The 72,089-nt window shown below is 35.5% G+C and overlaps 4 protein-coding genes, 1 long non-coding RNA gene and 1 pseudogene across 7 annotated transcripts in view; all 6 read right to left on the bottom strand.

Moving 5' to 3' along the window:
- LOC146946145 (beta-glucosidase 24-like) overlaps positions 1-1,826 on the bottom strand; it is a 9,306-nt gene extending 7,480 nt beyond the window's left edge. The window contains exons 1-3 of the mRNA XM_085744327.1: positions 1,532-1,826; positions 987-1,228; positions 478-544 (exon numbers count right to left, since the gene is read on the bottom strand). Of these exons, the coding sequence (XP_085600453.1) occupies positions 478-544; positions 987-1,228; positions 1,532-1,640 (418 nt within the window). The 5' untranslated portion in view covers positions 1,641-1,826. The remainder of the gene's footprint in view (positions 1-477; positions 545-986; positions 1,229-1,531) is intronic.
- A 547-nt stretch (positions 1,827-2,373) lies between these two features.
- LOC146946144 (uncharacterized) lies at positions 2,374-8,727 on the bottom strand. 2 transcript variants are annotated; one of them, XR_015026644.1, is made up of 3 exons: positions 4,388-8,727; positions 4,104-4,302; positions 2,374-2,573 (listed from the first exon to the last, which is right to left on the bottom strand). It is a non-coding gene; the product is annotated as an uncharacterized LOC146946144 (long non-coding RNA). The 2 variants fall into 2 exon arrangements; XR_015026643.1 differs by having other exon boundaries at positions 2,374-4,302.
- A 16,098-nt stretch (positions 8,728-24,825) lies between these two features.
- On the bottom strand, positions 24,826-29,584 carry LOC146946143 (uncharacterized; annotated as a pseudogene). The gene is made up of 7 exons (XR_015028226.1): positions 29,244-29,584; positions 28,786-28,837; positions 25,932-27,859; positions 25,769-25,844; positions 25,574-25,668; positions 25,377-25,467; positions 24,826-25,251 (listed from the first exon to the last, which is right to left on the bottom strand). The product of XR_015028226.1 is annotated as an uncharacterized LOC146946143 (transcript).
- An 18,495-nt stretch (positions 29,585-48,079) lies between these two features.
- On the bottom strand, positions 48,080-49,462 carry LOC146946142 (uncharacterized). The gene is made up of 2 exons (XM_085748154.1): positions 48,846-49,462; positions 48,080-48,653 (listed from the first exon to the last, which is right to left on the bottom strand). Exons 1-2 carry the CDS (start codon positions 49,460-49,462, stop codon positions 48,080-48,082), a joined length of 1,191 nt encoding a protein of 396 aa, XP_085604280.1.
- Positions 49,463-64,140: 14,678 nt separating this feature from the next.
- Positions 64,141-67,242, bottom strand: LOC146946141 (uncharacterized). Its single transcript, XM_085748153.1, has 4 exons — positions 66,524-67,242; positions 65,605-66,304; positions 65,090-65,316; positions 64,141-64,798 (listed from the first exon to the last, which is right to left on the bottom strand). Exons 1-4 carry the CDS (start codon positions 67,240-67,242, stop codon positions 64,141-64,143), a joined length of 2,304 nt encoding a protein of 767 aa, XP_085604279.1.
- A 36-nt stretch (positions 67,243-67,278) lies between these two features.
- LOC146946140 (uncharacterized) lies at positions 67,279-68,169 on the bottom strand. Its single transcript, XM_085748152.1, has 2 exons — positions 67,539-68,169; positions 67,279-67,445 (listed from the first exon to the last, which is right to left on the bottom strand). Exons 1-2 carry the CDS (start codon positions 68,167-68,169, stop codon positions 67,279-67,281), a joined length of 798 nt encoding a protein of 265 aa, XP_085604278.1.
- Between the last annotated feature and the right edge of the window lie 3,920 nt (positions 68,170-72,089).

The raw sequence follows: 72,089 nt of genomic DNA, 5'->3' as shown, positions 1-72,089 counted from the left end.
TCACAATCCATGTGGAGACAAACTTATTATAAGTTTTATTATTTTTCTTTTGACAAATAAATAAATATTAATACTTAACGACATGTTTAGTACGTTTGCTAAAAATATTCATCAAGGTTAACGATGTATACATTTACAAACTAAAATGTTTGTGGTTAACCCATTAGTGGTTGACTTAGTGGTTGACTTGGAATCTTGGAGTATAATTTTCTTAAGGTCTTATGTTCGATTCCCTCTGCTGCCAATTAGTCCATCGATGGACTAAATCTATATAGAACTATAAATCAAAGTAAGTTACTCCCTCCGTCTCAAAATAATAGTCATTAAAAGTTTATGAACGATTTTTAAAGAAACGATTAATTGTGTTGAATTCAAGGGTAAAATTAGTGTCCTTTACTAAAATACACTTATTAATTATAGTTAGTGGAGTAGATAAGTTAGTTGAAATTCAATAATTAAGGGAGGGGAAATATATACCTGGTTCATGGGCAAGTATATCCCAACAACCAACTCCTCTTCCACCGTCACTTACAGCACCTTCGTACTACATTAATTATCAACACAAAAAATTACACTTTTAACATATTAACCTCCAATTCGTTGTGATTCATTACTACTACAAGCCAGACATAATGTTGTTCCAAAAATTACACTTTATTTTTCTCTATGGTTTGAGTCTTTCAAGCATTTTTTGAAGACATTTTTCCATGGGCCAATTTTAGAGCATTATGCATTAAATATATTTTTTTCGTTGCTGGACCGACACAAAAATCAAAAGCATACATTAAATGAATTTTATTTCTAGTACTTCATATCAAAAGCATGTGAAACACATTTCTTAACATGGTTGTGTAAATTGGAAAAGATAAAGGATTGGAGATGGAGAGAGTGCTTGCCAAGCCTTTGGGATATCTAATAAAAATGTGAAGCAATGATTATGCATATTTGCACATGCACAATAACACACGCAATGTTGTAAAACGCACCTGGTAATTGGAGGAGCTAGTACCAAAAACAAAACCTTTGGGAAAACTTCTCCGACTTAGATCAAAACTGTCATCATATGTAATAGGAATGATGCTCCGACTTAGATCAGAACTGTCATCATGTGGAGTAGGAATGATACTGCTCCGACTTAGATCAGAACTGTCGTCATGTGGAGTAGAAACGATAGTTGCACTCGTTGTTGCTACAGAGCGGCGAGGACGGGTCCAACACTTATTGAGACCTAATATACACATAAAACCAAATCATTAACAAAATAAAGGTTTTTTTAACGTTAATAATAATGTTTGGTTGTAGTTTTATTCATATTTTACCTTTCTTGATTTTTGAGATGCAAAATATTTTAATTAGGCATGTTAATTGATATATATTTATGTACTTGTGAGATCTTTTATTTGTTATGCTACATTAGTTTAGATCTTTTAATCCATAAAAACAAATATGTTTTTGAAACTTTTTAATACATGAAAAATAAATGTTTTGGGAGGGCTAAAAGCTTTGCCCTAAGAGCAGCTAATAATGAAACCTGTGGAAAAACTTCTATGGTTTAGAGAAGAGCGGTGAACAAGTGTAGCAGTAGTAGGAGTAAGAGTAACAGATGCGGCCATTATTGGAACAGAAGAAATCAATGCCATGCCCTTATGAAATTGTGATAGTGCAAAATTATTGATGGAAATGAGAATGGAACTTGATAGTTTTTCAAGATAAAAGAGGGATATATATAGGCAAACTAGGGAAAAAATATGAGAAGAGAGAGAATTCGTATAGATATGGTGCTATCTATTATTTTTTGACAAATACTAACATGTGTCTTAAAGGCGCATGCTAAGAAATTTAAAATAAAAATTATAATTAGACTCTCATTTTTTTTTCTTTTCGAACATAAAGTTTAGGTGAGTTGGGCTGCAGAGACTTATCAAGATTAGAACAAGCCTCAATGCATAAAGAGCGCTTACAGACCACTCACCAAAGAGATCCTAACATTGACAACGGAGTTGAATTCATGACCTTGCGAATGAGTCAACTCCATACCTACTGAATCAACATGAATACTTTAAGTAATAGATAGAATAACACAAGACATAACAGAAGAATACAAGACAGAAGAACACATAACAAATTTTTATGGTATTAAACAGTTTTTTGTCTTATATGATTTTTGTTAGACACAATGTTATTTTGGTATTTTAGACAACTTAGCTTGTACTTGAAACAAAAGAGGGTTATATGATTGAGTGATGGACAAAATTCCAATCTTTGTCCAATCCCTTATCTCCAATGTGCCATGTCCCTTAAACAATTTTACAAATAAAACAAGGTACAATTGATGTAACACCCATACTAAATTTATCTAGAATATTTAGCATGTGCGTTAAACTTAGTATTGGATACATTAAAATTACAATAAATAAAAATTTCTCCAAATAAATTATAGAATTACTTGTCTTATACATCTGAAAGAGTATCAATGACGTTTACAAAATACATGCAATGACAAGTAAACATAATTTTCCAGCTTCTTCTGCTACTTCATCACCAAATGTTCAGCGTGCGCACCACCTGCGAATCTGAAATAAAATAAAAGGGATTGGGGTGAGACAGGATGTCTCAGTGAGTTCCACCTATCCTAGATTGTAGGCAATCACAGGGAACCTAGGATCGCCATCTGTCTCTAAACTTAACCCATTCCGGGTTTATACTGTTCTATCATGCATAACTGAGCGATCGGGGGATAACTAGGATCGCTATCTGAATTACTAATATAATTCTAACACTAATGACAAAAATCATAAACATAATCATAATGTCTGTCATATTATGTTAGAAATGTTAGCGTTGAACAAACAATATTATCTGAGTTGATTTTACGGAATAAACCCAGGTGGAGTAACCCCGGAATTTATTCCACTCTGACCGGTATATATATAAATATTTCCAACTGGCGGGAACCCAACTGACGGGGATACCGGACTCCTCTGATTATTGTGGGGTCATCCTCGCGGATAGTGCCCGTTCCAACTGGCGGGAACCTTTCGTATCCAACTGGCGGGATAGCGAAAGCCACAATTTAAACATGTTTTAATATTATAACTTGATCTGATTTTCTGATAACTGAGTTAATCCTCAACTCCACTACTGACGGGGAGATAGAGAGGAATAACTTATCTTAACTGATTTTCTTATAATGTAAACATCCTGAAACTGATAATAAAGACGTAGTGATTCTGTCTTTATTCTGAAATTAATTCTGATACTAACCTATTTAGGTTCTAGGCATATCGTTGTCATATGCCATTCCTAAAAGGATATAAAATTTTCCCCATATCCTGATAAATTAAATCCGACTAATTAAGCCGAATTTTCATACTTAGAATTCTTTACTTCTGTTGAGTGGAAATCTACCCATGAATTGTTTACATGACATACTTGTTCTAAATACATCTCTTATGTCAATGTGCAATAATTATGTAATGGCATCTAAGTTGGAGGATTGCTAAATATTCTGTCACATAGTAAGAAAATATGCTTTAATGTCAATTTGAACATGTTTATGTTACTATCCGTGTTGGAGTATCTTAAAACATTCCTGGTTACATATTTGAATAAAATGATTGTTTCGATTTCTAGCCGAACAATGGCTATTTTTTTATGCATAATAAACTTTTGTAAAATTATTTAAGAAAATGTAACCATTTTTAGTAACCAAGGCAAGTGTTAAGCTCTAATATTTTCTCAATAATTTATAAGTAAAAGTATTATTTGCCTTGTCTTACAAATTTAATCCAACATCAACACTAACATAAACATATTTCTAACATAAAGAAAAATTTTAGAATAAACTAGTAACCAAAACAAGTGACAAATCAATTTTCCAAATTATATGTGTGTGTATATCAAAACTTCAATTCAAATCTTATCCTCCAACAATAGGATTTAAGTGGTACTGCACATTAACATAAGAAATTTTAGAGCAAACAATGGGATTCTAAACATGCTATAATTATGCCAATTTGTTCTAATAATTTATAATCACACATTAGCTTTCTAATGGTATAATTTACTACCCCAAGGTGGGTTTTCTAACTAAAGGAACTCACCACAACCACTTTTAGCAACTCCATAACAGCTTAAGCATCCACTTTTATGCCATTCTTCGGTCCTTAATTCCACTGCTAAGCTTCTGTTCTTCAGCCAACATCAAAACAACTCACAATACATGGTTCGGCACAATTTATACTTCTGCCCCCAACTTCAAAGTCACCTCTAGACTTCAATACTGGACCAAAATCCATGGAACTGGTGTCAAAACGTCCAGAATTTCGTTAGCTAACCATATCAACAACAACCACTTGATTCGGAGTTACAGGGAAAAAGTTCTTACCGTTTTAGTGGAGCCCTGTTCCAAAACCCGTAACCAGAATCCAGCAGAAAATACCAAACTTTAAACATGTTTTCCGAACTCGTTTCAAATCCAAATTATACGAAATTTGTGTCTAAACTGTAGGGATTTGAGTGAAGAATCCAAAATTTTAACAACCACTCAATTCCAGGTTACACAGCAAGAGTTGCGAATCCAACATCAGTTTGAGCTTAAAACCAAAAATCAGCTTATGGTCATCGTATGCTTCTGCAATAGCTTCAACTCCTGAATTCATCAATCCTTAAGATTCTACCAAGTATAGAACAACATGCAGCAACTTAAGAACTCACTCCAAACATCTTATGACAACCCAAACAATCACTTTAGTACAGAAAATCCTTAATCCTTCTTTATCCTTGATCCTTTAGTAACCACAAGCATGCATAATCAGTGTTAATATCATGGATGCAATCAACACCTTGTGCTAAAATTCAAACCTTCTTACTGCCTCTAGCTCAATCTCTACTACAGTTCTTGTCAATTACAGAACCCAAACATGTATAATTGATTTTACATCTTAAATTCACACATGCACATTTTAATTCCATTCTTCTTACAACTTTTGTTCTCAAACACATACTTAGATGATTTGGTGCTAACATCACATACCTGTAATACCAACAGCCACTAATCCCATGCTTAAGCTTGTTTTTGCAAAGTCTTCACAAAAGAGGAAGGAAGGAAGAGGTACGACCAGTAAGAGAAGGAAGAGGAATAGAGATTTTAACACATGATTTCCCACTTCAATTTATCCAAAAATCATGAAGGAATGGTTACATGTTTCAAAGTATTGGAGTTTATTGAATTTGATGGAGATGTGGGATAAAGAGAGTGCAGACGTGAGATTAAGAGAGAGGGAGGAGAGAAGACAAGGTTCTAGAGAGATAAGGAAATGGGAAAAATGAGGAACAAAATGGTCTTTTTAAAATATCTTGTAAGGCAAGATTACCATTTTGCCCTTACTTAAGTCTCAAGGATAAAAATAACTGACACATAAAATTGACAGTGTTTTTAAGCAGGGTATTACACTCTACCCCCCTTAAGAAAATTTCGTCCTCGAAATTTAGAGTTTACCTGATAATAAGTATAAATAATTCCTCTATACTTTCGATCTTAGACTTCCACATACGTCTATTACCAACTGATTCTCTTTCTCCGACTAAATTATCGATTTCCCTTGTTACATAAAGTATTCCGACTACCTAGCCATAGATACAACTGACTTGAATTAATATGTTAAATTGATTTCAGGACATGTTTTCCAATCTCATATGTCGAAAAGACTCGTTAGTAACATCTTTAACTGTGAGTTGCGATACATTCCGAACATGATGGGAAGCAAAGCTACCCTATATGTTTGATATCCTTTGAGTAATTTTCTGGTTCCACAAACCCCTTGTAATCTGTCTTAAGTTACTAATGCTTGTTTACCTTTACTAAATTATGGAAAAGTCTCATACGCTTATTGGAGTACTCTCTTATCGACTTTGTCGATTCTTATCTTTCTTTGAACAGATCCAACATTTGAGTGGTTCTTCATACTACGAATGATTCCAATGAAATTTTATTTTTGAACTATGCCCCACATAATGAGGTCTTATGATAATGATCATACCATACTTCGTATAAGATCGCCCCTACACGGGACAATGACTCATATAAAGCATACTCCAACGAAAGTAAGAACTACTTCAACTTTCTCCATTATTCAAATATAAGCGGGAGGTATTACTTGTGATATATGTTATGTTCCCTATGAAATACATTCAAACATGGTACTACCTTAACATCTGATGGAAGTACTAACTGACGAGTACAATCCATAAGTTAGATCTAAATGCATAATGTACTAACTGGCGAGTACATTAAATATATAAATCTTATATGAGGAATGGTGCACTGACTGATGAGTACACGATACATGAGGTAGTACAACTGATAGCTCAATACATGACATATGTCTAAAATCATCTGACTTTGCTTAATCTGTACTAAACTTTCAATATTATTAAATCAATCAAAATATACCTTAATTATATCAAAATAAATAGGATTTGTAACCATTGATTTTCTCGTGAACTTACCCTTTTAAAATATACATTTCATTCTTGAACAATATTATCCTGACTGTTAGTACAAGGGACATATTATCCCAATCTTTCTTTAACTCCATATTTATAACTTGAATTGATATAGTTTCATACCGTGTATCGGATATGATTTTTTTCCAACTTGTATGATCACATTCTTTTCTTCACCTCCAGAATATCGAATTTAACCCTCTGAATGTCATAACTAAAATTTGTGTTCAGTATTACCAATCTTGTTTCAGGTAGTATCTCCCCACTCAGTCACTTGCTACTATACTTATATCTTTGAAACGATACTCCGAGTCGAAGGTAAAAATTCTCAGGATACCTCATTCATATATGTCGCCTCAGATGCAACCCTTCTCTAACCAAACTGATACTTCAGGTCCATATTTTGAAATAACTGAACCATTTAATCAAGTTACCATACAAGAGTCGATTCCAATTTTCCTGGATTTAACATGGTTGGAACATGTTTGTCTTACTCTTACCACGCCTTTTTCAACTACTTGAATTTTTAGTATCTCTGAATTATGTGGTTTGGAAAATTGTTTAATTCGTCTCTTAAGATTTCCCATGAATATCTTAATTCTAAAGTCTTAGACTCTCGCGCATTCTGTTACTTTTGTGCTAATTAATTTTTTTTTCCGCTGCGCTACTCTGATATATCAACTTCCTTCGGAGTTTACATGTTATGAACAGAGGTCCTAACTTCACACTACTTGCTTCTTGAAATACAAACTTATATCACCGACGTCGTTTCCAGACATTGCATTTTTCCTTAGACATGTACTGCATACTTATTCTCACAGAGCATCTCTCGCAAGTTTTCCCATGTTCATATCGTTTATATAATATTGCATACCTGGCGGTTTGGAACTTACTTCCATTTATTCCATTCTTCTTGTAGTGGTAATTACACTTACGATCTGGTCTTCGACGACTTGTGATTCAATCTTTATTTTACATTTCGATTGATAAGGTTACATCTTGTCTATGACCATTTCCGGGATCCTTTTCCACTTACTACTAAGCTTGTGCTTCTTAGTCCAAAAACAACTTAATAATTCGAGATAGATGTATGTGGTCTAATTCAATTTCCTCGTGTACACTCCCGTTAGCTTAACTTCTCTGCAATTCGTGTCAATAAGAATACATCGGAATCATACTTGACCCATAAAAGATCAATTCACTACAATTTATTCATCCTTCATGACTCTTACGCCGCATAGCACCTTTACTTATTGATCCATAAATTTGACACTTAAGATTCGGGAATGCGGCTAATCTGACATAGTTTATCTGGCTTGCATTGTCCATTCAATGACTGCGTAGAGGGATCATTTTTATCTGCACCAAAATAATTTACTTATTCCTTAATTAGTTCACTTAACAGTTCAAGCATCAAAATTCGGATCGTCCTGGACGCTCGAGTCCTTTGTTTCTTACACACTCTACATGCATCGTCAGCTTTTGAATTCCATTGTTCGTCTGATAATTTTCTCAAATCAAGTTCTTCTCTTGATCCTGCGGTCTTCGTTACACCCTCATCAATATTTCTTTCTCCTATGCCTTACTTATGCTTCTTATACTGCGGCTCATGTTAAGGTTACAATCATCCCTTAATAATCCTGAATCTTACTTCTTCGGTATCCACATAAAAATGTCGTTCAACAATATCACAGTACTTCACCTTAATCTTAACATTTCTCCTATGTCCTCGAAAAATCTTCAGCTCCACAGTTTATCAGCCACCATCTGGCGTCGAATACTTCCTTTTCAAAATCCGCTATAAAACCTGACACCCGGACTTTCCTCCTTCGTACGCTTCATTCCTCCGAGGTCCTATTCAGCTCTCAGACATTTGTTCTAACTATCATATACTAGTCTGAGTTGATCAGGCTCAGGTAGATATGACATTTAGAATAAACATCCGGAACCCAATGGTCCTACTGCATTTTATTGAATTCTAATGATCCAAGGCACGATCTGAATCGACCTGCTCTGATACCAAATTGTAACACCCATACTAAATTTATCTAGAATATTTAGCATGTGCGTTAAACTTAGTATTGGATACATTAAAATTACAATAAATAAAAATTTCTCCAAATAAATTATAGAATTACTTGTCTTATACATCTGAAAGAGTATCAATGACGTTTACAAAATACATGCAATGACAAGTAAACATAATTTTCCAGCTTCTTCTGCTACCCGGAATGGGTTAAGTTTAGAGACAGATGGCGATCCTAGGTTCCCTGTGATTGCCTACAATCTAGGATAGGTGGAACTCACTGAGACATCCTGTCTCACCCCAATCCCTTTTATTTTATTTCAGATTCGCAGGTGGTGCGCACGCTGAACATTTGGTGATGAAGTAGCAGAAGAAGCTGGAAAATTATGTTTACTTGTCATTGCATGTATTTTGTAAACGTCATTGATACTCTTTCAGATGTATAAGACAAGTAATTCTATAATTTATTTGGAGAAATTTTTATTTATTGTAATTTTAATGTATCCAATACTAAGTTTAACGCACATGCTAAATATTCTAGATAAATTTAGTATGGGTGTTACAATTGAAATTGTCATGCTGTTCATTTTTTGGCGGATCAAATGCACGCTTTATGTTCTAAATTTTATTTTTACGTTCTAAAAAAATAAGAACTTAAACCCTTACAAAAAAGAACATAAACTTTTCACATCGGGGACCATATTAAGGGTCCCTAAAAAGAAGATAATAAAACTTGTAGAGTCGACTTTAGCATAGATTTTAATGTTCATCGTTGAATCGAATCAATATTAAACAATCTCGTATTAATATCGATGAAAAGGAAAAGATTAGACCTTATATGGGGACAAGACCTTAAAGAAAAAAAAAAAGAAGAGGAAAAGAAGAAAAAACATGAAACACAAAAATAAGAAAAATATCATATTTTGTTTTTTTTTTTTTTGGTACAATCATATTTTGTTATTTTAAAATGTTAGAGAACATGAATTCTCCACACTTAAAAAATGAAAGAACGAATTGTTAGTTCTTCAAAAAAGAAAGAACGAATTGTTAGAGACAAATATTTTAAAATTTATCTCCACACAATTTAAAATTTTCAATACAGTACGAATTAAACACATGAAAACGATATTCGTTCAATAGTGAAGCTTATTTAACCATTTGGATCCAATTGTGTGGAGATAACAGCTTTTAAAATTGTTAAGTGTGATAGAGACATTTATTTGTCCTCGTGAGCTTAGCTCAGTTGGTAAGGACAATGCATGATATATGCAAGGTCTGAGTTTAAATCTCGACCACCACCAAAAAAAGAGACACTTATTCGTTCTCCACACTTAAAAAATATCATATTTTAACATTTAAATTTTCGAATTTTCACAATTACGGGTGTAAGTGATTCGGACGAAACCGAAAATCCAAACCAAACCAAACCGAAAAAGTATATGACTTTGTTTGGTTCGGTTCAAAATCGAACCAAACCAAACCAACCAAAACCGATCTAGTTTGGTTCAGTTCTCAATTTTTAATTTTGAGATCCAAAGAACCGATGAACCGAACCGATGCTAACTTCACTTCCCATTTTAGTAATATTATCCCTCCTCACACACACACACACACACACACACACACACACACACACACACACACTTATGATTAAACTCAAAATGAAAGTCTAACATAAAATACTCATTAATTCATTCACTTTCTCCCATCATCTTCTTATCGCTCACACTCACACTCTATTTCGTTTCTACTAAAAAAGAACACTAGCCGCCAGTCACACCTAACCTATCGTTTATCGCCGCGCTGGGATCGTCCATCTCTTGTTAGTATATTCATGTTAGTCATACAAAGTAGTTTGAAAAACAGAGAACTTGGAAAACAAAGTTCTATAAAATATTTGAGTATGTTGTATACATGAATTACACATTTGTGAAAATATGGATTTTTTTAATTGCATTTTTAAACAAACTGATCAACCGAACCGATCTAAACCGAACCAAACCGACTAGTTTTGTTTGGTTTCTTTTTTGAAAAATAGTCAAAACCAAACCAAACCGATAAAAATTTCATTGGTTCGGACATTTTTTGACCAAAAACCGATCCAAACCGAACTGTTACTATTCACAATATAATTTTTTTCCTCAGCCGGTGATCCATGAATATTATTTTTAAATTCGCCATGGATAGTAAGACCATCCACAGTGCAGCACTCCATTTGGGTGCTTAAACGGGCTCCAACTGTACATGTCATTCGTTTTATAATTAAAACTTAATAAGCACCCAATCTCTCCAACCCAGCACCTCAAAATAATTATTAATTGGATCCCTGCAATAACTCTATATCATTAAATTTTAACACTAATTTCTATATTTTTTGTTAAAAAAACAATAATTTCTATATTCATTCGTAATTATATAATTTTAAAATGTTGAAGTAATTTAATTATAAATTATAAAAAAAGTTAAAACTTCATAAAACAATATAAAATAAATGATGGTAAAATATTTATTGTTTTGTTTAAATTCAATCACTGTTTTTTTTTCTTTCCCATTCAGATGGGTAAATTATTTGTTGTTTTAAAAAAAGTTTTTGTTGAAAATTTAACGTTGATCGATTAAATATTACTCTTGAAACTAATATATAATTTACTTTTTATTATTAAAATAATACAACAATTGAATAGGAAAAAATAGAATTAATTGTACATGTACCCATGGGTAATAGGAGAGAGAGTGCCTAAAAAATCACTCATCTTTATAAGCACTGTATTAATTGGTGTCACAATGGAGATGTCTATTTAGCATGGTGTTAAATAAGGGAAGAACTCCCTATTGTAGATGGTCTAATATAGTTATCTACCGTACTTGTTTGTTTGGGTTTCTAAGTAATACCGCTATTATAAAGTACCTTTTTTATTTTTATTTTTTTTTATTATAAAGAGGGAGCCCAAAAGTACCTTTTTTATTACAAATAGTAAAAGTTCACCTTTAGAGGTTGATATTAAATACTATCCAAATTTAATATATATATATATATATATATATATATATATATATATATATATATATATATATATATATATATATATATATATATATATATATATATATATGGGGTTTGCTAGGATACACCCACTAGTTTTTATTAAGGTGTGTTTTAGCAAAGATATAACTAAAAAGTTGTTAAATACACCTTAAGGTGAATGTTGCTAAAACACACCTTCTAAAAAATAAGTGGGTGTATGTTAGCAACTCCTATAGGCATTTGCTAGGATACACCCACTTATTTTTTAGAAGGTGTGTTTTAGCAAATTATAACTAAAAAGTAGTTAAATACACCTTAAGGTGTAGCTTGCTAAAACACTCCCACATAAAAACTAGTGGGTGTGTTCTAGCAAATCTCTCTCTCTCTCTCTCTCTCTCTCTCTCTCTCTCTCTCTCTCTATATATATATATATATATATATATATATATATATATATATATATATATATATATATATATATATATATATAGGGTTTTGTTACAAGTCACCCTTTGGTGGTGTCTTTTAACAAGTCACATCTTAAGGTGTGATTTTCACTTTTTAGTTATAACTTTGCTAAAAGACACCTTCATAAAAGTAAGTTGATGCTCATAGAGTAACTTGATAAAAGACACCTTCATAAAATGTGTCTTCTATCATAACCCATATATATATATATATATATATATATATATATATATATATATATATAACTTCACGTCCAAAAGTTTGAAAGTATATCAATATTTATAACCAAATGATCAATTAATAATTCATTTGTTAGTCATTTCACCAGCAAGCTGAGACTAAATTAAGTTAACAACATAAATAAATAACAATTCAATTAGTAATACTGTTTAGATTTTACCGATATTTAAAAACAACAAAAAATCACTATTACTGAGTGGAAGTATACCAACAAAGAGGTTAAAATTACATTTAGGATGAGTTTGATGGTCACGATAGGATTAAGATATCATATCATATTTTAATCTTGTGTTTGATGCAAGGTAGAATATATTATTCTTTAGGGAAATGATAACAACACACATTTTAACACATCTTTTCAATACATTCTCTTTGATTGGTTAAAATTCATATGGATCCCACCAAATCATGTGGAACCATATAAATTTGGTGGGACTCATGTGAATTTTAACCAATCAAACAGAGTGATTTAAAAAAATGTATTAAAATGTGTGTTGTTAGTATTTCTCATTATTCCTTTTTACTTATTGATCTATCTTATCACTCCTTTGTAAAATCACTAACTTGATAAAAGGAATCATAATTTTGACCTCACCCTTATCCTCTCTACCTTATCGATCTCTTCCTCTCATTTTCTTCTTCCTCTTGCTCATGCCATATGTATGCTATTCTCTATATTTTTTTTAAATTTCACTTTTTTTATTATCGGTTTTTTATAAAGATTCCTATTGTTGTTGTTTTTCTTGTTATCGATTTCAATTATTTTCCATTGATGGTGTTGTATTATGAAATTTTGTTACAAAATATAATTGATTATAAGGGTAATTACGTCATTTAATGTGATAAAATAATGTTATCTTGCTTGTTATCATGTGCGCGTCAAATACATAATAGGATAAGTGTTATCATGACTCTCTCAATTTTCATATCTTATCATGTCTTTATCCTATTATGACCATCAAACGGACCCTAATAGAATTAGTCAACCACCCATCTACAAGTTCCGACATTTCCAAGAAGAGAATATTTCTCTGATTTAATAAACCATAGCGTCATCACCAATTGACAATCCCAAATAATTCTAAGGTAATGCTCCCATTTTGCAATTCAACATAGTGACAACCTCATTTAACAAAGATGATTTGACATTCACAACAACAAGCATACTTTTGTGAAAGTTTATCTTTACCCTAGAAAGCAACTCGAAAAGTAACACAGTAGCTTTTAAGGTACTAATATTGCACCAGCTTTTTTTTCTTCTCAATTATCATTTTTCAATGTATCATCGGCAAATTGAAGTTGAGTAACTCAGAGAGATTCGTCATTATCCACTTTGAACCCATGAAACTTTCAAGTTGATCATCTCAAAGAATAAGAGCTAAAACCTTTTAGCGGCAATGAGAACTAGAAAGGGAGACTGAGAATCCATTTGTCGTAATCCTCATCCCATAAAGAATTTATCAGTCGAGATGTTATTTATAAGAACAATTGTCGAGGTTGTATTTATGCATTCATATATCTAAAACCTTCGTTTTGAAGGAAAATTCACCATTCTCATGATAGAGTCAAGATAAGATCAATTAACAAAATCGTTAACCTTTTCAAAATCAACTGTGAACATAACCAACACTCTTTTCTTCTTCTTAGCTTCATCCACTATCTAATCAAGATTTCATCTAATATTTGTCTTCCTTTTACAAAAGTCGATTGAATTTCCGACGCCACCTTACCAATAATTTTTTTCCCTTTTTTAGTACAAAAATTATAATAACAAAAAATTAAGAATAAATATAATATTTTATCAAAACTGATTAAAAATATAAGAGTTTTATTGGATCGAATTTATATTAAACAATCTCATCTTTCATGGAGCCAAAGTATTAGAGAATATGGACTAAAAGCAAAGGGCACATGGCATCTACTAGGGCACATGGCATCTTCCACCAGGAAGAAAATGACATATCTTCTAGCATATTGTCCTTTTTTACGCCAATTATTGAGGTTTCGCTCTAGAATCATTAGAAACTCGACCCTAATGAAAACCCAAGTTAAATCTCAACGAAAAATTTCAGCTTGATTAATGGCTAAAGGAAAAGAAGATGAGACATCCATAACTCTCGGCCCACGGAAAGTGTATATTCTACAAATGGGAAATGTTCGTTTTTATCCGTATTTTTGTGCTACATTTAATTTTCAGGCTTGAATTTACTACTACATCTGTTCTTAAACATAAGATCTGTTTGAAATTTTGTTTGTCTCTTTTAATAATTTTTTTTTGGTATTTTATAATACAACAATTAATTCTTTATCAACACACCCTTATTTAATTATTTTATATCTTTTTTTTAATTAATTAGTATCAAATATTATGTTGAAAAAATAAATTAACCTTCTCTCTTAAAAGATAAAATTATAAAAACAACAAATTTATTATCACTTTAAATTTTCTTAATTCCCGTTATTTTTCTTCTCATTTTTTGCTACATTTAATGTTTTTTTATAGAGGTAAAAGGAAGACAATCACTAATTTATCAGTTTATTCGTTTTTTTTTGGTACAAGTTAATTCGCTTTTCTATTGTACTTAATTCGATACACACATAAGCAACTAGAATAGATAAAGTGTACACCCTCCGGTCACTAATATAAGCAAAAGTTTGATTTTTAGATTCATTCATTAAATGATGTATGTAGTCTTTATTATAGACTACATACGTCATTTAATGAATGAATCTAAAAATCAAATTTTTGCTTATATTAATGACCGGAGGGTGTATATTTTACAAATATTGCGACTACATTTTATTTTTTAGGCTTGAATTTACTATTTCATCTAATTACATTCATATCCCTAAAAAAAATCTAATTACACTTATAAGCAACTATTCTTTTAGGAAATTATTTAAATAACTGATGTATCGGGACTATATTATAATCTAGATACATCAGTTATACAATAAATCTGAAAAAACAATATTTGCTTATAAATGTGATTGAAATGAGTATAGTTTTTATCTTTATTTTTTTTATCCATTTTTTTTGAAAAAGCCTAAATGGGATATATATTAAACAACTCTAGGCTCTAAAGCACAAGGAGTGCCAAAAACGCCTAGGCACAATAGGTACACAAACAATCCTGTACAAGCCAATATGGCGCAAAAAAAAAAAAAAACAAAGAACAACAAGCTAGAAAATTGAGTTTGAGCAAGTTAGAGGACTCCACCGCCATTCTTGATAGTCAAAATCAAAATTAGTGTATTTCGATTTCAACCACCAAAAAGACTGAAGCTTTGCCCTTTCACCTAGCGCTAGCAAATTATCCTCCTTTCCTTTGAAAATTCTATTATTCTGTTCTTTCCAAATTGTCCAGGTTACTGACAGCCCAATAATCTGCATGGACTCAGTCGATTTCTTTGAGAAGCCCCACAGACCACTAAAATGATGTAAATGTTCAAAAAAGTGACAATGAAAAGCTGTTGAGAAACCAAGCCAAGCCGCAATGATATGCCACACTCCGCCGAAGAAACCGCACGTAAGAAATAAATGGTCTCTGTCTTCATTAAAACCGCAATTAGCAATACAACCCTGTTCAGATACAAGCGAAACCTTCCGGTGAAAAAGTTTGTCTCTAGTAGGAATCCGGTTGAGGAACAGGCTCCAAGCAAAAATTAACACCTTAAGAGGCACCGCTTTCAGCCATAAAAACCTGTAATTATTATTATGTTGATGTTGCGCCCATCAACCTCCATGTATGTTAAGAAATAATAAGCAGTACTAACAGTGTAACAACTAGAATCATGTAATGTCCAAATCCATCTATCTACACGGTCACCCTGAAATGAGAAATTAGATAGGCGACCAATACACTCCCACAACAACTCCTCCTCCCACGCAAAAAGCCTACTACGCTATTTCTACGCCTCCCCATTAACCCCCCACCCTCTCGCAAACAACTCAGCCACCGTGTCTAATTTGTTCTCCGCTAACTCATACAGACGCGTAAAAATATTACACAACGGTTTCCCCTCCAGCCAAGGGTCGACCCAAAACAAAGTGGACATACCATCCCATACATGACGAGTAATATTGTCCAACATCATTTTTTTATCCATTTAATGTTATTTTTTACAAACACTAAAGGAAAAACATGACTAATTTATGTGTTTATCTGTTTTTATATATGGGGACTGCTAACTTACTCCCATCTAAAAACATGAAGGAGTAAGTTAGCAAGCCTACTCCCACTTGCTTTTTACCAAAAGTTACCTTGCATCTTTAATAAACACCATTTTAATACATGGGTATTATTGTAATTTGCTTTTTGTAACTTTTTTTTTCTTGAAACATTGTTTATTTTTAACAACGTTGTGTTTAGGCCTGTGTTTTAACGCAACGGCACCAGTTTTTTTTTTTTTTTTTTTCACATTGTGTTTTTGTGTGGAAACATTTTTTTTTTCACATTGTGCTTTTATGTGGAAACATTTTTGAATTGACGTGACTTCATATGAGTTTTTTCTTTTATTAAGCTGAAGCTATTGCCATGTTGTGGTCAAACGACTAATCAGATAATTTTAGATAAATTGGGGTTTGTAACTTTGCAATTTTCTATAAAAAAAGGTTACTTTGTAATTTAAAGACAGGTTGCTATATGGTGAATAACAATCGAAAACTAACAACGTTTTTTTTGTTGAGGGAAAGATTTTTTTTTAACGAAACAATGTTTTGTTTTGTGTTTTTGGTTTGATTAATTAAAGAAAACTCGGTACATGAAAACAAAGTATATATCTCCATGAATTTAAGGAAAAGAACAAGAAACATAAACAGTTCTTCAAAAAAAAAACATAAACAGTGGCGTGGCGTTAAAAAAACAATGTTTACAACAACAAAAAAATTAGAAAAAAGCTGTAATACCCATACTAAACGTACCTAGGAAATTTAGCATGTGCATTAAGTTGATACTGGATACATTAAAAATTTACAACTACAAAACTTTGAATGAATATTTAATACAACAATGAGCGTTCGTACAATCAAATAAACTCTGCTACTAGTCCAAAATATAGAAAATGCATCCTTGAAATCCCTGACGTCCTGCAGCGGGTACGAACGAACATTTGCTGAAACATCCATTCAGCTACTAGCTTGCTAAACCAACCTGTTAATCTGAAACAAATAAGGATTGGGGTGAGACATAATGTCTCAGTGAGTTCCACCTAATCCTAGGCTATAGGTAACCTCAGGGGAAACCTACGGTCACCACGTGTCTACAATACAACCTGCCGGTTGATTATACGTGTGTGGGGACTTGCTTTCCTAGACGGTCGTGCATACTAGGGCCGTCATAAGATTCTTCTTACCTTGTTATAGGCTTCAATTCTTATACGTGTCATCGCGGTTAAGGGGATTCTAGGACCGCTTTGCCAAGATTACGCTCTACGTATCGAGGCCTAAGCATAACATAATCATGACACGATTCTAAACCGGACGATCAGGGGAAAACTAACATCGTCATCGGCATAACTTTCTCTATTGCTCTATGCATACTTACGTTGTGTCTAACAAAATACCTTATCTTGCTATCATACTAGTTCTTGACGATCTACGCAAAAGCTCTACTAATTCTTGACGATCTACGTCAAGGCTCTATGACATAACATAAACATGTCTAATAATTATGCATAGTCAGATTCATTGATTAAGTTAGCGTGTAACAATCAAATACTATCTGAGTTCATTTTACGGAGAGCCCCGGGGTGGAGTAAACCCGAGCACAATCCCTATCTAACCGATGGAACCTATCTAAGGTATAACCAACGGCACTCCTGCAGTGGCGTGCGGGATCCTTACGGCTAACCCCGTTTCACCTACTGGAAACCCCTTATGTCCAACCTAATGTGGATCACAAGAGACACGACACCTACATCTTGTTTAAGCATTCTATGTGAATAGATATCTAATCGCTTCACAGCTTTAATAAAGTCTGAGTCTATAATTGCATGAGTATTAAATCTATACATACTATCTATTTTACCTCGGATCCTTAAACGATCCCTCTATAGGTAAACTAAATGCTTGCTTAACTTTCTTTGTGAAGAGATATCTAATCAATTCACGTCTTGCCATACTCGTATGGCTTTCTATCTTTGATACGAAGGGAACAATCTATTCCACTTCGCATCTAATCAAGCATAAATTCAAGTCTAACATTATATTTGTTTACTAACTATTCTAGTTCTAGACAAGCTATTCTCGCTCTTGTGCCATTTTTGCCATAAATGCTATGATTACCATGATTTTCATTTCAAGAATCGTTTGATGTTATGTGCATTGTCTAGATGTTGTTTTGGGGTTATAAAGTTGTAAAGCGTTGAAAGAAAGGCTACGGAATGCACCACCGGCCCTACTACGAGCCAACAAGCCAAAAGCAAGCTGGCTGAAGACAGACAAGTTTGCTAATAGCGAAACTTTCTGGGCTGCTGTCTGAAGAATTTCGCTATTAGCGAAAGTTTCGCTAATAGCGACTTTCTTCGGGCCTGTGGTACAAAATTTGCAATTTTGACCCAAAACTCATCCAGTTTGATCCTGCAATGCACCATGAACATCCAACAACATACAGAGACATTTATAAACATATTTCATGGCAATTTAACATCTATGCAACAAGATTTGGCCAAGAATTCTTTAGGGTTTTAAACTCCTCATTAGCATAAATCTATACTTTCTAACTTGAAATCACACAACCCAAAGGTGGTAAGCTATCTATTGAACTCACCTAAACAAGTTTCTTGCAATTCCTCAAGCATCAAGCTCAAACCCTAGCTTTTGGCTTCATCCTTGATTCTTGCCTTTTTCACCAAACCATGCTTTAATCCTTTCCTTCATGTGTTCTTACTTGCTAAGCTAACATAATCCTTGCTTGATCATGATTGGGAGAAAGTTTGGATGATTAAAGGAGAGAGGGAGGGCGCATGGTAGAGAGAAGGAGGAGAGAACTCTTTCTCTCAAAACCTAGAGAGAGAGAGAGAGAGAGAGAGAGAAGAAGAAATTATGAGGTTTCCACCCCCAAAATCACTTATATACTCCCTTGTGCGAGATTACTTAAATGCCCTCCGTCTTGGTCGTGCTTAACCTGACACTGATACATAAACCCCTGCTTGACTGATATTTCATAAAAACATCTCCCGTCGTACTTGACGTTCTGTAACACTTAATCTCTGATATCTAGCTCATACCTAACTTATGTCATTAATAGATATTTCCATTACCCTTACTTTCCATGAACATTTGTCCTTTGACGCGTCTGACGGGTAATATTCTGATACTGACAAGCAGGATATTACAAAAGCAAATTACACTAATGTCCATCCATTCAAGTAGTGTTTATTAAAGACATGAAGGAGTTTTTAGTAAAAAGCAAGTGGGAGTAGGCTTGCTAACTTACTCCTTCATATTTTTAGGTGGGAGTAAGTTAGCAACCCCATATATATATATATATATATATATATATATATATATATATATATATATATATATATGGGGGCTGTTAACTTGTACCCACCCAAAAACACTAAGGTGCAAGTTAACAAGCTGCACCTACTAGTTATTTACCAAAACACTCGTGTTTTTCTATTATAAACAAATATTATTTATGTTATTTACAAAAATGTCATTTTAATTAAAATAAAGTTTAATAGAGACAAAAGGGTGTTTTAGTAAAGTACAAGTAGGTGCAACTTGTTAACTTGCACCTTAGTGTTTTTAGGTGGGTGCAAGTTAACAGCCCCTATATATATATATATAATTCAATAATAATAATAATAATAATAATAATAATAATAATAATAATAATAATAATAATAATAATAATAATAATAATAATAATAATAATAATAATAATAATAATAATAATAATAATAATAATATGTCGTCATAAGATACACCATTAGATATTTCTCCTCAATAATTATAGTTAGCCTTTATTTTTAAAATGTGATTTTCGACAGGAAATGTAGAATATAAGACTGTAAGATTTTCTAAATACAAAGAGAAGGTGTGTTGATTTTGACAAAGTCAGATTTCGACGAGGAAGAAGAAGATTTCGACTAACAAAACCTTTGAAGATTTTGAATTTTCTCTAAAGAGGCAAGTCTAAAAGTTCAGACACGTGGGAAACCGACAGAAGCTGTCGAAAAGGATGTAGTTCAAGGTTCTTGGTCTTTGCAATTATTCTTCTTATGTGTATATAGTAGTTTTTCATAAGAAAAACGGGTCACAAATTATTAAGCATAAGTTCTAAACACTCAAAGTACCAGCGTTTAGAAAAACGAGTCATAATGTATGTATTGATGATCATATGAACCATCTTTATTTCAATGTAATGTGCAATTACTTTTCCTTTAAGTTTCTTTGCTTTTAGAACTTTAAGTTTTTACTTGTTTCATACTTTCAAGTTCTGTCGAAAGACAGTTACATTCATATAAAAAACAGTTTTCTTCATCCTGTTCATTAACAAATTCATGAATATGATGAATGTTCATACATTTTCTGGAAAATCATTGCACAACATGTCTTAGGATTTCGAGTTGATCTTGCAAGAAACGTTTTTAAACTAGTCTTTTGTTTACAAAAAACACAGGTAAACACTTATACATTCATCGCCACACACCATTTCACAAAATATACACCAAGGTCAAACATTGTCCCTTATATCGTCATCATGTATTGTTGCCAGAGATGTGTTACTGGACTAACATTCGTCTTTATTTCATCTTCATTTTCCTAAACTCAACTCTATATGAATGCATAAAGACAGACTCATCAAGTAATACACACCTTCACATTATCCACAATTAACATATTAATGCAAGACTCTCCCTATCATGCACAACGTCAAGACAAACATATCATCATCATTCTCATCGTTATTAAAGAGTAAACATCATCATTCTCATTATCATCACTATTAGACATCATCATTCTCATTATCAATATAAATAGATATCATCATTATCATCATCAATATAATTAGACAACATCATCCTCACCATCATTACAAAACAAACATCATAATTTCTCGTTATCTAATCCTAAAATAGACACCGTCTTTTCTCATCATATATGTATGTATGTATGTATGTATGTATGTATGTATGTATGTATGTATGTATGTATGTATGTATGTATGTATGTATGTATGACATTACTCCTTATTACTCTTGTTTATAGTTAATAAATCCGTCGTCATTTCCCCCATCAAAACTTTTACATTACTACCTTATCCTCTTGATTAATCCAATTCATAAACATGACTTATTTCTACGTCGTCATCCCTCTACTTTATTTGTTTGTTCCTCGAACGGACATGTCCTACGTTCTCATCTATTCTAAGTCTTCTCGATACTCTATCCTAACCATTAACAAGGGATCATTATTAATTAAGGGCATAAGACTCCATCATGTACTATCTTGCTTCACTCTCCATATCTATTCTTAGTTCGTCTTTAGCACTTTTAAACTCCTTCATGTATTAAATTCATCGTGGATTTAGACAACTACCCTTAGATCACCTAATTGGACTTCCCTCATTTAAGTTTGTTGGGTTGGGACCTTATTATGCTTCTTAGGGACCCTATGGAGGCAAAAAAATGAGTGTTTCTAAGTCTGGGAAGGGTGCACGATCGTTCCCTTTGGGGGCACAATCGTGCACCCCCTAAAACGTAAAAACTAACATCCTAGGCAGCAAGTACAAGCACGGTTGTGTGCCCCAATGACATGTCCATGCGCCCCTACTAACAACAAAAATTGCAGTTTCATTGCGATTTTGCTTTGGGAAACCTTCCTCGTCACCATTTTCGACCTAAAACTTGGCAATTTCATTTCAAATTAACATTCCTATGGATACCCTATCATTCAAACACTAATTTCTCGTTAGCCTACTGGATTATCTACTCCTTTTAAGGCCAATTCTTCAAATTAAAACCCTACACTAATTCCCTTTACTTCTAATGTTTCAACATCATCATCACCTTCGTTCCTCATCAGTTTCTCATCACAGTTTACAACATAACAACAACATCAACTTAAGAATTAATCATCCCTCGTTATAGAATAAAATACCCTAAAGTAAAGAGATTCTCCCACTTAATTATCTCAAATCCTTCGAAAATTCCAGTTTTTGGCTTGACCTTGTTGCAACTAAGGTTTCTCTTCCTCTACTATTCTCTTCTTTCTTTTCCATGTTCAACAAAACTGACTCTTCTAACTTCTAAGGTTTCTATTTATATTTGGGTCAGTCTCTTGTTGTAATTCTTTTCTCCTCTACTCACTATTCTTTTACTTCCTCCCTCCCCCACTTATTTAAAACTTATAATCTACACCCTCGACTCTAACTTATTTTATTTATTTATTCCTCTTTTCATTTTATTCAAAATCATAAGATTTTCCATTCATCATCATAAATCTATTTTCTCGACAACAAAATAACACTCAAGCAAAAATAGCATCATCATAGTAATAATCAATACTTCACCTATTAAACCTCATTGAATTAATTAAAATAGAAAATAGGGGTGTTAGAGTGAAGAGAAGAAGGAATATGATGTTGTGAGGCAAGGCTAAAGAGAGGAAAAAGAAGGGATCTTGGGATTTTTTTTTTTACAGAATTGGGATATGTTTTTTTTTTTTTTGTAATTCTATTTTTATTTTCTTTTTTAATTAAATAATGACATGTCACCGAATTATACACGTGAAAGAAATTAAAAAAATGAAAAAAATTAATAATATTCACAGTCATTTTCCATGCCAGTAATTTAAATGAGTTGATGAGACAGGGTCTATTTTTGAAGAATCTTGATTTGACAAAGAAGAAATCTTTAAAAAAAAAATTATATGGTGGTATACCAAAAATGGCCTATATTATAGGGGTAAAGTAATATTAGCCCTTAATTTTTTTTTGGCCGCACAAGTTTTTGCTGGCAACTAAAAGAAAACTTGGGAAATATATATGGAGAACATGAGTTTCGATAGCTTGACCTGCAATAGAATAGGTAGATCTGTCAAAACGGGCTAGCCTGTATGGGCCGACCCGTTAAACTTGATTAATTATAGGGTTTGGGCCTTAAATATTGAACCCAATTTTTTATATGGCCTTTTTAGCCCGACCCTTAAAAGCCCGGTATCCGTTAGGGCTAGACCGTATGGGCTGCGGGTAGCCAGTTAGCCCGCATGACAAAAAAAACCTAGATATTATATATATATTTTAAATAATTATTTACTTAGTTGATTATTGAAGTAAAAGATAAAAGTAAAAATTTAATGAATTAACACTCACATATAAAAGTAATAAAAAAAATTATATTTACTCGTTTCGTTGCTTAAGATTTTAAAGATCGAATATATAAATATCTATAAGCACAACATACATAATTTATTTAAAATTTCTTTCTGCGACGTTTTAGTTTGCGATGTTTGTACGAAAATGTTGACAATGTTTTTTGTGCTAGGAATTATTTAACATAGTAAAAATATTTTTTTTGTTTGAAATTTTATTGGAGCATTTTATAGTACTTTTTGATTTTAAAAAAAAGTATTTTTTAATAATGACCGACCCGTTTAGCTTGCGGCCCGTGTAGGGCTGGACTAGGGTTGTATTTTTCAAGCTTGTATTTCAATGGGGCTTTTTGCCCTAGCCCGATAATGCCCGAAGCCCGTTTGGGCCTGTTCTAAACGGATCGGGTAGCCCGTTTTGATAGCTCTACTTCTATCTGAACTAGACCATCAACCCGTTCTATCGCACGGGTCATATCGAAGGTAATATTTGACAGTAACATGTAACAAAATACTCCGGTCCTATTTATAAGAAAAAGTTGACTTTTTAGATTCATCGAGTAATTAATGTACTTGGTATAGAATATAGACCAAATACATCGTTTATGCAATGAACCAAAAAATTCAAATGTTTCTTATAAATAAAACCGGAGGGTGTAGTTTAGTTGAATGTCATAATTGTTCTAATTAAATTCATAATATTAATTATCATAGACATTGGTATTGTACCATATCATATTATGTCCATGACATCGACATGACAAAGATTTTGATCTTTTAATTGGAATGAAGAATAAATGCGATTATCATTGAAATTAGAAACATAATTTGACTAACATAATAGCGAGACGGGTTAAGCTTTAAGTAATAGCGAGACGGGTTAAGCTTTATTAATAAGAGATAGGGTCACTACTACAAAACACCCCCTTTAATAGCACTTATTTTGGCTCTTAATAGCGCTTCTCAAGCGCTAAGAAAGCCCCCGCTATAAAAGGTCAGGAGCCTATAATAGCGCTTTCCAAACGCTATTAAATAGCAACACATCAATAGCGCTTTCAGAAAAGCGCTAATATAGCCTTATTCTACTGCTATTAAAGTAGCTTTTCTAACAGTTGTTTCTTAGCACTTTCTAAGAAGCGCTATTGTAGCCTTTGTACTCAAATAGGGGTTTCTTAGCGTTTTACTAAAAGCGCTAACAAAAGTTGCGAATTTTTTTTTTTAATTTGTAACCAAAAATGCTATAATTAAACGCTATAATTAGATACTGAAATATGAATATAGCAAATTACATTCATGATAATTTCATTACAATCTTCAGAATTCATTCCATAAAAAGATAAAAGTACAAAATAAAGATGAAGATGAGGGGGGACATAAAACCAAAACCCTCCAAAAAGTACTAATTTGGGAAACCAGTCTTGTTCCTAGCCTAGCAAATTCTGCTAAAATCTGAGAGGCAAATCATTGTACCAGCTCTATGGCTACCATTGCTACTATTAATTCTACATTCAAAGCTGAACATTGACCAATATTGATAGTAAAGGCACCTAAAAAACCTGAAGTTAGAATTTTTAAATAAGCCCCACAAGCAGCTTTATCAGAGCTGGTAGCACCATCAGTGTTGCATTTTACCCAATTTAAGTTTTTCAGCAATATAGTCTCCTGTGTCATATAATATGAAACGAAAAATTAATTAACATAAAATTTCCAGCACAACCAATTACGATTTAAAATAATTCAGTAAAAAAACGCAAATGAAAATTGTTGAAAAAGAAAATGAAACTCACTAAGATACTTGACCATAAAGGTTGCCCAATCCTCCTCAACCTCAACTAGCTTATCTTTAGAATAGGTTTTACATTTGTAATCTTCAAAGTACTTCAAATATAAAAGTAGCCAAAAATTGAGTTAGAAAAAGAATGCCTAGCTATATATATATATATATGATTACAAATTAACAGTATATTAAAAATCACATACATACATTTTCGGGGATGATGTCTTGATTTCCCAATATTATCTCTTTCATAAATCGCTTGACAAATAGCCACAGTCAATGCCATTAGTTTGCATAGGACACTGGAAAAAAAATTACATAATTGAAATTTAATCCACATGATGAATTAAAAATACCATTGATTACGTTGTCAAAAAAAATACCATTGATTTGAAAATATACCTTTATTTCTATCCATGGGATTATACTTGACTTTGATTTTGACTTGGGATGAAGGGAACGACAAATACACATGGCACTATCAAAATTAAATCAACTTCAAATGAGTAATAGCACTCAATAATCATACTTATGTCAATAATAAATCAAAAGAATCAATACTCACTTCATGAACTTTCTTCTTACAACATCAATGTTAGGATGTCCCCCCGGCAATGAATCCGTATAATATATCATCTCAGCTCCGGGATTGATGACAAGCAACACCGAATGATTTAGCCATAATTGAGTTCAAGAGTTATATAAACCAATTTTGCTGCATCCCTAAGGCTTTCAGACAAGATTGTATACTTAAAAATGAGATTGTGAAGGGATTTGAGACAAAATAGTTTTCAAAGGAGTAGCCATCAACGATGTAAGTTCAATCTTGCAGTGAATTTGCTAAGAAAGTCTATATCAGTGAAAATGTTTTTTTTAATCAACATATATTATTGAAACACACTCGGCACAAGACGTTCTAAACGGGTAGTCGGATAAAGCATACAAGGTAAAAAAAAAAAAAACACACAGCAGATGCTTCAACGGCATAAAAACGCTGCTGATACGCAGCTTCTAAACTCCAATATAGCAGGAAAAAACAGCACAGCAGTACACTCACACAAGTTAGACACATCTTTGATTAAAAATGTTGGAGCTAAAACGAAATTATGTAGTATCAATATCCTTAATTAAAAAAAGAAAAAAAAAAGAAATCCATTTTTAAACCATTGTTAATATTTGAGTCATAGAAGTTGAATGAGAAGTATACGTTAAAGTAAAACATGAATGATATTGAGTACCAAGATCCGGAGTATAATAATAAATAACAAGTTTTTGTCATGGACTTATAGCTTTTTATGAGATGTAATTTCAAGTAGTTTTTGAGTTTAGAGCTTATTAGATTTTTTTTTCCTTATATATAATATTGAAGAGAGGAAAACCTTAGACTAGCATATCCCCTCAGGCCTCATCTTACATGTCAATACAAACAAAACTATGCTACCAGCTGCAACTCAAATTAATACAGACAAAAAATATGAATACTTTCAATTACACTTGTTGATATGTTGGTTAAAACAAGTGGTACCACTCTATTTTAAAATTGCCGGTTGCTGCTGATTCACATACACAGACAGGAAGGACAAAAACTACAAGTGTGGTTTCAAATTATACTGCTATGGTTTAATTTCCAAATATATGATAAGGTTTATGGACAATAAAGACAGAACAAACTTTTCTAGATCACACAACATGAATAGAGAGACTATTATAAGATATGTGATAGTTCTGAGTTCAATCACTGTTTAGAAAAGAAAGTGAGTAGTCTTCACTCTCTTTCTCAACTTTGTCGGACAATCTATTGAGTAGATTTGTAGCTAGAAAGGGAACAAATGTTCTTTGAGAAGGAAATGTTAGTGAACGTGTCATGTCCTCATCAATTCTATCTTGTGATGTGGCAATTATTTCATAATACGAGGAAATATAATAGTGATATGATCATAAGAGTAAAGTGTGCACATTAGACAAATGCAGAACAGAACATGTTCATAACACCAAAATGGTCTGATATCAATGTCAACTGCTTGAAGTATGGTTAAGAGTTCAAAAACAGATTAATTATATTTCTTGATAATAGCCAAATGACAGCAATGAAATAATTTCATATGGCCATGTTTTAGCCAAGAGACTTCCGCACAAGTCACTGGCTTGGATGTAGATAAAAGAAAAATACATCATTATGGGTCTAGAACTATGTATGGAACCATAGAACATAATGGCAATCTGGCAAAATAATAAAGTAAAGCTGAAAAGCTCAAAGATATTCCAACAAATTGATATATTAATGATAAGAACAAATTGATTGACTAAAAAATAAAAATAAAAGTTTGATACTTACAATCACAAACGACTGGAGACCCTGATTCAAAAAAAAAAAAAAAACAAACGACTGGAGACCAAACTATGATTCTAGGGATTAAATGGCTCAGGAAACTTACACCAACAAGAAAATGTACTCACATCGGTCCTTTTCATATCTATGGACAATTGGCATAACTGCATTACAAATGAAGAGAGAAATCCTTATGAATAATGATAGTATAGGTGGTTAACATTAACAAAAACCAGTACCAATAAAGCTTCATACTGTCCGATTGGATCATGAACTAATTCTTCAATTACTGTATAGAAAGAATCAAACTTACAGATTCCCTTCAATCTTATAATTTATAGAAAGAATCAAACTTACACATTCCCTTCCATCTTATAATTTAAGGCCACAAACTCCCCAATTAAAGTTTAAACGCAGTGCATCTTAGTTGTTTTAATGACAATATTTTTTAAGTTTTCTAATTGATAAAATCAATAAGATAAACTAACACCCTACTAGGGTGGAGCTTTGATTTAAAATAAAAAATAATAGTAACGATCACAAAATTTTGTGCATTATATCTGCATATTTATTCCATTCTTCAAACATGAATCACCTTTTAGAGGAGCATACTAAGTTACCACCGATGTAGCACGGACAGTGCAGATTCATGGCATGTCCAATGTTTGACATGTGTCAATGTAGGACACCAACCAGTGTTGTCAATCGTGGTTTGCAGAAAATAGTGGTTAGTTCAAATTATACTACGCTACAGTAGCTCTATGATGACCTCTATTTTACACACTTAGTACAAAATCACTTATCACACATATCACAAAACAATAGCGATAAGTTAAAATTCTGTATGCTTTAGCGCTATAGCTGCCATTTGAGAACATTGACGGCAGACACGTGTGGTTACATTCAACCACTTCTATCATTTTAAATTATTACTGCTATGTACGTATTAGTATCCGTGACAGTATCAGTGCCGTGTCCGGTGAATATGTGTGTGCTTCATAGGCTACCTATCAACCTGATACATCACAATGACACTACATACTCACGTTTATTTATGTAAATAAAAAAAATAAAAAATAAAAACACATACCATGAATGAATCCATAGAATGCACTTATAGTGCCACCAACAGCAGAACCAATCTACAAAAAAATAATCAAAACCCCTCAATTAACAATCAAAACCTAAAAAAAAAAAACCCACGTAAAAAATAAACAAATTCCACAGTTGATGACAAAATTAGATCCAACCCACAACAATTAAACAAGAAAGAAACCAAAAAGTTAGGATTTTGACAAGAAATAAGAAATGGGGTGTTGAGAATTTTACTTTACCATAGAAATAAAAACTCATAAAATCTAAGGCCAAGAATGAATGGATCAAAATAGGTAGAGATAACAAATGTCTTCCAGATGCATAACCCAAATACAGTTTAACCCTAAATCCTAATTTAAATAACTCATTCAACATTTTTAAATTAATTATAATTATATTACATAACAATTTTGAAATAAAGTAAAACTAAAAAATAAGATGGATCTTACTTACTGAAGAAGATGAGTTCGATTGGAACAAATTGAGAATCTGACTTCGATTTAGACGGTGGTTTTAGGAAGGAAGAAGAAGGTGATTTTCACTGATGCAAAGGAAGGACGGTGGTTTCGATTTTGAGAAGAAGGAAGAACGTGATTTTGAGAAGAAGGAAGAACGTGATTTTGAGACGGTGATTTTGAGAACGTGGTTTAGTTTTTTGACGGTGATTTTGAGAAGAAGAAAGAAGCGTTTTGGACGAAGCTGATTCGTTTTGGACGGTGATTTGTTTTGGACGAAGCTGACTTTGAATCCCAATGTTGGAGAGAGAAAGTGTTTTAGTTTGTGAAATAAGAAGCTTTAGTTTGTGAGCGAAACTGAAAAAAAAAATCCGCCTTTTTTAATTTTTCATAAAGGCCAAACATAGCGTTTGTGGAAAGCGCTATGTATACCCCCTCCAACAATAGCGTATGGGAGAAGCGCTATTAGTGAGAACAACAATAATAGCGTTTATGGAAAAGCGCTATCTAACCCAATTTTTAACAAGTTTTCCTTAGTGCTTTCTGAAAAGTGCTATAACAGGTCTATGAGTTGCATTTTTAATAGCATTTATCCAGAAACGCTATTAAAATTGTGCTATTAAAAGCCAAAATTGTGCTATTAAAAGCCATAAAGACAGACTCATCAAGTAATACACACCTTCACATTATCCACAATTAACATATTAATGCAAGACTCTCCCTATCATGCACAACGTCAAGACAAACATATCATCATCATTCTCATCGTTATTAAAGAGTAAACATCATCATTCTCATTATCATCACTATTAGACATCATCATTCTCATTATCAATATAAATAGATATCATCATTATCATCATCAATATAATTAGACAACATCATCCTCACCATCATTACAAAACAAACATCATAATTTCTCGTTATCTAATCCTAAAATAGACACCGTCTTTTCTCATCATATATGTATGTATGTATGTATGTATGTATGTATGTATGTATGTATGTATGTATGTATGTATGTATGTATGACATTACTCCTTATTACTCTTGTTTATAGTTAATAAATCCGTCGTCATTTCCCCCATCAAAACTTTTACATTACTACCTTATCCTCTTGATTAATCCAATTCATAAACATGACTTATTTCTACGTCGTCATCCCTCTACTTTATTTGTTTGTTCCTCGAACGGACATGTCCTACGTTCTCATCTATTCTAAGTCTTCTCGATACTCTATCCTAACCATTAACAAGGGATCATTATTAATTAAGGGCATAAGACTCCATCATGTACTATCTTGCTTCACTCTCCATATCTATTCTTAGTTCGTCTTTAGCACTTTTAAACTCCTTCATGTATTAAATTCATCGTGGATTTAGACAACTACCCTTAGATCACCTAATTGGACTTCCCTCATTTAAGTTTGTTGGGTTGGGACCTTATTATGCTTCTTAGGGACCCTATGGAGGCAAAAAAATGAGTGTTTCTAAGTCTGGGAAGGGTGCACGATCGTTCCCTTTGGGGGCACAATCGTGCACCCCCTAAAACGTAAAAACTAACATCCTAGGCAGCAAGTACAAGCACGGTTGTGTGCCCCAATGACATGTCCATGCGCCCCTACTAACAACAAAAATTGCAGTTTCATTGCGATTTTGCTTTGGGAAACCTTCCTCGTCACCATTTTCGACCTAAAACTTGGCAATTTCATTTCAAATTAACATTCCTATGGATACCCTATCATTCAAACACTAATTTCTCGTTAGCCTACTGGATTATCTACTCCTTTTAAGGCCAATTCTTCAAATTAAAACCCTACACTAATTCCCTTTACTTCTAATGTTTCAACATCATCATCACCTTCGTTCCTCATCAGTTTCTCATCACAGTTTACAACATAACAACAACATCAACTTAAGAATTAATCATCCCTCGTTATAGAATAAAATACCCTAAAGTAAAGAGATTCTCCCACTTAATTATCTCAAATCCTTCGAAAATTCCAGTTTTTGGCTTGACCTTGTTGCAACTAAGGTTTCTCTTCCTCTACTATTCTCTTCTTTCTTTTCCATGTTCAACAAAACTGACTCTTCTAACTTCTAAGGTTTCTATTTATATTTGGGTCAGTCTCTTGTTGTAATTCTTTTCTCCTCTACTCACTATTCTTTTACTTCCTCCCTCCCCCACTTATTTAAAACTTATAATCTACACCCTCGACTCTAACTTATTTTATTTATTTATTCCTCTTTTCATTTTATTCAAAATCATAAGATTTTCCATTCATCATCATAAATCTATTTTCTCGACAACAAAATAACACTCAAGCAAAAATAGCATCATCATAGTAATAATCAATACTTCACCTATTAAACCTCATTGAATTAATTAAAATAGAAAATAGGGGTGTTAGAGTGAAGAGAAGAAGGAATATGATGTTGTGAGGCAAGGCTAAAGAGAGGAAAAAGAAGGGATCTTGGGATTTTTTTTTTTACAGAATTGGGATATGTTTTTTTTTTTTTTGTAATTCTATTTTTATTTTCTTTTTTAATTAAATAATGACATGTCACCGAATTATACACGTGAAAGAAATTAAAAAAATGAAAAAAATTAATAATATTCACAGTCATTTTCCATGCCAGTAATTTAAATGAGTTGATGAGACAGGGTCTATTTTTGAAGAATCTTGATTTGACAAAGAAGAAATCTTTAAAAAAAAAATTATATGGTGGTATACCAAAAATGGCCTATATTATAGGGGTAAAGTAATATTAGCCCTTAATTTTTTTTTGGCCGCACAAGTTTTTGCTGGCAACTAAAAGAAAACTTGGGAAATATATATGGAGAACATGAGTTTCGATAGCTTGACCTGCAATAGAATAGGTAGATCTGTCAAAACGGGCTAGCCTGTATGGGCCGACCCGTTAAACTTGATTAATTATAGGGTTTGGGCCTTAAATATTGAACCCAATTTTTTATATGGCCTTTTTAGCCCGACCCTTAAAAGCCCGGTATCCGTTAGGGCTAGACCGTATGGGCTGCGGGTAGCCAGTTAGCCCGCATGACAAAAAAAACCTAGATATTATATATATATTTTAAATAATTCTTTACTTAGTTGATTATTGAAGTAAAAGATAAAAGTAAAAATTTAATGAATTAACACTCACATATAAAAGTAATAAAAAAAAATTATATTTACCCGTTTCGTTGCTTAAGATTTTAAAGATCGAATATATAAATATCTATAAGCACAACATACATAATTTATTTAAAATTGCTTTCTGCGACGTTTTAGTTTGCGATGTTTGTACGAAAATGTTGACAATGTTTTTTGTGCTAGGAATTATTTAACATAGTAAAAATATTTTTTTTGTTTGAAATTTTATTGGAGCATTTTATAGTACTTTTTGATTTTAAAAAAAAGTATTTTTTAATAATGACCGACCCGTTTAGCTTGCGGCCCGTGTAGGGCTGGACTAGGGTTGTATTTTTCAAGCTTGTATTTCAATGGGGCTTTTTGCCCTAGCCCGATAATGCCCGAAGCCCGTTTGGGCCTGTTCTAAACGGATCGGGTAGCCCGTTTTGATAGCTCTACTTCTATCTGAACTAGACCATCGACCCGTTCTATCGCACGGGTCATATCGAAGGTAATATTTGACAGTAACATGTAACAAAATACTCCGGTCCTATTTATAAGAAAAAGTTGACTTTTTAGATTCATCGAGTAATTAATGTACTTGGTATAGAATATAGACCAAATACATCGTTTATGCAATGAACCAAAAAATTCAAATGTTTCTTATAAATAAAACCGGAGGGTGTAGTTTAGTTGAATGTCATAATTGTTCTAATTAAATTCATAATATTAATTATCATAGACATTGGTATTGTACCATATCATATTATGTCCATGACATCGACATGACAAAGATTTTGATCTTTTAATTGGAATGAAGAATAAATGCGATTATCATTGAAATTAGAAACATAATTTGACTAACATAATAGCGAGACGGGTTAAGCTTTAAGTAATAGCGAGACGGGTTAAGCTTTATTAATAAGAGATAGGGTTAATATAGTAAAATTAAGCAGAGAAATTAGGGTAAATCTAGGGCAAAATATTGCTTACGGGTTAACTATAAGTAATAAGAGATAAGAGAAGAGATAGGGTTAATATAGTAAAAATAAGCAGAGAAATTAGGGTAAATCTAGGGCAAAATATTGCTTACGGGTTAACTTTAAGTAATAAGAGATAAGAGATAATAGAAAAGATAGGGTTAATATAGTAAAATTAAGCAGAGAAATTAGGGTAAATCTCGGGCAAAATATTGCTTACGGGTTAACTTTAAGTAATAAGAGATAGGAGATAATAGAAGAGATATGATAATATAGTAAAATTAAGCAGAGAAATTAGGGTAAATCTAGGGCAAAATATTGCTTACGGGTTAACTTTAAGTAATAAGAGATAAGAGATAATAGAAGAGATAGGGTTAATATAGTAAAATTAAGCAAAGAAATTAGGGAACTTTAAGTAATAAGAGATAAGAGATAATAGAAGAGATAGGGTTAATATAGTAAAATTAAGCAAAGAAATTAGGGTAAATCTAGGGCAAAATATTGCTTACGGGTTAACTTTAAGTAATAAAAGATAATAGAAGAGATACGGTTAATATAGTAAAATTAAGCAGAGAAATTAGGGTAAATCTAGGGCAAAATATTGCTTACAGGTTAACTTTAAGTAATAAAATTAAGCAGAAAAATTAGGGTAAATCAAAGGCAAAATATTGCTTACGGTTAACTTTAAGTAATAAGAGATAAGAGATAATAGAAGAGATAGGGTTAATATAGTAAAATTAAGCAGAGAAATTAGGGTAAATCTAGGGCAAAATATTGTTTACTATTAACTTTAAGTAATAAGAGATAAGAGATAGGCTTTTACATTGCCGGTAGGTTACTGCTTAAACTTGTTAATATTTTCTGATTGCCTGTCTGGTTTTAAAAACTTTGATCGAACATTTCTGTGTGTCTTTGATCTCCGGAAATCTCAAAATATCGTTTCCGGTCTTTATGATTCAGAAAACTCGCAACAAGGTTTTCCTTTTTATTTCTCCAAAAATCATGGGATCATGATTAGACTGATTTCCATTACTGCCTCTAATTCCTTCTCGCCCTCTTTAATATTTTCTCCTTCCTTTGGTCAACTTTTTTTTCTCCTTCCTTATATCAGGTATTTATAATAGGTATATCAATCAATTCATTTTGCTCAAAAAAAAAAAAAAAATCAATCAATTCATTAAAATGAATAAATGCACGGATCATGGATTGACCACAAAATTAATGAAATACTATATTGAATGGCATACCACTCTCAGCATCAGGAGTCTAGTCTTATAAAGGCTTATAGACGCAACACTTTAGATTCATCATAAGAACACTATCAAACCAAAAGAAACTTTTCGTTTTAATCAAAACCAAAAGAATATTTAATTGTTGTCAAAATGGCAAACCACTTCTCAAACTGGTTTAATTTGCTTGTCTTCCTAGCTACCATTGCCGTGGGTAAGTGTCTCCAACATTTTTTTTTTATTCTTGCAAATATATAATGTTTTGTTGGCTCTTTTAATTCTTGCAAATAATTTTTGTTTTTTTTTTTTTGAACAAGCCAAAATGGAATATATTACTACCAATAACGTAACAATAATGCTTAATAGTACGGAAATATACAAAACGGAAATTGACGAATTAGTTTACGGATTGATTTTAACTACAATCGACTCCTGTATTCAAATAAGTTGGAGTAGTATATTATTATTATTTTATTAAAAATTAATATGAACTACCAGCTATGTATTGTGGAAAGTAGGACTGATATATTAACTTTATTATTATTTAAGAAAAATTGTAGCTATGCATGCCTATTCGTTAAATTTCGTACGGCAAGTCCCCGTACTAAATAGCACTGCTCATAACGTAATTGTTACAGCACAAGGTGTGCTAAACAATCACGGAAAGAACAATGTCCTGTCAAAAATACAAAAGTTATCAGTCGATACCCATACAAACCAGAGGGCTCGACCACCAATAATGAGTACCAGAGCTAAAAACAACATTACTAGCCTTTAACCACCACAAAGAAGATGATTTTACTTTGTCTAACATTTGTGGTAAAGAGCTCTGCCTGTTTCTAAAGATTCTATCATTCCGCTCATTCCATAAGATCCAAATACATTGTAGCCAAATCATCTGGAACAACGATCTACGTGATTTCAAGCTACCTGCATACTGAATAAATTGGAACAAATGGTCCGCCATATGCTGAGGATCAACACCTACAACCCCCAGCCACTCCCTCACCAAAGGCAAAAAGGGCAAGACAAAAACAAGTGATTCACATCTTCAACATGCCCACAACCAGAGACACAAAACCGCCCCTCCATAGGAATAATGCCACGGTTTGCTAAGTTTCCCTTCGTAGGTAAGCGATCCCTCAAAAGCCGCCAAGCAAGAATAGATACTTTTGAGAGGTACCTGTTTATGCCAAATTAACTCCATAAATGAATGCAACTGGGGTTGTTCCTGTGATGTCAGCATGTCATACACACCACGGACAGAATACCCGCCTCTCTGATCCGGTAACCACACCCACCTATCAGGCACTGAATCCAGCAAAAAAACTGTCAGTAATAATGCCCTACACTCCTCTACCAAGTCCTCCTCCCATGCCCATAAACGACGACGCCACTGCCACGCCTCACCACCAACATCCACCCCCAACAAAAACATAGTCCTGACCGTGATTACTTTATTGATAGCCAAGTCATATAGCCGTCTAAAGCGCTCACGAAACGGAACATCACCACACCAACAATCCCTCCAAAAATCAATATCGGAACCATCCCCCACCCTCCTCCTAACACAATCCGAGAACCAACCAACCCCACCCTCACCTATCCCATCTCTAATCCTCACTATCTCCCTCCACCAAGAAGAACAACTCCGGCCCCCATCCTCCAAACCTCCATCCTCCACACCATACCTAGCCATCAACACCTTACGCCATAACCCTTCCCTATCAACTAACAAACGCCAACACCATTTTCCTAACAGGGCTATATTAAACTCACTCAACCTCCTAACCCCCAACCCGCCATACTCCTTTTTTCGACTCAAAGAATTCCAACCAATCCAAACTATTTTTCTTTTATCCTCACTTCCCCCCCAAAAAAAATTATTTAACAGAGATTCAATGGAAGAGATTATACCTGACGGAGCTTTGAAAAAGGAAAGTGCATAGATAGGAAGAGCAGTCAGGACAGACTTTAGAAGGATTAGGCGACCACCAAAAGAAAGGAACCGACTATGCCAACCAGACAATCTAGATTTAATACGATTAACAACAGGTTCCCAAAATAATAACCGGCGAGGACCACCCCCAATCGGAAGGCCCAAATAGAGGAACGGCACTGTACCCAATTTACAACCCAACACTGAAGCCGCTTCAGTCAACCAAGAAGCATTAATATTTACCCCTATCAGAGAACTTTTATGATAATTAACTTTCAAACCCGACATAGCCTCAAACAAGACGAGACCAGCCCTCAAAGCACGAACATTAGCCCAACTTCTCTTCCCAATGAGGAGCGTATCATCTGCAAACTGAAGATGAGACAAAGACACTGAAGTAGCGTCCCCCACAGAGTATCCCGTAAAGATATTTGATTCAACCATTTTCTGCATCAAAACATTCAAGCCCTATGCTGCTAATAAAAACAAAAAAGGAGATAGAGGGTCACCCTGCCGAAGGCCCCGCTCAAGAGAGAACTCCTCAGTTGGACTACCATTCACTAAAACTGATGCAGTAGCGGTGCAGACACACTCTTTTATCCACTTTCTCCACAAGACCGGAAAAGACATACTCCCCATTACCTCATCTAGATACCCCCAATCGACAGAGTCGTACGCCTTTTCGAAATCCACTTTGAACAACAAGAGATCTATCTTGGTTTTTCGCGCCTCATCGACAACCTCATTAGCTATCAGAATTCCATCAAAAATTTGTCTATCTCTAACAAACGCGGATTGAACTTCTGACACTACACTCCCAATGAACTGTCGAAGCCTGTTTGCTAGAATTTTTGCCAAAATTTTATAGAGACTTCCCACCAAAGAAATAGGTCGAAAATCATTCAAGGATTGAGGGAGGACTCTCAACTTTAGGAATTAAAGCAATGAATGTAGAATTTATACCTTTCGACAACTTACCATTCCTGTGAAATTCCGTAACAAATCGCACAATATCATCCTTCATCTCATTCCAAAAGTTCTTGATGAATACAAAGTTGATCCCGTCAGGACCCGGGCTCTTAAAGCTATCACAGTCCCACACCGCAGACTTAATTTCATCCACAGAAAAAGGTTTGGTCAAGCTGCCCCTTTCCAAAAAAGACAATCTTCGAAACCGTAAATCACCCACACTAGGCCGCACCACTCTAGGAGCAAGAAAATGATTCTTAAAGTGCAAAAACACAGCTTGCCGAATAGGTTGAACACCCGCCACTGTCACCCCATTCACCAGAATCGATGACAATGAATTAATGCGTCTTCTACCGGCCAGAACAGAATGGAAAAATTTGGAATTAGCGTCCCCATCACGAATCCAATTTAGTCTTGACTGTTGCCAACAAATGCTAGTATTAAGGCGAGATAAAGAGTGAATATCCGATGAAATGCCATGAATCTCAGCAATCTCTTCCTTAGACAACTCCGCTTCCTCCCCTTTAGAATCTAGGGCCGCCTGCCTATTCTTTAACGAAACGATTTTTGCCGGCAGATTCGAGGTATGAGTAGCGTGCCAATCCTTGAGAGCCCCTTTAATTAATTTGAATTTTTCTTTAAGTACATAGCCACCCCACCCAGACACCTGGAAAGAGCTCCATTTTTCACGAACAAAATTATTGTACCCAGGAGTATCTTGCCAACATTTCAACAGCCGCACAGGGCGCGGTCCCCAATTCTCATCATCAACAGACAACTCAATGGGACAATGATCAGATAAACCCCTTAAATGAGCAGCCTGCACACAATTTGGCCACAACAGACACCATTCTCCAGAAAGCAAAAACCTATCCAATCTACTCATCGAACAGCCATCCCCCTTGAACCAAGTGAACTTCCTACCACACAACGGTAAATCAATTAAGGCATTGTCAATAATAAACTCATTAAACGGTGTGTAATCATCTGTCCACGTAGAACCTCTAACCGAATGCCTTTCCTCTGCTGACCAAATTTAATTAAAGTCCCCACATAAGCACACATTACAACCACTCAGAGAAAGAAGCCTCCCAGATAGAGAAGTCCACAAAGTCGATTGAGCACTCCGGTCACACGGAGCATACACATTGAACAAGTAAAACACTTCATTAGATTTAATAAACCTGCCATGAATCATCAGAAAATGTTGACATCGAGCAGAAAGCCACACCTCTACCTCCGTAGTATCCCAAATCGTAACCAAACCTCCTGACGCCCCCACAGACGGACTAAAAGAAAAATCATGGTTCGTAGAGCCCCATAATGAAGAACATAATAGACCATCTATAAACTGCAACTTTGTTTCCTGAATACATAACACAAAAGGCACCTTCTCCCTCACCAACTCTTTGACTTCCTTTCTCTTCTCCATTCCCCCTAATCCCCGCATATTCCACGATACAATCCTCATCTCCCACACTCTCACCCCACACCCACACTCCCCCTCGCCTAACACCCATCTCCTCCCGAGCTTCCTCGCCCTCCCACATCACTCCTTTTAGACTCCCTTTTCCCTTTACCTGTCCTAGCTAGAGCTCCAAACATATTGTGAGTGTCCCCCTCAAACTGTAACCCTAAAGCCTTCCCTATCCCCCACACATCCTCATCCGCCTCTTTCTCCTTCCCGTGTAAAACCACCCAATGGTTCCACTCTTTGTTAACAGAAACTGAAGAGGAATCTGCGTCAGAAGTACCATGTGAAGCCTCCTCTCCATCTGGTTGATTTTCTTTTGAACCGAACCGCTTACGAGCTCTTTTCTTCAAAGTGTGTAGAACTGCATTTCTATCTTTACTAGATAAACGAGCCACTTTTTTCAAGGTATGTACCGTATGACGCAAATCACCTCCATTTTTTCGTCGCTTTAATCCATCACCATCAGCTTGGACGTTTTTCCCTTTTCTTTTCCCCACTTTTACAAACTTTCTTTTTGCTGAGAAAATAATTCCACCGTCACCATGATGATCCTTCAACCATTCCGTACTCCACGGTCCGGACCTCACATTCTTACCTACAAAAGGCGGGCCAGACACAGTGGACGCATGCTTAATACCTTCATTAAGTAACTCTGGTGACATACCATGATCAGCCCCTCCATTACAAGCCACTTCATCTTGTGTTGCCACTTTTGTAACGCCACCATCTTGAACAAATTCCCCAACAACAGAGCTGACCTCCACTTCAACAGACAAAGACATATATCTATTCTTCGATGTGGCCATATCAACATGATCTTCTGGTACCCCTTGTGACCCCAATTCAGAGTGCGCCGTTGGCACACTAATAACTTTTTCTACAGCTACCAACTCGACGTCCTGTGCTTCTAAAACTCTATTCACGTCCTCAACCTCTAACTCCTTCACGATTTTATCAACCATATTTTCAACATTCTTACAAGTTTCCGGATCACGGTGCATCTCATCGACATCTGATAGAGACTTTTGTTCTTCGTCGTCTTCAAAAAGACAAGCATCCTCACCAAGATTAAAACCCCATTCCTCAACAAACTTTATGTCTACCAACTGACCATCGATTGATAATTGATCAACGCGGTTTACAACTTCTACAGACGGCGTTGAAATCAAGATACGTGCATAATCAAATCGTCCTCTATCCAACGACACTTCATCCGTACGCAAATATGTCTCACATTCCATCACACATAATTTAAAAAAATTTACATTCCATGCATGAATAGGAATACCGTACACTCTTAGCCATGCACCCCGTCGAAATGGTACCACTTCCTTATCCCAACGTACAATATTCAAAAACAAATGAGCAAAAAATTCCTTCGCCTCCCCTAACATCGACAAAGTTTCCTTCTCTGATTTACTTCGTAAAAAAACTCTATCAGTTCCCATAGGCATCATGTCTAAATCCACAAAACCAGCATCTTCGACACGACTCTGGACCACCGTGATCCTCTCCATTTACCACATTGGCCATCACACCTGAACGTGCCCACTGTAAATCATTCCTGTCCGACCTATACATCCGTACCAATTTGTTTCCACTCGGTAGCTGTTTCTCACCAACAAATTCCCCTTCCTCCCTCGTTCCCTTCCCCGCCTTCACCGTCATCCCATCAACAACAGTCACATCCCCTCCACACACACACTTACCTTTGCCATCCCTCACCGTAACGACCCTTACGTTCTCATTCTCTCCTCCCTCACCAACAACCTTCTTACCGTCTCTAATAACCACGACATCAGCCTCTCCTCCCACACCGTCTCCAGCCTTCTTTCCATTCGTCTCTCCATTAACACCACGATCAAAACGAGCAATCTTTGCCTTAACGCGAAAACTGCTGAAGCAAACAGCATTCACCGCCTTTAAAAGCTTACCAACATCTCTAACTTTAGAAAATCTTACAAAACCATACACTTCCCCATTCACATTCCTTCTACTAGGAACTACGACCTCTTCCAAAATTTCACAAACCTCAAACCCTTTACGCAAAAAAAAAAATTGGACAAAAAAGGCGGAAAATTGGTAAAATAGAACGTAACAAACCGTTTGTACTGAGATATAACATTCTGGTCTGTTGTCTCCTCCGTCGAATCAACGCGCGCGTCCTCCCTCCTGTGTTCTCCATAATTACGCAACTTAGCTGGGCCAACAAACACCTCTGATCGACGCAAAGCTATGCCCTGGTGTGATGATCGCAAATTGGATCGCAAATAATTTATGTTCTTAATTCTTGCAAATACAATATTTTTTTGTTTTTAATTATTGTTGATTTTTTTTTTGGTACAAATTGTTGTTTCGTTTTAGTCATTGTAGTTCGTAGAATATTTAATTTTTGACTCAAAAAAATTATTAAAATGAATATTATAGGCTCCAAATTTTTACCGAGACAAATTAAACTTTGGCAAAATAGCCTTTTGCTCATTTAAGTTTGACAAAATTATCAGATTAATCCTTTAAATTTTTTAAGCTTTAAATATATCTTTTTAAGTTTTTTTAGATTTTAAATGTCTTTTAAGTTGTTAATTTTATTCATCTATTTTAAGTTTTATAAGTTTTTAGGTTTCAAAGAGATTCTTGAAACTCCAACGGTGCATTTAAATTTTTTGAAACCTAAAAAACTTAAGGGAAATGCTAACCGGTGCCCCGGGCACTGGTTAAGGATATGAAAAAGGAAATTATATAGTAGTTAATGCATTGAAATTGTGTAATTAATTTATAATAAAGTCAAAAACAGATTTCTTTTATGGTAATAATTCTCTTTTACGGTATGCTTAACCGGTGCCTGGGGCACCTGTTAGCAGAACCCATATATTTATTTTCAAATGATAGTAAACTTGTATTTTTTATCTCACTCTAATTTACATGTGCATGTGATAACAGTGCAATTAACAGTAGAAGGAGGCCAATGCTCAGAGATATACGATAGCTGTACTGCTGGCAATTGCAATGATTATTGTAAAGTCCTTTATGGTTTGAATGGATTAGGTTCTTATTGTGATGACTTCAACATGTGCACTTGTCTATACAAAAAAGAAGCAACAACGTATAGTTGTAATATTGGGGTTGGAGCATGCATCAAAGGTAACTGTGATTCAAGTTGTTGCAGTGCAAGATGTGCTTCAAAACTTAAACATGCTTTTGGGTCTTGTACTAATGGTAATCCGGATAGATGCGTTTGTCACTATATACCGGAGTAGATAACAATATATATTACTCAGATTATTATAACAAAATAAAAGTTTATGAATGAAATTTTGTTAACCATGTAACTTAAAAATACTGAGTTCGAATTCTCCTATGTATATTTAGGGATAACCTAAAGCAAAATTAGTGAATTTTGCCTTTAGCAGCCAAAAAGAAAGCAACTTATTTTATCCGGAAGCTGATGGATTGTATTCTCCTTATCGTTAAAAATCTTGTTTCTTTTAGTCCAAAGAACTTAAATGTAAGCGAACCAAATTAAATGCATTAAGGATTGATGTTTTTTAGAGATACCTGCTGAATGACCAAGCTGAAGGAAATAATCCGAAATTCCAAAGGGATCAACATAACATAAACCAAGCCAAAGATATTACAAGTCAAAAACAAATAATTTGTTGTTTCAATGTTACTGCACCCACACATACAAAGCCGTGAATTGTGATGGAAGATGCCTCGGCTAAATAAATTATTCTTGGTAGGAAATTGATTTCGAGGAAAACGCCATGCAAATAAAGAAACTTTTAAAGGAATATAAGCAAGGGCATAATGACGCGGCTCCTACCTAATAAGTAACTGATACGCACCAAAAACGATATAACCATCAACTGGATCCAAACAGCCAGCACCACTAAGTAGACCATGATTTTTGGGTGTCAATCCATTAATTGGTTTTGAACCTTCAATCGTTTGGACTTTTCGATCTTTATTCGTGGGAAAGGAAAAGATGAATTTAAAACCCTTTTTTGGATCCGGGGGTTGGTTACGACTAGGGAAGGTGTTAGGCACCCGCATCGTCCACGGTACTCCGTGGGAACCTCTTTCTAACTTTATCTTGTGCTAGGTTATTTTTATTTGAAAATTTGTTGTTTAAAGTCCAAGTGAAAGAATGGAGGGAGAAGAAGTATGAGTTTTTGTTATTTTTATTTGATCGATTTGGAAGGAATAAACCCTTGCCTACGTACCCTTAAAAGGGATCAAATCCTCCGTAGTTCTCTCTTAAAAATATTTTTGGTGGGTTAGGTTGATTTTAATTTTTTTGAAAAAAAGGTTTTAAGAAAGAGATTGAGGGGCCTCAAGGCTCTAGAAGAATAAAATGGGAGTGAGGTTGTTTCATTTTATTTATGAAATTTAGTCTAAGTTCAATTAAGATTCATTAAGAATTTGATTAAGAAAATAAAAAGGAAAAACATCATGGATTTGGATCCAAGGTTTATTAAGAAAATAATTGACTTTTTGCTTATTTGATTTTTGAGATAAAAAGATTTTTCTAAACTAACGGAAAGCTAGCGTAACGACGTGAAAAGTAAAGCGAGGTAAAAGCGATAAATAAAGTGATATGGTGTCGGTGCAAGTGTTGGTGTGTGCAATTACTACGCTATTACATACCATCCTAGGGGCATTCTAAAGCAAGAAATAAAAATGCTCACAAAATAAATTACATCAAAGCCTAAGATACACACTAAGATATTGGAAAACAAACAAATTGCAAGAATGATAAAAGATGCATGAAATTATACTAAGATTAAAGCAAACATGATATGATGAGATAATGAAAATTTTAAAAGCATCATATATTAGAATAAAATGCAATGATGTAAGGATTTTTAGAATAGAGTATGAAGGCAAAATTCACAAGTAAAGCAATGAACAAAAGATTTAAAAATGCATGAGATAAAACTCTAAAGCAAAGAACCAAAAATAAAATAAGGTATAGAAATGAAAGCCTTAAAATGGATGGGACAATATTAATTGAAAGGAAATTAAAAGAGAAATGCATGAGATTGTTTTAAATATTTATAAAAAAATGCAAGTATGCAAAGGGGGTGTGCAAAAGCACTACTGGTAGGTATATAAAGCAAAACAGTAGAGAAAAAAAATAAAACAAAAATATGAATGGGCCTTCACTAAGTCCATTGGCTTAGGATTTGATCCTGGCCCTAGGATTTTTTGATCACAAGGCTGGAAATAGGTATGCACACAGCAAGTAAATAATGAGGAAAGCAACAGAACAAACAGTAAGCTTCAGCAACCGTCAGATCTATCAGATAATAGATCTGACGGTTCACCTTCAATGGGATGCAATAATAGACTAAAGTACATGGTAATAATCCCAGACAATAAACAGAAGCCGTTGGATTAAACAAAGAGAGTAGATCTGAAGGTTGAGAAGGAAAGAGAAGGAACCAGAATGAACCGGTCTGGTTCAGGTGAACCAGACCGGTTCACCATGTTTATAAAAGCAAATTTCGGTCCGGTTTAAATCATAATTCACTTCATTCCTCTCTCTAAAACAAACAAAGCTCTCCCTTCTCTCTAACATTTGCAGATCGGAGAAGGAGAAGTGACGGCGGCCGGAGGAGCTCCGGTGCGGTGGTTGGCCGGAGCGCCGCCGCACCGGAGTAGTTTTTCTTATTTTTTTTTTTTAAAAAATTACATCCCCGGATTCGTCTCTTCTTCCTTTCCACAGATTCGGTGTTAGATTTTCGAGCCAAATTCAAAACGAACCTAGATCTACATTTTTAGATTCGAATTTTTTTTGAAAAAAACAAAGTACAGAAACAAAATAGAGAGGGGAGAAGGTAGTTACCTCTTCAGATCGACCTTGGTTTATAAAGAAGAGAAAACAAGCTGCTGCTTCCGTGATTATGAGATCCGATTTCCTTCTCCTCTCCCTTAATTCTGCTGTGGTTCGTGCTTGAGTTCGTAACGGAAATGGTTATGGCCGATCTGAGTTGTTCTTGTTGGAATCTGAGTTTGTGAGCTTGAAAGATGATGACGATTTTGAGAATGAATTATAGTTCGATTCTCATGTATATGCATGCATCGGTTGATTGGTGAGAGTATGAATGATGATATGTGTTTACTTGTGGTAAGATTCGATGGTTATTAGTGACTGGAAATTTTTGTGTTCGTGAACATTCATAGAGATTCATGAAGTGTTCATGATTTTTGTTAAAAAACTTGGGAATTTGATCTAGAAAAGAAGAGAGAGAAAGTTGAGATGTGTTTGTGATTATTGATTAGATATTTTTTGATTCTGACGCGTGTGAACAGTGCCTGCAGACTGCAATAAATGACAGTCTATTTATAGACTGTCATTTTAGGGTTTCTTACTCAGAGAAAAAAAGACTAAAACACCCCTGTGCTTCTGTTGCAAAAAAACGCCAGCACAACACTAATGGATTGGTGACCAAGTTTCAAAACTGGGCCAATACCCAACTGACACATGGACAGACTCAATGACTAAAGCCTTAAAACAAATGAAAAAAACCCTTAATAATAAAAAAAAAAACGTGACATTTTAAAGAAAGAAGAAGGAAAAAAAATAAAAAAAAACAAAAAAATTGAAATAATAGAAAATAAGATAAAAATAAAAGCAAACAATAAATAAATAATAATAAAAAATAAAACAACTGACAATAACAATTAAAGAATAATAAAAAGATAAACTTGTCCCTTTCGGTAAATGAGGTATTTTAAAATACCTCTTTGCCGAAATTTCGACTGAAACGTCTAAAATAACGCAGTGTTTGAAAATGCGAGCAAAACTTTTTTAAGGCGACTTGAATATACGGACAAAGAGGAAATTTCAAATTAAAAGCTTTTAAAAGAAATTAAAATAAAACAAGACACTAAATATTAAAAAGAGTGCGTAAAATGATTTAAAATGCCAACAAACAAAAGAAATGATTTGAAATACACAAAGCTTGGACAAAAATGAATTTCACTTTAAACTGTAAAATAAAAAGCCTTAAAAAATTTTAAAAGACGACTAAAAGACTTTAAATAGTTAAAGCGAAAAAAGAGTTTGAGACGTTTTTAAAATATGACTGAAAAAGAAAATAACTGGTCCAAAATTGGGGTATGACAGATGCCCCTATTTAAGTTTCTTCGTCGCGAAAATTTGAAAGAAGACTTTTAAATCGATGGGTCGAAGAGACTTAAATACTTAAGTACACCACTTTTGGACCAGTTGGAGTGCTAATATGCAATGCTCATGAGTATTATGGCATGCGTGCAATGTCATTATGAATGCAACGACAACAAAACATAAACCGACTGGGGACCAAAAGCTGATAAGTAACACTGGGGAGATAAAGCCTGTCTATTACCGACTGCCACGGTAAAGACGAAAATGCGGAAGATAAAGCTTGAATGGAAGATACAGCTCGGACGAGAGATAAAGCTTGAGACAGAAAATAAAGCTTATGATGGAAAGTAAAGCATGGTGCAGAAAATAAAGCCTGGTACAGAAATAAAGCCTGAGACGAAAAAAATAAAGCCTGATACAGAAGTAAAGCCTGGTACAGAAATAAAGCCTGAGACAAAAAATAAAGCCTGATACAGAAGTAAAGTCTGGTACAGAAATAAAGCCTGATACAGACAATAAAGCCTGGTACGGAAAGTAAAGCTTGGTGCAGAAATAAAGCCTGGGACGGAAAATAAAGTCTGTCTATTACCAGCAGCCCGTGGTAAAGACGAAAGAACGGAAGATAAAGCTTGTCTATCACCAACTGCCGTGGTAAAGACGAATATACTGATTAGTATTGGTGAAGTGATTACTTGATGGGACCTGCCACTTGAACACGAACTAAATGGTGACATCTATAGATTAAACACTTTGAGATTGACATCTCGTGTATTGGAGTAGGACGCAGGAAAATAATGCAACTATGCATGAATGATATTTGTATGCGTGTTATGTATGCATGAGTGAATGAATGCATATGAGACTTATATGATAGTTTAAAAGAAAGATTGTTGAGACAGCATTGGACAGTCAAAAGAAAGTGACCCGACACCATATTACAAGCATCCAACACCCTTCATTGGGGATAACATCACTGGGGATGAACCAAAACAAAAGTCGGGGTACAACCCTTCAAACAAATCACTGGCAGAAGTCGCCATCTCTCGACCGAGGCACCTTCTCAAATTCATGCTCCTCATAGTCGTTGCTTTTTTTGTATATTTTTCCATTTCTCTTGAAATCCCTAACTTTTGCCTGGATCGCCCTTTCGGGTTTTCAATCCACCAGGAATATATTCTTTTTGCATATATATAATTTTGTATGTCCTTAATTTTTGCCTGGATCACCCTTTCGGGTTTTCAATCCACCAGGACGCTCATTTTTGTCTAAGTCGCCCTTTCGGGTTTTCAACTTAGCGAGCTCTCTTTTCTTTTCTTTTCTTTTTTTTTTAGCAATGACTATGTCCATTTGATGTACTCGCTTGCTTTCGGACCGAATGTTGACATATGCTTCTATGATACATGACTGTAAAGATAATATGTTTGTCATTTTTGTTCTTTTCACAGAGAACACAAAAGTTTTTTAAAAGAATTTTCAAAGTTTTTGTTTCAAGTACTAAAATTAAAAATGGAAGAAATTTTGCACATAGAATAAATAAGAATTCCAAATAAAAGCACAGACTCAAATTGATGTAATAGAAATGGTAACCGGTCAAAGGCATGGCACCACAGATTACAAAATTTTGGAAAATGGTAATTAAAATATGGATGGTACATTGAACACAATAACCGCTTTATTCCCTAACAACTTTGAAATCCATTGCTTTGATGCTCTGATATCGGAGAACTTCTGACAGCTAAGATGCCCCAAGTGAGTGTTGCTTAGTCTGATGCAGTTACTTGTCATAAACCCTTAACTTTTGCATAGATCGCCCTTTCGGGTTTTCGATCTATCAGGGTAAACATTTTTTTCTTTTTTTTTTGTCTCTAATTTTTGCATGGACCGCCCTTTCGGGTTTTCAATCCATCGAGACGCTCATTTTTGGTTTAGGCCGCCCTTTCAGGTTTTCGACCTACCGAGCTGTTCTTTTATACATTTTCTAGACATAGTATTTCTTGACTGCATCAGAATTCGCAGGACGAGGTAACTCCTCTCCGTCCATGTTTGTAAGAATCAAAGCACCACCCGAGAAAGCTTTCTTAACAACATAGGGCCCTTCATAGTTAGGTTTCCATTTGCCCATTGGGCCTGGTTGAAAAGACTTGATACTTTTGACCACAAGGTCTCCTTCTTTAAATTCGCGGGGACGCACCCTCTTATCAAACGCCTGTTTCATTCTTGACTGATATAGCTGTCTGCGACACAAAGCTGTCATACGCTTTTCTTCAATCAAATTCAACTGATCATACCTATCCTGACACCATTCAGCTTCAGACAACTCAGCTTCCTTCAAGACTCTTAAAGACGGGATCTCAACCTCCACAGGGAGCACAACCTCCATACCATATACCAAAGAGAAAGGGGTTGCCCCTGTCGAAGTACGTACTGAGGTACGATAACCATACAGAGCATAAGGTAACATCTCATGCCAGTCCTTGTAAGTGACCACCATCTTCTGCACAATCTTCTTAATGTTCTTGTTTGCAGCTTCAACTGCACCATTCATCTGTGGTCTATAAGGAGAAGAGTTATGATGTTCGATCTTGAAATAATCGCACAATTCCTTCATCATCTTGTTGTTCAAATTGGTACCATTATCTGTGATGATCTTGTTAGGAACACCATAGCGGAAGATGATATTGTTCTTGATAAATCGGACCACCACTTGCTTGGTCACATTAGCATAAGATGCCGCTTCAACCCACTTGGTGAAGTAATCAATAGCCACTAGTATGAAACGATGTCCATTGGAAGCTTTTGGTTCGATCCGTCCAATCATATCGATGCCCCACATAGAGAAAGGCCATGGAGAAGAGATAACATTGAGCATAGTTGGCGGTATGTGGATCTTATCCGCATAAATCTGACACTTGTGACACTTCTTGGCATGATGATAGCAGTCAGCATACATTGTTATCCAATAATAGCCTGCCCTCAACGCCTTCCTAGCCATTGCATAGCCATTGGCGTGAGTCCCGAACGTGCCTTCATGTATCTCATGCATTAACAGATCTGCTTCACACCGATCTATACATCTGAGCAAAACTTCGTCAAAGTTCCTTTTGTACAGAACGTATCCATTCAAGAAGAAGTTACTAGACAATCTTCTTAGAGTCCTCTTATCTTTGCGAGATGCCCCAGGCGGATACTCTTGTGTCTGAAGGAAAACCTTGATATCATGAAACCACGGTTTGTCGTCAAAGACTGCTTCAGTAGCGAACACATAAGCGGGCCTGTCAAGGAACTTGGCGTTGATTAAGGGCACATCATTGTGATGGTTCACTTTGATCATTGAAGATAGAGTAGCTAAAGCATCTGCCATTTACTTCTCCTCACGAGGTACGTGGTTCAACTCTACTTTGTTAAAGAAAGTTAATAAACGTCTGGCATAATCTCTGTAAGGTACCAACCCAGCATGGTGAGTTTCCAACTTTCCTTTGATCTGATTAATCACAAGAGCTGAATCACCATATATCTTAATTCTCTTGATCCTCAAGTCAATAGCTTCCTCGATACCCATAATACAAGCTTCATATTCTGCAATGTTATTTGTTCAATCAAACCGTAGTCTTGCGGTAAAAGGGATATGATGGCCTTTGGGAGCAATGAGTGCAGGTGAGAAAAACACAAGAAGGGGGGTTGAATTGTGTTTTTAAAAATTCTTCGTTTCTCCTAAAACTGAACACACTGATTAGAAGCTAAGTGAAACAGCTTCTGAAGTGATAATTAGAATCTACACGCAGCGGAATAAAACAGGGAGAGAGAAGAAGAACGACACAAAGCAATTATACTGGTTCCTTCCACAATCCGGAAGTAGTCCAGTCCCCCTTGCACTTCCAAGGAGATTTCACTAAGAGTAATATCTGATTAGAATTGCTCAAGCACACCTGCAAGAGACTTCCTTTGCTTAAGCACACTTTGCAAGAGTCTTCCTATGCTCAAGAACACAATCAAGAGACTTCCCTGCTCAAGCACAACTGTAAGAGACTTCTAACTAAACAAAATTACACAGAAAATTGTTTAAGGTTGAACACTTGATATACAATCAGAGGTGCTCACAATACAAATCAGATACAGACTCAATAACTTAAGAATTTCTAAGATGAAACTTTGTGACACAGAAATTCTAAGTGAATACAGAACAATTTCAGCAGAGGTTTGGCACTTGTAAGAATGTTGTGAGTCTTTCGTTCAACATTACCAAATCTCTAAGTCTTCACTCCTTTATATAGAGGTGTGAAAGAGACGTTGTGAAATTGCCAGCACATCAAAGAGTCGTTGTTGAAGCTTGATCTTTCACCAATGATCTTTTGCCTGATTTGGTTGTTGTCCTATGAAGAACCAATTTGAAATCCATTCCTTATCCAAAGGAACATCTATGCAGGCGAAGCCGTATTCTAGAGCTGTTTTCTTGTCTTGTAGCGTGGACACAAAACAGAGTAGTGGAGAATGTGGTTGTACAGTTCGTACAAAAGTACAATGTCAACGCTTTCGTCCAAAATTGCAAGCACATGCCTTCAAACACCTTTGAAATGACCGTTGCAAAATTCCACTAATCTTTGGTTGTGTTTTCGAATCCAATAGACTGCTTTTGCAGTGATGATTCTTCAATCCTTGATTCTTTGCAAATCCAGTTGATCTTCAGCTTCTGGTGAAATGACTTCTGATGAGGCAGCTTCTGATAATGTAGCTTCTGATGATGACGTAACGCTTCAGGACTTCCAGTCTTCAGGAGCACTAGTCTTCAGGAGCGTTTTTCTTCAGGAGCGCTATTCTCACTTCAGAAGCAGCTAGACTTCAGGAGCGCTTTCCATCTTCAGGAGTAGCTATTCTCTCTTCAGGAGCAGCTAGACTCCAGGAGCGTTTTCCATCTTCAGGAGCAGCTAGACTTCAGGAGCGCTTTCCATCTTCAGGAGCGTATTGCCTTCAGAAGCGTCTAAGCTTCAATTTCATTGATTTCTTTTGCTCTTTATTTGCTCATTCAGAACCAATAAATAATGTAACTTTTTAATTATGGTTCTGTACACTTGAAAAAATATTAGCTAGTCCAATTTACAATTTTTAATACCTTGTTATCATCAAAACTCTTTAAGGTTTATTGTTAAACACATTTTGTTCCAACAATCTCCCCCTTTTTGATGATGACAAACAATAGTATTTAAAATTGATCAATTGTTGTTAATCTAATTAACAAGTTGACTTTGGAGCTCTGAGGTTTGTAAGCTCAGAGTCTGAGGTTTGTAAGCTCTAACTCCCCCTAAGTCTGATAGTCTTTAAGGTGAGGTTTGTAAGCTCCCCCTAAGTTCTATCCAGGTTAATTAAATTCATTTTTCGTACAATAATATCAGAGCTTAAAAAAATTGAAAGAATTGACTTATATATGAGAAGAATGGTTCAATTAATTTTATTTGAAATTTGATACTCCCCTTTTTGATACACCGTTTTAAGGTAAAACAAAAGTGATAGAAATTTTCAAAATTTTCAAATATTATTAATGGGGCTCAGAGCCTTTAAATACTATCACATATACTCCCCCTTTTGTCATTAGCAAAAAGAAATAAACAAAAAGAGAGATGAGAAAAACATAAGATAAAGATTCAGAGCATTTAAACCATATAACTAAAGCATATAAACCATCTTCAAACACCAAAATCAGAGCAGATACTAAAACACATATATGATATAAACAGTTAATGTTATTCAGAAGCGAAAAGGTTCAGAAGCAGATAAAATCAAAATATATCAGAAGCCTAAGAAACACAAGTAAGCTAAAGGTGTGCAACTAAGGGTTTAGCTTAATTGGGCTTTTCTAAGATCTTCTTCAGAAGGTCTTGAACTTCAGCATACTTCTGATCCGTGTCTGACTCGTATTTTTCATCCCTGATTCTGGCTTCTTTCATGTCAGCTTCTAACTTTGATATCTTTAACTTTTGCTCTAGAAGCTCTGTTTCCAGTATCTCATTCTTTTCCTTCAACACTTTGTTTTCCTGAACTAGAGCCAGGTTGGGTGCACCATTCTTTAAGAGGATCTCAGAAGGAATTATCAAGTCTAAATCCTTAGGCAATAATTCCTCAGGATTTTTACCTCTGATACTAAGTGAATTCTTCACCCAAGTACCAAGAATTTCTACATCCCCAATATTCTCTTCCACTCCATTCAACCAATCTTCCAACTTCTGCTTGGCTTGCTCTTGAGCCTCAATACACGAATCATGCAGTGCTGAGATCAGGTTGACGACCCTTTCTTTGATTCTCCTCCATTTCTTCTGATAGTCTATTGTATGACCCAAGTTATTTCTTCCTGCTATCAGTCTGAGAACTTCAGAAGCAATGTCTTTCCACACATCCTGTAATACTTGAGAGTCCAAGAAAATGGTGGGAGGTGAAGGTTGTCTAGAGGGTTTAGGTGGGGCAGTGGGTACAATTGCTAGGTCAGATGGTGATTGGCCATTTGTAGGTAAGGTGTTGCTGGTTGAGGGTTGGTCAGCAAAGTTGACAATTCTCATAGTAGAGGAGTGATCATCTTGATCATCCTCTGAATCTGTGTACATATCACACACACCAGTGTAGTGGGTGATCTTGACAGCTTGTACTGGTGAAGAAGTTATGGAAGCAGGGGTTGACTCAAGAACATTGTGTTCTGGAACAGTAGTTTCAGATACAGGTTCTGGTATAGATTCAGGTTCAGGAATGGGTTTAGTAACTGGTTGTTCAGGAACAATATGTTTAGGAATGGTCTTTTGAGGAATGGCTTGTTCAGGAACAGAAGGTTCAGGAACAATAGGTTGTTGTTGTGGGGGTGATAAAGTTGTAGGTTCTGGTTGAGGTTGTGGGGGTGAGGTGGTCTTTTCTGGTGAAGGCTTTTGTGGTTCAGGTTCATGGTGTTGGGGGCTTTCTGAAGTGACTTTTTCAGAAGCAGATGCTTCTGGAGTCATTTCAGAGGCTTTCTCTGAGTTTGTGTTAAAGCTAGATTGGGGTAGTTCACCTAGATAATGACTTTCTAGGTGATCTAAAAAAGAAGTGTCTTCAGAAGGGATAGAAGATGTAGTACAAGATGTGTGTGAGATATTTGATACTTGAGATAACTTTGATGTGTTATCAACAACTTTTTCAATAGCTTCTGACACAGTGGTAGCAGCTTCAGCTTTCTTGGTAATAAGAGGAAAATCCTTGGTCCTTCTTACTGCTTGCTTCCTTTTCTTCTTTGGTATTGCAGGTTGATCAAGAGCAATACCAATATCCAGCATCAAACTTGAGCCCATGTCTTCAATAGCTTTTTCAATTGATGGCATTCCAGAACCACCAATTTTAAGCTTATCAGAAGTGACTTTAGCCTTCTTCGTAGATTTTTCAACTTTTAGGTACTCTTCTGCAGTCATCTTCCTTTTTGACTTTCTGCCTCTGGCTCGTGGCAGAGCACCACCATACATTTCTCGGGTACATCTTCCAATCTGATTCTTTCGTTGGTTGGCTCAAAGTGCTCCTTGATGTAGTACATTTGCACATCAAGAGGATCTTTCTTACAGATGGGTGGAAAATCCCTCATAAGATCAGACCTGACATGGGATTCACTCAAATCAGTTTGAAGTTTGGTGACCTCACTGATTAGCTTCATATGCAAGAGTGTGTGAGCATTGATGAACTTCCCAGTCTTAGTGTCAATCATCTTATCAGTGAAGGCTTGAGCACTGCTTAGACTGTCCAAGACACCTCCTTGATAGAATATCTCTGATAAGAATCTTCCATAAGGAACCCAGGGTTTACCCAGCAGTTGACTCTGTTTCAGACACTCTATAAAGTACTTGAACATGTATTTTGGCACGTTCACCTTTTCCTTCTTGATGAAGTGCTGGAGAAAGACTTTCTGTGCCAAATTGAGTTTTTCACATCCACCACATGGTAGTAAGTTTTCATTCTGAATCTTCAGAAGCATCTTAGTTTCCATGCCCAATTTAGCATATTTCCTTTCCTTCTTGGAATTGTATATAACCAAATTAGCTTTTTCTTTCCAAATGCGTTCTTCAGCAGCACTTGAAAGATCAATTCCAGAGTAATATCCAGAAGCTTTTAGATCAAGTACAGCTTCTATCTGCCATTGTGTAGTTCTCACTGGAATACCATAGATGCTTGACCTGATTTCATCTTCAGTAAATGGCTCAAGTCCCATCTCTTCTCTTGTCTTCCCCTCCAGTTCTGGATAAATCAAAACCATTTGACTTTCTTCAGCTAGAGATGCCTTTTTGTCATAGAGTTTCGCTCTTACCCAGAAGTGCCTAACCAATGCTTCGTATGTTGGTCCATTCAACATCTTGAAGTATTTCAGAAGTCCTTGTTCTTCATAGTAGCTTCTGATCCAACACTTATGAAAAGCTAGTGATTCAAAATCCACAGGATTTTCTATCTGAACTTGTAGATCCCATTCTTCCAATTTCATGCTTCTTCCTCTGTAGTCATATTCAGGGACCATTCGTGTAGTAGATTCTGAAACTTCTCGTTGCGAGCTTGATGATGCCTTTGATGATTGAAGAAGAAGATGATTTTAGGGTTCTAGGGTTGAGAGAATTGCGCTTACTTCGCAAGAGGTTTGAAAGCAAAGTGTTTGTTTGTGAAGTGAGTAGTTGTTTTATCTTGGTTTTTCGGGTGTCAAACATTGATTAAGTTTGAACCTTTTTAACCTTTGATATCTCATTTTTTATTGGAAGGGAAAAATAAGAAAAAAAACCCTTGAGAATCGAGGTCCGCGAGTTGTTTTCGCTACGGGAAGGTGTTAGGCACCCATAACGACTATAGTATCCTATAGGAACCGTCTTTACTTTCTATGCGCGCGCTTTATTTTAAATGCTATTTGAAAAATGATATTTACACCTAAGAGCTTACTAAGTCAAGAATTGGAGGGAGAAGAAGGTGTTTGAATTTTGTTTTATTGGACTTGGAGAAGTTTTGACTTCTTGCCTACATACGCTTTTAAGGGATCAAACTCCATGTAGTTCTCTTCCAAAAAGTGTTTTTGTTTTTGTTGGTTGATTTTAAGTTTGAAAAATGGACTTTTGAAGAATAAGAGAGAGAGGCCTCAAGGGCATAAGATTTGGAAAAAATGTGAGGTGGAATTAGTTATTTTGCAAAAGAAGTCTAGGTATGATTAAAATTCATTAAGGTTTTTGTTTAAGAAAATAAAGGGAAAATTCAATGGGATTTTGATCCCAAAGGTTTCTTTGGAAAAATATTTGAGTGAAGTTGTTCATGTTTTTTTGAAAGGAGAATTTTTCTAAGTATCGTGATTCCTAAGCATACATCTAAAGCATACATTCCCTAAACATTCATCTAAAGTATCCATGTGATGTGTGTGCATGTGTCGGTGCTCGTGTCGGTGTACATCATAAGAGTCCATTGTCCTTTACATATACCCTAGTTTACATTCTATGATCTTGCAAGAATTTAAAAGCATGAAGAAGATTACAAAATCCCTAAGCTTTTACATGCTAAGTCTTAGCAAAATTTAAAGTGCAAGGAATAAGAGCTAAGAGTATAAGATGGAGAATGGGATGCTTGTAGGATGTATGATACATGAGATGAAAATGTTAGTAGCATAAGGTATCAAAGTGAGACATAGGCAAAAAAAATGCATAGCAAGGTGACAAAATTAACCACAAAATAAAGCATCAAAACTTAACAAAAAGAAGCAAAATACATCTAAGAATGTATCACGAAACAAAGCAAATTCATGCCCCCTAATTCTCACATCATAGCAACTTTTCAAAGGTTTTGTTTCAATCATAATCATGAGAATTAGGAGAGAGTATCAAGCCAAGAATTATAACACATTCATAGACATATTTTGCACTTTATTTTCACAAACAATATCCACATAACTTGCAACACAAGAAATTAACAAATTGCATTCACAAACAGTAAAAAAGGGCACAAATCAGAGGCAAACATATCACAAGATTACACAACTAGTACAAGTATCAATTTGACAAAATATCATATCAAAACATAGCAAAAATTCACAAGAAAGACAAACAAATCACAAGTGATATCAAGTATATTTTTTATCAATTTTTAATATGTAAAACATTCACAAAAATATCAAGAAACACATTAAAAACATATAGGAATTTTTCTAGGATTTTTATCAAAGTTTTTTAGGCTAGCAGTGGTGTAAACAACAACTTACAGTGTCCAAATAGCAAGAAAAAAGAACAAAACGAAAATTTGCAGGAAGACTAGGCCCAAGCCCAAGGGGAAACAGATTCTGGATCATCCAAACGCTTCAGGAGCGTTGGATTGATCCAGATCAAACTTAACCTAGATCTAAAGGCTGAGAACAAAGAAGAGGCGAACCAAGGTTGAACCAGTCCGGTTCAGGGGTCTATATAATAGCCTTGAGACCGGTTCAATTCATTTTCCAACTTTCTTTCTCTCTCTAAGTCTTCTCCCTCTCTCTCTAACACCATCGTTGCTCTCTTCTTCTCACCGGTTTCTGGAAGAAACTGGTCGAAGAAGATGAAGACCGGCCGTAGTCTTCATGATTCCACCAGAATCTTCATCATACCCGCTGTGACTTCCAGATTCCGGCGAGGTCCAACTCTCACCGTTTCACACAAAACAAAACCCTAACCTAACCTACTTTTCATGCTGATTTCAAATATGAGTCCAGATTTTGCATATAAATGATGAATCTTAGTAGATCTACATATTAAAGCTTCGATTTTAACGTTTTTCAAAGTTTTTCGAGGAAAAAGACTTCAAATCCACAGATCTATTTCGATTCATCGTTTGATCTTTCATATAAGTCTTCGATGAAGTTGTAAAGCGAGAACGAAAAGGTTTTGTGAGTTTTACCTGAGTTTAACCGGTGGTTTGAGCGTGACGATGAAGAAAGACCTTGCGAATCTTCTCTGAGCCTCTGGTAAGTGTTGAACCGAAAATAAATCGGTGATCTCTCTTCTTCTTCTTCTTCACCGGTTCAATTCCTCTTTGATTCTTCTTCTTCTCTTCCTCAAACTTCTTCTTGTGATCGTTTTATACTTGAATTGCAAGAAGAGAGAAAACAAAACAGTTCGATGATGAGGATTTTCATAGAAAAATCACTGAGAACTTAGTGCGAATTCAACTGAATTTGATTAGGGTTTGTCGAATTAAAACAATTTTGATTTCGATTTTCTGGAGACTGGTGTTGATTTTGTGTAATAGATGATGAATTTGGTAGAGAATTGAGTTGGTTAGGGTTTGGTGATGATGAATATTGATGAAGTTCTTGATGAACTTCAACAATGTTCTTTGATTCTGTTGAATTTCGATCTAACTGCCAAGAGAGAGAAAATCTCTTTCTGTTTCTGTGATTTGATGAGTTGGCGAGTTGTGAATGGAATTGTTGCTGTGCAATTGGTGATGTGGCCCTTATATAGGTGACATGTGGACCTGAGACCCAATGAATTGTTGACACCTGTGTTTGGACTTGAGAAATTCGGCCTTGGACTAAATTTAGGACATAGGGTCCTTTCTGCAATTTTGAAGATTAGAAGGACCAATCTGCAATTTTAAAAAAAAAGACTAGAAACAAGGACTTGAAACTTAGAGGACTGTTCTGCAATTTTTTTAAAAAAGGACTAAAAACGAATTTAAAACCAAAAAGACCTAAATGCAAAAAATAAGGACTTAAATGCAATTTTTAAAAGTTTGGAGGACTAAAATGCAAATTAAAAATAAAATTGGGTAAAAATGTAATAACGTAAAGTGAAACAAATAAAAAACACAAAATGGACTAAAATGAACCAACTACATAAATGAGGTACTTCAAAGTAACCTCTCTCTGTCAAAATTTCATGTGAAAAGACCAAAATGCCCCTAGGGACTAAACTGACTCAAATATCTCAGATGCAATTTTGAAATGGATTTTGGCATGGAATTAAAGCAAGGATTTATACAAACCAATTGAAAAGACTCAGAGACAATTTTCAAAGATTAAAAGAGATTTTTAACATAGGAAATGACTAAAATGCCCCTTTTCATGATTTTTGCAAATAATATTGAAATAAGATGTAGAGAAATATGCAATCGATCAGAGACAATTTCAAATGAATTGATATGCAAGAAAAACATTTGGATGGTTTTAAATGCTAGACAACATAGACAAATACACAGTTGAAAAGATTTTTGAGGCAAAATTGGAAGATAAAGCAGGGTAAAATATCAGTGTAAAATAATAGCAAATTGACAATCTCCCAAGGGTCAAAGACACTCATCAGAGATGAAAAAATATTTTGAGCAGGTATTTTTAGGTCCAAAATTAGGGTATAACAGTAGTGTGTGAATTGACAAAGTGTTAAAAGTAAAACGATTGCAATTCAAAAGAGACAAACAAACATAACATTAATGACAAAATTGGGGGCGCGTGAAAAGTACTTTCAAAGCTATTAAATCATCATTGCCCTTTTAAGTTATACACCAATACATACAGACCACGTCAGAAGTTCTCAGAGTAACTACCAAGTTAGTGGGCCAGAAGTTACCACAAAAAGTAACTCCCAACGTTTCCACTAACTCTACTATTCAGAAGCACAAAATCCAACTTCTGGACTTCAGATGCTGACGTCATCATCAGAAGCGAGTTTTCCTCAGAAACTCAATAAAGAGCTTCTGATGGACTACTGCTTCTGAACTAACTTCAGAACCTAAAATCCTATTCAGGAGCAAGCAAACATTTAATCAGACACAAAGTGCATGTTCAAATTTTTCTTTATAAAATCAAAGCTTTTAACAGTTAAAGGCTTAGTAAATATATCAGCCCATTGATTTTCAGTATCAATGAATTGTATATCTAAAATTCCTTTTTGAACATAGTCTCTGATAAAATGGTGTTTGATTTCTATGTGCTTAGCTCTTGAATGCAAAATTGGATTTTTAGACAAACAAATAGCAGCAGTATTATCAAAATAAATGGGAATACTGTTAGCAATTATCTGATAGTCTTCCAACTGATGTTTCATCCAAAGTAGTTGTGTACAACAACTTGCAGCTGAAATGTATTCTGCTTCTGCTGTAGACATAGCAATAGTTGTTTGTCTTTTGCTAGCCCAGGATATAAGATTATCACCCAGAAATTGGCAATTGCCACTGGTTGACTTTCTGTCAATCCTATCACCAGCATAATCAGCAACACAGAATCCAATTAGCTTATAATCTAAGGATTTCCTATAAAGGAGTCCAAGATTAATTGTTCCTTTCAAATACCTGAAGATTCTCTTGACAGCAGTCATATGAGATTCTCTAGGATCTGATTGGAATCTTGCACACAAGCATACGCTGAACAAAATATCTGGCCTAGATGCAGTGAGGTATAACAAAGAACCAATCATACCTCTGTACAGCTTCTGATCTACTTTAGCTCCTTCATCTTCTTTGCTTAAGGTACACGTAGGGTGCACTGGAGTGTTCATCACTTTACAATCTTCAAGCTTGAACTTCTTCAGAAGCTCCTTTGTATACTTTGTTTGATGAACATAGACTCCATCTTTGCATTGGCTAATTTGAATGCCCAGGAAGAACTTCAGCTCTCCCATCATGCTCATTTCAAATTCATCCTGCATTAACTTAGAGAATTCCTTGCAAAGAGATGCATTAGTAGAACCAAATATTATATCATCAACATATATTTGCACAACAAGAATATCTTTCCCAAGGGTCCTTCTGAAGAGTGTTGTATCAACCTTTCCTCTTTTAAAATCATTTTTGATTAAGAAATTACTTAGCCTATCATACCAAGCTCTGGGAGCTTGTTTCAAGCCATATAGTGATTTCTTTAGTTTAAAAACATGGTCAAGATATTTGATATCCTCAAATCCAAGAGGTTGCTTAACATACACTTCTTCTTCAATGACACCATTAAGAAAAGCACTCTTGACATCCATCTGATATAATATTATGCCATGATTAACTGCATAAGACAGAAGTAACCTGATTGCTTCCAATCTTGCAACTGGAGCAAATGTTTCAGTGTAATCAATGCCTTCTTGTTGACTATACCCTTGTGCAACAAGTTTGGCTTTGTTTCTTGTTACTTCTCCTTGCTCATTCAGCTTGTTTCTGAATACCCATTTTGTTCCAATAATGTTCTTGTGCTGAGGTTTGGGTACCAGATCCCACACATCATTTCTTTGAAATTGATTCAGCTCTTCTTGCATAGCTAAGATCCATCCATCATCTGAAAGTGCTTCATCAACTGTTGTAGGTTCAATCATTGAGATCAGTCCAATCATTGATTCTTCTTGTCTGAAGTATGATCTTGTTCTTCTTGGACTATCTTTGTTTATGATTAATTCCTCAGGGTGTGAAGACTTGTGCTTGAAGGTATTTCTGGGAGGATCTGCTTGATGTGAGCCATCTTGTGCTTCATCAGAAGCAGCTTCATCTTGCGCTTCTGATGTGGGTTCAGCTTCTGGACTATCTTCAGATTTAGCTATCTGATCAGGTTCTGGAGTAACTTCAGGAACCTGTATCTCTGCAGAACTTTCACCTTGCTTTGAAGTTTTATCTTCAAGCTCTTTGTCATCAAATTTAACGTGCATAGATTCTTCAACACAGAGTGTCTCTAAATTATACACTCTGTATGCCTTTGACCTTTCAGAGTAACCTAAGAAGATTCCTCTTTGGGCCTTGGCATCAAATTTCTTTAGGTAGAGCTTGTTATTTAGAATGTAACATGTACATCTAAATTGATGAAAGTAAGAGATATTGGGTTTCCTTCCTTTAAAGAGTTCATATGTTGTTTTCTGCAAAATAGGTCTGATATAGATCCTGTTCTGGACATAACATGCTGTATTCACTGCTTCTGCCCAAAAATGTTTTGGTAAATTCTTTTCATGGATCATGGTTCTGGCCATTTCTTGTAAAGTTCTATTCTTTCTCTCTACAACCCCATTTTGTTGTGGAGTTCTAGGAGAAGAGAATTCATGGAAAATTCCATGTTTTTCACAAAAAGCTTCAAATGGCTCATTTTCAAACTCTCCACCATGATCACTTCTGACTCTCCACCAAAAAGCTTGAATTTGAGTGCAGAAACTACTGAATACATCACAAGCAACATCTTTACTCTTTATGAATTTCACCCAAGTCCATCTGCTATAATCATCAACAATGACTAATCCATATTTACTTCCATATAAGGATGCAGTACTAACTGGTCCAAATAAATCAATATGGAGTAGTTCTAAGGGTCTGGAGGTTGAAACAATGTCTTTGGTTTTAAAAGATGATTTCACAATTTTCCCTCTCTGACATGCACCACAGAGTGCATCTGAATGATAGTCAATGTCTGGTAGCCCTTTGATAAGTTGTAACTTACTAAGCTTAGAGATTAGTCTCCAGTTAGCATGTCCCAACCTTCTGTGCCACATCCATTTCTTATCATTCACTGATAGAAGGCAACTCACCTTCTGATCAGCCAGTTCAGAAAAATTGATTTTGTAGACATTATCAACTCTATTTCCCTTGAACACAATGGATTTGTCTTCCTTGTTGATTACAATACAGTTGGTTTTCTCAAATAGCACATCATAACCATTATCACAAAATTGACTAATGCTCAAAAGGTTATGTTCAAGACCATCTACCAATCATACATTATTAATTGAGGTAGAGGAATTACCAATAGTTCCTGTACCTATGATCTTGCCAGTTTGGTTGCCTCCAAATTTCACACTTCCTCCTTCCTTCATTGTTAGGCTGAGGAAGCTGGACTTTTTTCCTGTCATGTGTCTTGAGCAACCGCTGTCTAGGTACCATGATTTTTGCTTTGGTGTTGCTCTTAGACATACCTGCATCATTGACATTTTCAGATTTAGGTACCCATTGTCCTATGGGTCCTGAAAGGTTAGTACTTGACGTATTACTCTTCACTTCCTGTACCTTGTGATGTGAGCTGGATTGCTTCTGATTAACCATCACCTTAGGTTTTGGTACTTCAGAAGCAGTAACTATCTTCTTCTGAAACTTAGACTTCAGAACCTCAGATTTTGGTTTCACCAGACTTTGAGGAACAGGTTCTGATCTTTTCAGGATCCTGATCTTTGAAGTCTTGGATTCAGATTTGATCATAGCCTTTGGCTTAGAGTTCTTTGGCTTTGAAGTAATCTTAGCCTTAGAGCCAGAAGCTTCAGGTTCTGATTGAACAACAGTTTCCAACTCAACACCTTCAGGTACAAAGAAGGTTTTCAGACCTTCCTTGATGCATTCACAACAAGATTTAAGATTGGTTTTCTCAAGTTTAACTTCAAGAAAACCAATTCCTCTGCCATTGTTCTTGTAAATGCTATAAATCATAGAAGCCACTCTGCTTCTGTCAATGCCAGATATGATAAAATCTTCAAGAGCAATTTCATGGTTGCTTAAAGGTTTTTCATTACACTTTTCTTGTAGCTTCTGACATAAGAACCTGAGCTGATCTTCATAAGTTTTACACATGAAGTCAAAGCCCCTAAGTCCTTGTTCAGAAGCTTTCAGATCCAATAGAGTTGATTTTTGCTGTTTTACCAAATCAGCATATTTTTCTTTTAAATCCTTCAACTCATTGGTTCTTACTTCAAAATGTGTAAGAAGTTCTTTAAGTGACTCAACAAGTTCATCTCTGGGAATCTTAGAATATACCTCATTTTCATCTTCAGAATCTGATTCTGATCCAGCTTCTGAAGTTGCTGTGGCAACTAACCCAACTGCTACCTTTGCATCTTCATCAGCTTCCTCTTTATCAGATCCAGATTCACTTCCCAAATCATCTCAGGTTGCCATTAAACTCTGCTTGATCTGCTTCTTGAATTTACTTGGTTTGAACGTTGACTTTTTTGACTTGTCCTTTGACTTCTCCTTCTGAAGATCAGGGCATTCAACAATAAAGTGTCCAGGCTTCTTACAGTTGAAGCATCCCTTCTGATCTTCTTTCCTTGAGCTTCTGGAGTTACTCCTTCTTGCTAGAAACTTTCTGTTCTTCTTGGCCAGATACTGAAGTCTGTTGGAGAGCATGGCCATTTCAGCAGCATCTGGTTCAGAATCTGAACTTGATTGTTCTTCCTCTTCAGATTCAACCACTTTGAGAGCTTTTGATGACTTGCCTTCGGATGGAAGAGCTATTGATTTATTCTTCTTAGTAGACTCGTGTTCATTAAGACTTAACTCATGAACTTTGAGAGAACTAACAAGATCTTCGACACTTAAAGTGTTTAAATCTTTAGCTTCCTCAATGGCAGTCACCTTTGGTCTCCATCGTGCAGGCAAGCTTCTGAGTATCTTGCTCACAATCAGTGAACTTCTTGCTCAAATAGTAAATTGCATGTTCTTTCTTACCGGTTTCATCTTGCTGACCAAGTACATAGCCCATAGAATCTTCCAACACAGTCAGATACATGATCAAAGGTCTTTCATCTACTGGAGGTATAAGAATTGGAGGTTCTAACAAATACTCCTTGATACTACAAAGGCTTTTTGGCACTCATCGGTCCATACGATCCCTTGATCCTTGCGAAACAGCTTGAATATCGGCCCACATGTAGCAGTCATATGAGAGATGAATCGGGATATGTAGTTCAGCCTACCAAGGAATCCTCTGACTTGTTTCTCTGTTTTTGGAGCAGGCATTTCTCTGATAGCTTTGACTATGTCGGGATCTACTTCAATACCCTTCTGACTAACAATAAAACCCAGGAGTTTCCCGGATCTGACGCCGAAGGTACACTTATTGGGATTCAAACGGAGCTTGTACTTTCTCAACCGCTGAAACATCTTCAACAAATACTCAACATGCTATTCTTCAGTGCCTGACTTGACAATCATATCATCCACATAGACCTCGATTTCTTTGTGTATCATATCATGGAATATCTTGGTCATGCCCCTCTGGTAAGTGGCACCAACATTTATCAACCCGAACGGCATCACCACATAGCAGAAAGCACCCCATGGTGTGATGAAAGATGTCTTCTCTCTATCTTCAGGAGCCATCTTGATCTAGTTATACCCGGAGAAACCATCCATAAAGGAGAACACTTTGCATTTAGCAGTATTATCAACCAATACATCGATGTGAGGTAAAGGGAAATCATCCTTTGGACTAGCTTTATTCAAATCTCGGTAGTCAACACACATTCTGACCTTACCATCTTTCTTTGGAAGAGGTACTATGTTGGCTAACCATTGAGGGTATTCAGATGTGATTAAGAAACCGGCATCAATCTGCTTTCGCACTTCTTCCTTGATCTTGAGGGCCATATCGGGATGAGATCTCCTCAACTTCTGCTTAACAGGCGGGCACTCGGGCTTTAAAGGCAGACGATGTTCCACAACTTTGGCATCTAACCCTGGCATATCCTTGTATGACCATGCGAAAATGTCAGCATACTCTCTGAGAAGCTTAATAATTCTTTCCTTAACAGTGGCATCCAACAATGCCCCAATCTTGATCTCTTTCTTGTTTTCCTTTGTACCCAGGTTGACAATTTCTATCTCTTCCTGATGAGGTTGAATAGCTTTTCTTTCTCGTTCTAACATCCATCTGATCTCATCAGGAATCTCCTCATCTCCTTCTACCATTGCCTCATAAACAGGAACCTCAAAGTTGGGAGGAAGCATCGGGTTACCGTGTTCAACGGGCTCATTTGTGTTCAGTCTGCATATGATTTATGATTGATTTTGAGTGAGTAAATACAGACTTTTGAGTTTGATTTTTAAAAAGAAAAAGAGAACAAATATTTTTTGGTGTTATGTATTACCATTTTTTCCAGAAAAAAGCACTAAAATGAAATAAAGTAAAGGTCGTGACAGAAACGACGATTTTCATTCATAACAAAAATACTTGAAACAAAACAAAGCCCTACAAAGTGTCACTTTCGTTTGGGGCAGGACGAAATGATTTTTCTTAAAGAAAAACAAAAACAAAGACAAACATATTACTTAGAACGAGTTGCAGCAGGCTCCTCCAGGTGTCACAAAGACAGGTGCCACTTCCTCAGATTGATCCTCAATGATTGCATTAGTCTCTGGCGGATCATGAATGAAACCAGCATTGCGAAAAGTACCTCCAGCAGGATTGAATGCCCCAGGCTTGCTATCTGGAAAACCAATTCCCTCTTTGCGCTTGTTCTCCGACAGCTTCACTAGCTGACCCCAGCCTTCCGTTTTCCCTTCCTAAATTACCCTTTGAGCATCTCTCAAAGAAGCCATACTAGTCTCAACTTTCCCCGCACTTCCTTCAGCAGAGAGACCTTGTAACGATGACCCGTCCGAACTATTACCACCAATGTAAGAGAAAGCAGACAAGTTACTGACCAACAGAGCTGGCTCACCATTTACAGTTATCAGTTTTCCATGACTTACGAATTTCAGCTTCTAATGGAGAGTGGACGTCACTGCCCCAGTATCATGGATCCAAGGCCGGCCAAGTAGGCAACTAAAAGAGGCCTGAATCTCCATAACCTGGAAGGTAACCTTGAATTCATGTGGGCTAACTGAGATGGGCAACTCTACTTCTCCACACACTGACCTTCTAGTTCCATCGAATGCTCTCACCGTCACTGTGTTGGGCTGCAAGAGAGCTTTCGAATATGAAAGCTGGTTTAGAGTAGACTTCAGCATCACATTTAGAGCGGACCCAGTATCTATCAAGACATTAGATAGAGAGTCTGATTTGTAAAGGACTGAGATAAGTAATGCTAGGTTGTGATTCCTTCCTTCCGCTGGGAGGTCTTCATCACTGAAACTCAAATTATTGCATGCAGTCACGTTCCCTACAATACTTTCAAACTGTCCCAAGGTTACATCGTGTTCCACATAAGCCTGATCTAGCACCTTCATCAAAGCATCTCTATGGACATCAGAGCTGGATAAAAGAGACATTATAGAGATTTTGGCAGGAGTTTGTAGCAACTGATCAACTACTTTGTACTCGCTCCTCTTGATTAACTTCAGGATCTCATCACTATCCTCATAGACAATCTCGTTGGGCTGTCTGATAGCTTTACCCTTATCTGGATTTCGCTCTTTCACCGGTTCTTCGGCTGGAGCACTACCTTCTTTCTGAACAACAACAGGGAGCACCCGCCCACTTCTCAAAATCTTGCTACTTTCCGCAATATTGTCCACAAGGACTGGCGAATCAAGAGGTACCTTTTCCCATCTTCCAGAATTGTATATTCGTAATTATATGGCACAACTTTTTGAGATGAATAAGGCAATTGTTCTGGCGGGCAGATGACCAGAGGGGTGCCGGCTGATCTTGCCTGGTTGACTGTTATCACCAGTGGTTCCCTGGTTCTGAACACCGGAGTAACAAGACAAACATTCTTATCTTTCTCTTTTCTGGTGACAACAAGCTCTTTCCTGTCTAGCTAGTAACCCTTGCACATCATTCTGGACTTGCTTGCAACCACGAGGGTCTACTGAACATATCCCACAAGCCTCATGATCATGGCTAAAGAGAGTTGCCTTGCACATTTTCACATGTATCGGAACCAGAGGAGTTTTGATATCACATGCAGAGAGAACATAGTTGTCTTCTTGAATCATGTTAATGGCCGGCCCATGAGGTGGCAGAGGGTTATTTGGAACAACAGGGTCAGGGTTTGTGAAGGTTAACTCTTTACTTTGGATTAACTTCTGGACCTTTTTTTTAAGGGCGAGACAATGTTCAACGTCATGCCCCGGTGCCCCTTGATGGAACTCACAGGTGCGGTCAGCACGGTACAGAGCAGGTAAAGGGTTTTGCATGCGGGGCTGAGGCCTGGTCTGTACCAGATTTCTTGCAAGGAGAGAAGGCAACAAATCCTTATATGACATGGGTATAGGAGGGAACTGATTTCTAGGAGGGCGTGGCTGTTGTTGAGCTTGAGGACGATGCTGTTGTTGAGATGGTGGAGGATAATATGGTTGTTGGTAGAATGGTTGAGGATTGTATGGTTCATAAGGTTGTTGGTACAATGGTGGATAATATGGTGGAGGCGCCTGAAGCCTTTGGGTTTGATAATTTGAGTTTCGCGGAGTTGGCATTTGGGGTGCGACATTGGCAACATAAGGGTAATTTGGGTATATGGGTTGAGATCCGCCATGGGCCACCATGCCGACCTCTTGAGTATTCTTTCTTGGATATCCATTTCAAGACCTCCTATTGCCATTAGACGATCCACTTGATGAGCCACCCGATGAACCGCTCGATGAGCCACTATCCTTAGACATATGTCCCTTCCGGGCCCATTCTTCAATTCGTACCCCCATATCCACTATGTCAGTGAACTTTTGTGAAGCACAAGCAAGCATCTTCTCTGAGTAAAAAGGGCTCAAAGTTTCAAAGAATAATTCAGATATTTCCCTTTAATCCAGCGAGGGGCGGATCTGAGCTGACTTCTGGATAAAACGCTGAGCATATTCCTTGAAAGATTCCTTATCCCCTTGAGTCATAGATTGCACCTCTTTCTGATTAGGCGCCAGATAGGAGTTATACTTGTAATGCTGCAGCTCTTTCTGATTAGGCGCCAGATAGGAGTTATACTTGTAATGCTGGCGAAAAGCGTTGGCCAATTCCTCGAAAGTAGTAATACCCTTCAAATTCATGTACCATGTGTGTGCGGGTCCAGCCAGGCTGTCTTGGAAACAGTAAATAAGCAGAGGTTCATCTTTCCTATGAGCTGTCATCTTCCTTACATACATGGTTAAGTGCATTTGAGGGCCGGTTTCTCCTGTATACTTCTCAAACACTGGCGTCTTGAACTTAGGCGGTATCACCACATCTGGAACCAAGCAGAGATCATGCACACTCTGACTGAACACCTCTTTACCCCGGATATTCCTCAATTCTTTCTGCACCACATTAACCTTCTCTTCCAAGTTACCCACTCGATCATCTCCCAATACACTACCAGAGTGATAGATCTGTTCTTCCTCTTGCTGGGTCGCATGGACAGTAGGCCCCGCCTGAGTCATAATAGCCTGTGGAATCGGTTGACTAGTTTGAAAGAAAGGTGTTGACTGTCTGTAAGGAAACGACATCTCATTAGCTACAGGACGGTGTTATACCCTAATTTTGGACCTAAAAATACTTTTTCAATTCTTCTTTTCTTGCATTATAAGTCATTTGATATATCTCTGATCAGTTACATCTTTCTCTGCATTTTATTTCAATATTACTTGCAAAATTCACATAAAAGGGTATTTTAGTCATTTCCTGCATTCAACTCATTTTAATCCTTGAAAATTGTTTAAGTCTTTTAAATTGGTTTGTATAAGTCCTTGTTTCAATCTCATGTCAAAATTCATTTCAAAAAATATCAGTTGAGTCATTTTCTAGTTAGTTTAGCCCCTAGGGGCATTTTAGTCATTTCCCATGATAAAATCTCTTTCAATCTTTAAAAATTTGTTTGAGTCCTTTCAAATATTTTGAATAAGTCTTCATTTCAATTTTATGTCAAAATCCATTTTAAAAATTGCGTTTGAAGTCATTTTGAGTCAGTTTTGCCCCTAGGGACATTTTAGTCTTTTCATGTGTTAAAACCCTGTTTAAATTCAAAAAAATTGTCTCTGAGTCTTTTAATTCGCTTGTATGAACTCTTGCTTTAATCCCTTGTTAAAAAATCATTTTAAAATTACATTTGAGTCATTTCGAGTCATTTTAGTCCCTAGGGGCGTTTTGGTCATTTCACATAATATTTCTGATTCATTTTAATCTGCTTTGTGTTTTTAATCGTCTCGCTTTACGTTAATTTTCAATTTACTTTTTCAATTCAATTTTAGTTTTAATTTTCATTTTGGTCCTCGTACTTTTGTTATTTACATTTTAATCATTTTTAAGTGTGTTAAGTCCAATTGCCACGTGTCCAAATGCTATTAGTCCACAAAAGTTTGTTAGAGTCCAAGTGCCACATGTCTCTATCCTATTGGTCCAAGGCCAATGAGCTAGCCTATAAATTGGTCAAAGAGTCAATTAATCATTCATTCAATGATTTTTCACAAAAATTCATAAAAAACCACAAAACCATTTTTTCCTCTTTCCCTCTTTCTCTTTCACGTAACCAATCTTCTCCACCTTCAACCACCCTAACAAACTTCTCCAACCACCTCCATCACCACCCTAACTAACTCATCTTCAACCATAACCACTTCTCTCCACCACCAAAACCACCCTAACAACCTCCTTAACCACCAAAACCGCACCATTTTTTTCAAGCAAAAACTGAATCGAATCCAATTCCGACGAAGGTTCAGCTGCACCGATTCAATCACAATCGAATTAGCAAGAACAGCAATGGCAACGGAAACAAGAAAAGGCGCATCAACAACAACATAGCAGCGTTTGAATTGGATTCAGACAGTGACGAACGTAACCGCAAGCAAACGAAACCGCAACCAGAATAAGAGAATCCTTCGATCCTCTGATTCAGCTCAGGTATGTGCCCTTCTTCCAACTGTTCGCATGAAATCAACGCTTAAGATCCATTCGAACTTGTCCTTCTCTGCTTTGCGTCGAAACTGAGATGTTGATGGAAGTGTTTGTACCGTGTTTTGATGAATCTATCTGTGATCTCTTTGCTTCGTGCCTAACATGCTAAGATCCTTTACAAATGTTGCGGATTGTATGAATCTATGTGTGTTCGTTCCCCTTCAATTGCTGCACATATACGCATGCTTCAAGTTGTGGTGTTAATCGCTATTTGTTCCTTTTCTTTGCGGAAATTGTTTTTGAGTTGTTTCGGTGAGTATGCGTTGCGTTTGGTGTTAGAGAAAGTGAGGGAAGATTCAGATTCGGAGGAAGTTTTAGAACACTCTGTCGCGGTGGTGCCTGCGGCCACCACCGTGCCGGAGCTATGAAGCTTCGCCGGATTCTGGTTTTTCTTACGGAGGAGATGAATCAGTTTTTGAAGATGAAAAAGTAGGAGTTTTTGTGTGTTTGGTTTTACACGAGATCAGCTTTGATAGATGAAGGTTAGAAAACTGCAAAGATTTTCAAAAATGGAGAGAAAGAATGGTTTGGGAGAGAAAGAGGTTTAGTTTCTGTGATTCACGTGTTTAAGAAAATGAAGAAGATGGGATGCTCCATCACACCCATGACCCATGGATCCTTCTCTAAAACCGCCCCATACCCAGCCTCTTAGGCCCAACGTTTTGCTTGGTTGTTTCTTGTTAGTTCTGTTACTGTTTGCACCACCCAGCGTTGCTTTTTGCACCCCTGCCACGCCTAAAAATTCTTTGAAAATTCCACAAAAATTCCAGTATTTTCTTTGATGCTTTTTTTGATAATTTTGATGTATTTTACGTTCCAAATCTTGATCACAACATGTGAAAAAATATTTGGTTCTTGATTGATACTTTGTGTCAATTGTTGTTCAAATCTTGGTAAAATTTCTAAAAGTTTTTTTTGTGAAGTTGTTGTGATCAATTATTGGCATTAGATATTTGTTTTTACATATGGAAACTTGCTTCAAAAAATATGTGTTCATGTTTTGTTAATTTGTGCATTTTTTGTTATGTTTTGTGAAAATTGTGATGTGATTTTAGTCTTAAACTTTGATGCATAATTGGGGCCTTGAGTATGAGATGTTTGGAGTGAATTTGACTCTTAGATATGATGTATACCTACTGTTTTTTGAATTAGTCTATGGGAATTTTGGGTTTGTTAAATAATGTGAAGCATACTTGTGAATTGAAGCGGATAAAGGAAAACTTGCAATCTTTATATTCTTCGGTATAGTTAATGATCTTAGTTCTCATGTTTTTTTTCTTGAACCAAGTCACTTAAAACTTCTTTAATATCATGAGGATTTAGGCCTTTAACTATACTTTAGAATGGTTTTAAAAGAAATGTCAAGTCTCTTTCATCACTTTTAGTTAATTTCTCTTGTTACTTCATTTTCAAGTTACATTTACTTTACTATGCCTTTAGTATGTTGTTTCTATTTCATTTGTGCTACTAACTCCTTTTGTTTCATGTCTCATATTCCATAGCATCTTGCATATTCACTTTGCATATTTCTCTTTTTTTTCCCTCTCTTTCTATATTTCACTTGTAAGCAAATAGAATGTAAAGATAGGGCTTTGTAATTCTTTTTTATTTTCATGTCTTTAAATTCTTGCAAGACCATAGAATGTATCTAGGCCAATGATGTAAAGGACAATGGACTCTAATGATGTACACCGACACAAGCACCGACACATGCACACACATCACGTAGATATTTTAGATGTATGCTTAGACTATGCATGTTTAGATGTATGTTTAGGATTGTATGTTTAGATGAATGTTTAGGCTTTATACTTAGAAAAATCATTTTCCAAAAAATATGAACAACTTCACTCAAACTTTTTTTTTAATAAACCTTGGGATCAAGATCCCATTGAATTTTCCTTTTCTTTTCTTAAACAAAAATCTTAATGAACCTTAATAATACTTAGACCACATTTTGCAAGTAACTAATTCCACCTCACATTTTCTAAATCTCATGCCCTTGAGGCCTCTTTCTATTCTTCAAAATCCCATTTTCAAACTTAAAATCAACCAACAAAAACAAAAACATTTTTGGAAGAGAACTACGGTGGATTTGATCCCTTAAACGGGTACGTAGGCAAGGAACAAAATTCCTTCAATTCAAATAAAATAAAAATTCAAACACATTCCTCTCCCTCCAATTCTTCACTTAGAATACCTTTAGGTGTAAATATCACTTTCAAATAGCATTTAAAAATAAAGCGCGCGCGTAGAAATTAAAGACGGTTCCTATAGGATACTATAGTCGTTATGGGTGCCTAACACCTTCCCGTAGCGAAAACAACTCCCGGACCTCGATTCTCAAGGGTTTTGCTTACTTTTTCCCTTCCCAAGAAAAAATAAGATATCACCGGTTTAAAAGGTTCAAACGTAATCAATGTTTGACACCCGAAAACCAAGATAAAACAGCTGGCGACTCCACTGGGGACAT

The sequence above is a fragment of the Medicago sativa genome, chromosome 2 (assembly GCF_051527215.1).
Source record: "Medicago sativa cultivar Bolivia chromosome 2, Bolivia_mono, whole genome shotgun sequence".
Classification (NCBI taxonomy): Eukaryota; Viridiplantae; Streptophyta; class Magnoliopsida; order Fabales; family Fabaceae; genus Medicago; species Medicago sativa.
This window is presented reverse-complemented; position numbering and strand designations above follow the sequence as displayed.

Excerpts from the sequence above, each read along its gene's own strand:
- LOC146946142 (XM_085748154.1), bottom strand. The coding sequence starts at position 49,462 with ATGGCAGATGCTTTAGCTACTCTATCTTCAATGATCAAAGTGAACCAT. Across the intron at positions 48,654-48,845 it reads GCTATTGATTACTTCACCAA|ACCACAGATGAATGGTGCAG; the intron begins GTGGGTTGAAGC and ends TTCTCCTTATAG.
- LOC146946141 (XM_085748153.1), bottom strand. The coding sequence starts at position 67,242 with ATGGTGGCCCATGGCGGATCTCAACCCATATACCCAAATTACCCTTAT. Across the intron at positions 65,317-65,604 it reads AATTCAAGGTTACCTTCCAG|GAAGGGAAAACGGAAGGCTG; the intron begins GTTATGGAGATT and ends AGGGTAATTTAG. Across the intron at positions 64,799-65,089 it reads GGAGGAGCCTGCTGCAACTC|ACTGAACACAAATGAGCCCG; the intron begins GTTCTAAGTAAT and ends AATCATATGCAG.
- LOC146946140 (XM_085748152.1), bottom strand. The coding sequence starts at position 68,169 with ATGTCGTTTCCTTACAGACAGTCAACACCTTTCTTTCAAACTAGTCAA. Across the intron at positions 67,446-67,538 it reads TTTCAAGGAATATGCTCAGC|AGAAGATGCTTGCTTGTGCT; the intron begins GTTTTATCCAGA and ends CTTTTTACTCAG.